The sequence below is a fragment of the Delphinapterus leucas genome, chromosome 15 (genome assembly GCF_059928025.1).
Source record: "Delphinapterus leucas isolate spDelLeu-1000000601 "Yukka" chromosome 15, BTC_Dleu_Yukka2, whole genome shotgun sequence".
Classification (NCBI taxonomy): Eukaryota; Metazoa; Chordata; class Mammalia; order Artiodactyla; family Monodontidae; genus Delphinapterus; species Delphinapterus leucas.
In genome coordinates, this window is record NC_143143.1 from 82,739,862 (window position 1) to 82,811,636 (window position 71,775).

The following is a 71,775-nucleotide window of genomic DNA, read 5'->3' on the forward strand; positions in this document are numbered from 1 at the left end:
CTATATGGGTAAAGAATCTGAAAAAGAGTGAATATATGTATATGTATAACTGAATCACTTTGTTCTACACCTGAAACTAACACAGCATTGTAAATCAACTCTACTCTGATAAAATAGAAAAAAAAATTTTTTTTAAATAAAATTCATGGACTTACCTGGTGACACAGTGGTTAAGAATCTGCCTGCCAATGCAGGGGACACGGGTTCGAGCCCTGGTCCGGGAAGATCCAACATGCCGCGGAGCAACTAAGCCCGTGCGCCACAACTACTGAGCCTGCGCTCTAGAGCCTGTGAGCTACAACTACTGAGCCCGCATGCCTAGAGCCCGTGCTCTGCAACAAGACAAGCCACCACAATAAGCCCACACACCGCAACAAAGAGTAGCCCCCCCTTGCTGCCCCACGTGCAGCAACAAAGACCCAACACAGACAAAAATAAAATTTAAAATTTTAATAAAATAAAATAAAATAAAATAAAATTCATATGTGGAAATCATAATCCCCAAAGTGATGGTATGAGGAGTTGGGGCTTTAGGAAGGCACTTAGGTCATGAGGGTGGAGCCCTCGCAAATGGGATTAGTGCTCTTATAAAAGAGACCCCAGAGAGCTCCCTAGACTCCCTGGCCCACAGAGCTACCACCATGTGAGGACATAGCAAGAAGCCACCAGCTATGAACAGGGGACTTTTTTAGACATTTTTCCTAATTGCTCCCCCTTACAAAATTTAATACCACAGATACAGTGTTTACCTCTTTATGTACTGTATATTTATCTGTGCTTTACACATCAAAGGAGTAAGACTTCTCATCTACCCTCTTCCCCCAACCAATTTTTGTTCCTCCTGGGGACAATTTTGTCCCTCCTAAGAATGCATGGGGTTGATTGACATCTTGTTCAGAGTCTCTCTGCCTAGCCCGATATACAGATTCCCTGTTCTTGACCCAGCCCACCTGATTCAGAAGCACTGAGAGAGCTCCTGGGAATCTGCATTTTAACAAGGGCCCCAGGTGATTGTGATGATCAGATAGCTTTTAGAAATGATGACGCATTTACTGTGGGTCCCGAATGTGGTTGCACGTTGGAATCACCTGGAAGCTTTTAAATGGTATCCATGTTTAGTCCCCTCCTCCAGAGATCCTCAATGAATTGGCCAGGGGGGCAGGGGATCCTAATACACAGACAGGGAGTTAAGCCTGGTAGAATGGAGGATGCAGAGCTACATGGGGTGAGTCAGGGTCCTGGCTTTAGCACTCATCAGCTGTGTGTCCTCGGGGAGGTGGCTCACCGTCTCTGAGCTCCAACTTCTCAGGCCTGTAAGATGGACTAAAATGCCCACCAGGAAGTTTAGGTGAGTGTCAGTGAGATGGTGACCATGAAGTGACCAGCACATATTCTTTTTTTCATCATTCTTTTTAAAAGAATTTTATTGAAGTGTAGTTGATTTACAATGTTGTGCTAATTTCTGCTGTACAGCAAAGGGACTCAGTTATACATATACATATATATATATTCTTTTTCATATTCTTTTCCATTATGGTTTATCACAGGACATTTAATATAGTTCCCCGTGCTATACAGTAGGACCCTGTTGTTTATCCATTCTACATATAATAGTTTGCATCTGCTAATCCCAAACTCCCAATCCTTTCTCCCCCGCCCCCCCTCCCCCTTGGCAACCACAAGTCTGTTCTCTATATCAGTGAGTCTGTTTCTATTTTGTAGATATGTCCATCTGTGTCATATTTTAGATTCCACATATAAGTGATATCATATGGTATTTGTCTGACTTACTTCACTTTAGTATGAGAATCTCCAGGTCCATCCATGTTGCTGCAAATGGCATTCTTTCATTCTTTTTTAATGGCTGAGTAATATTCCATTGTATACATGGACCGCATCTTCTTTAACCACTTCTCTGTCGACGGACACTTAGGTTGCTTCACGTCTTGGCTATTGTGAATAGTGCTGCTGTGGACACAGCGGGCGACCAGCACATATTCTGATTCGGAGTTTGAACACCCAGACCCGTGATTCCCAGACTCTGACGTGCACGTGGATCCTCTGGGGAGCTTGTTAAAATGCAGATTCTGGTTCAGCACGTCCGGGCGGGATGTGAGATTCTACCTTTACCACAAGTTTCAAGGGGACGCCAGTATTGCCAGTCTGAAGGCCGTGCTCTGGGGAGTGAGATTCTGCCTAGACCAGGCTTCTTAGCTTCAGCAGTGCTGACATTTGGGGATGGATTACTCTCTGCTGTGGGGTGTCCTGTGCACTGCAGGACGTTTATCAGCACCCCTGACCTCTACCCACTGGATGCCAGTAGCAGTCTCCCCCTGCCCCGGTTGTGACACCCCCAAAACGCCTCCAGACCCTGCCAGATGTTCCCTGGGAAGCACAAAAATCCCCCCCGGTTGAGAAGTGCCGGCCTAGACCAGTTTGGTGAGAGTGAAGAAAGGATGAAATAAACATAGACCAAGTCAGCTGCCTCTGTCCAGCGGGAGCCCAGACAGGCAAACGCTGGGGTGTATTTGTTTCTTGGAAAGAAGCAAATGGAACGACTGAGCAGATGCAGAATACTGGGAGGCGGCGAGGCTTCGTCATGAGAAGCTAGACTATCAGCTCGGTGCTTTGTGTCCACCTAGAGGGGTGGGATAAGGGAGGGTGGGAGGGAGACGCAAGAGGGAGGAGATATGGGGATATATGTGTACGTATAGCTGATTCACTTTGTTATACAGCAGAAACTAACACACCACTGTAAAGCAATTATACTCCAATAAAGATGTTAAAAAAAAAGAGAGAGAAATCTGTAAGCTCTGGTTCCCTTGGCTGCGAGAGAGGAGTGTAGATGAAAAGCCATCACATGACTCACTCCAGAGAACAAACCCGGCCATTCAAGAGTGGAGCTGGGGCCTGCTCAGCACGGTTTGGTTCACCCCAGAGGAGGGAGACAGCGTCCTGGTTCATGTGCAGACACGACGTGGCGTTAAGTTTACCGTTGGTTCTGCTGAGGCTGCCTTTGAAGGGAAACGACACGAGACAGTAACACTAAACAAACACAACTCTAAACCAGGGGCCCCGGATTTGCCAATCCAAACCTGGTTGGCAGGGGCACCTCTGCACACACACCCACTGGGTGCATAGAGTGGGGATGGGGGTGGAGAGAAGACGGCGTTTGGCATCTCTTGTCCTGAAAAAATGCAAGATCATGCTTATGCAACGTCCCCGAGCTCCTGAAAGCCTGTGCTGTCTTGGTTTTGTTTTACTTGCGATTCAAATCCATGACCACCCGCCTCCATAGACCAAATCATTTTCACAAAACTTCTCTGCGATTCTCAAAGCCATTTAACTTTCATTACAAAAGAACAATAATAATAAGTACTTTTCTTGCACATTTGCTCTGTGCCTGTCGAGGTGCGAGGCATTTCACAGAATCATCTCCTAGAATCCTCACCAAAACTGAACAGAAAATACACCTCTGTTTTGCTGATCAGAGCACAGAGAGGTTAAGTGGCGTGCCCCAGATCACGCAGCTCAGAAGTGGTGAAGCTGGGATTTGAATCCAAGTCTGTCTGATTCCTGAGTCCAAGCCCATAATGACTACACTTTCTGGGTTCCTCCCGACCCTAGATTCTTACTTCCCAGGTTAGCAGCCACATCATTACAGAGAAGCCTGTTAGAAATGCAGAAACTCAGGCCCCCTTGGACCTGCTGAACCACAGTTTACTGCTCCAGGAACAGAATGACACCCCAACTCTTGGCGTCCTGCTATCCCTCATCTCCATGTGTTAAGGGTTTCTTTAGATTTGGTTTTCAAAAATTCATCCAAGAAATTCATGCTCACACTTTTAAAAACATCAAATATGGTTCAGGGGAACTTAGGGGAAAAAGCAAAATCTGCCCTCCTCCAGCACCCCATCCCCAACGCAGGCACAACCACCTAAGTGGTTACCACCAGTCTCTTAAGAATGTACTCAAATAGCTGTGCATTGACTACCCAGGTCCACGCGTCTGGATAATGATGAGCATTTAGCTCGAGTGCAGAACCTCCCTAAACCTCTTCCCCTCCTGCCAGTGTCACTGCCCTGAGTGCCTCCGCTGCAGCCTTCCCGAGGGTAGACCTGTAATCACGCTGACGTTTCTTGTGCTCCTACGTGTTGACAGAGCTCCTGACCAGTCCCGTTTTGTAAGATGGGAATACCGGTGCCCCACCCCTTCCTCCATCTTTCCTGTGCCTTTCCACTCCTGCAGTGGGTCTGGGGGAGGGGACAGGGTCTTAGGGATGAGCTGCGTGGACTGCTAATGTCAAGAGCCGAGTGACAGAGAACTGGGGAGTTGGTTTTGACTCTGAATAGCTCCTTTGCTCTAAACCTGAGACTGAAGCCAGAGGTTCTAGGTCCAAGCTCTGCTTTGCCTCTGCTCCCCGATGAGCAAGCCCTTTCTCCAACCTGAGCCTCAATTTCCCCGTCGATAAGATGAGAAGGCTGTTTTGGCTGGACTGGGATTCTTGGAGTCAGTAACCACAGTTTTCATTGTTTCCAGGGCTGACACTCTGAGATTTCCCTTGTTAGTAAAGTCATCTGAGACACCATCTCCCCTCAAAGTTCAGGCAGCCCTTCTCCACAGCCTGGCGTCTCTGGGTCTTGAGGTCCACTGAGACCCCTTTCTCTTCTTCTGCTCCTTTGGGCCCTGATGGATACAAACATGGCTGCTTCTGTGCTGGAGGGGAAAGCCACACCGCTCTTCTCTCCCGGTGGGGGACTTGTGTCAGAGCTCTGGGGAGAGGTGTGGCATCTCAGCACTTTCTGAGCACACCCTCTCCCCCTACTGCACCCAGCTCTCTTCACACCAAGGTGGGTGGTGGAGGGGCCTTGAGTGCTCCCCTTTGCTCACGCCTCTGTACAACTCTGCTGGCGCTTGCTGAGCCAAGGAAGCACTGCCAAGCTTCGTGTAGGTATTGTCACACCATCACCCCGGCTGGCTCCCAGGCAAACAGACGAAAATGACAAAACGGCTCTCAGAGCTGACTTTGCGGGCAGCTCTTAGGGAAAGCTGTTCATGAGCACCAAGGAACAGGAGGCTGCTTTGGACTTTATTAAGGAAACAGTAACTGGAACATCTTTAAAATCCTCATGGGCTTTGTGGGCTGCATTTAAGGTTTTCTTCTTCCTGGTTTTTTTGTTTTGTTTTTTATAAATTTATTTATTTATTTTTGGCCGCGTTGGGTCTTCGTTGCTGTGCGTGGGCTTTATCTAGTCGCTGTGAGCAGGGGCTACTCTTCGTTGCAGTGCGTGGGCTTCTCATTGCAGTGGCTTCTCTTGTTGTGGAGCACGGGCCCTAGGCGCAGGGGCTTCAGTAGTTGTGGCTCGTGGGCTCTAGAGTGCAGGCTCAGTAGTTGTGGTGCACGGGCTTAGTTGCTCTGCAGCATATGGGATCTTCCTGGACCAGGGCTCGAACCCATGTCCCCTGCATTGGCAGGTGAATTCTTAACCACTGTGCCACCAGGGAAGCCCCTTCCTGGTTGACTAAGTTAAACAGCCAGTAGAATTGGTATGTACATCTGCTCATGTGGGGTGGGAGGTCCAGAGGAGGGGAGAGAAGACTTGTCATTGTGAAGGAAGTAACTCAGGAGACCCAAGGTCAGAGAGAACAGGCTAGCAGTGGACCATGAAGAATGTCATGTGCCCACATTGCTACCAGGGCTCCCGTGGCACTGAGTCAAAAGTAGAGTCATTGCCAGAGCTTCCAGGACCCCACAGGATCCCCTCCCAGTTACTCTCTGATCTCACTCCCCTTGCTGTGCAGCTCCAGCCATGCTGAACCCCTCGCTGTTCCTGCAACATGGCAGGCATGCTCCTGCCTCAGGGCCTTTGCACGTGTTCCCTCTGCCTGGAATTCTCCTCCCCATGATATAAGCATGGCTCACTCCCTTGTTCCCTTATAATGTATCGCTTTAGAGGGTCCTTTCCTGACCTCCCTGCAAATATCAGAAACCACACCCTCACCCTAGCACTCCCTGTGCCCCCTCCCCCTCCCTTTATTTTCCCAAAGGACCCACCAAGGTCGACATGTTATATTTAATTATTTTTTTATTAGATTTTTGGCTCACCCCTCAAGAGCTCCAAGAAAAAGGGCATGGCTGTGTGCTCGCTTTATTGATGGCTCCTCCCCTCTAGGACAGCCACATAGTGGACACTTAAGAAATATATATTTGTCAAAAGAACAAATTTAGGTTGGGCACTTAGAGTGCCTTGCTGTACTCCTATCAGCAGAGGTGGAAGAGATACTTTTTTTTTTCAATGTCTTTATTGGAGTATAACTGCTTTACAATGGTGTGTTAGTTTCTGCTTTATAACACAGTGAATCAGATATACATATACATATATCCCCATATCCCCTCCCTGTGGAAGAGATTCTTTAGGGAGGGGGCTGTCACAGGCCCCCGGGGCACGCCTGATCCTTGGAGGATGGGAAGACATAGCTCCTGTGGTGACACTCCTTTTGTGTGGTTAGCTCTGTTGCTAATGATACCAAGTGTCCCCATCAGAACCCTTGCCACTTGGCAGGAGATGGCCTGTTTCCTCCTCCAAATGTCCGCTGACTGCCGGCTTCCCTGCAGAATCCTTGGTACCCAGGAAGAATCTCCCATGTAATGACTCTGGAGAGTCCTTGTCCATTGGCTGAAACCATTTCCTTTTTAGTCGCCACAAAACCCACATGAGTTAGGGTCTGTTATCCTCGTTCTGGAGATGAGGAGATGGAAGGGGCGGGGCCTGGACCTCAATCTAGCCCATCATTAACTCCAAAGCCGACAGCTGCCACTTCAGTGCAACAAAGGCTACCGGAATCGTCCTAGTGCAGAGCCAGTCACTGACCAGGCCGGGCTGTGGGGTCTTCTTATCAGGAAGCGCCTGCTCCCCCATCCTGATACCTCAGCTCAGCAGTCACTTCCAGAGCAGTTTTTGATGACGTGGCCCTCTTGGTGACGCTATGTGGGACCATTTGGGAATGCTGCCATCAAAGGTCTTCCGGATCCAGGAAACAGGCCATCTCCTGCCATGTGGCAAGGGCTCTGATGGGGACACTTGGTATCATTAGCAACAGAGCTAACCACACAAAAGGAGTGTCACCACAGGAGCTATGTCTTCCCATCCTCCAAGGATCAGGCGTGCCCAGGGGCCTGTGACAGCCCCCTCCCTAAAGAAGCTCTTCCACAGGGAGGGGATATGGGGATATATGCACTGTGCCGTACAGCAGACGGAAGCTTCTGGAGTCAGCAGACTAGATGCCAGAGGAACAAACAGAAGCGGCAGCAACCCTGGCAGTAGGGTGGCAGCAAAGGTGTCCTCTTGGCTGAGCCAAGGGCAGTGAGAGGTCAGCAGGAGGTGAGCAGAGGGAAGTCAGGCAGAGAAAGGCCTGAGCAGTAATCCCTCATGGCCATGGCAAGAGGCAGGAAGCAGGTGGTGGCTGCCTTGGGCCAAAGCTTCTAGGCCCTAAGGGAGGGAGGGAGGTGACAGCAGAGGTGGGTCAGAGCCCCACACGGCATGGACCTGAGACTCAGCTTGTGCTTCCCAGGTGTCAGGGTTCAACTGGAGGGACAGAACCCGTAGGAGGTGAAGAAGGGATTTATTGCAATGTGTTGGTGGCAACAGCTGCAGGCCTGGCATGTCTGTGACCTGCGGGGCAGCTTGTTGGGAGGGGCTGGGACTCTCGGGCACCAGCCAAGGCTGTTGTCCACGGGCAGAATTTCCTCTTCCCCAGGGAGCCCCAGGCCTGCTCTTTTCAGCTGACTGGACCAGGCCCACCAGACCATCTAGGACCATCACACTTAAGGTCACCTGATTATGGACTGTAATCTCATCTATAACCCACCCTCCCCCATCACTTAGATGAGCGATCAGCTGAATAACTGGGGACGGGGGCCTCACCAGGCAGATGCCCCAAACTGATCCTCATGGATGTCACCCTCCCGCCCCCTCTCTCTGCCCTCACCTCCCACCCGCTCTCCCTCCCTCAGGCTGCCCCAGGCGCACTGACCTCCTTCTCCTTCTCCAGCCAGGCAGGCAGACTCCGCCCCACGGCTTTGAACTTGCCGCGCCCCAGGCCCCTGGCAGATAAAAGCTCCCTCCCTCCCCTCCTTCAAGTCTCTCCTTCAATGTCTCAGGGAAGGTTCCCTCACATGCTTATCTAAACAGCCCACCCCACACCCCTCTCTTTGCCTGCTTGTTATATTTTTGTCAATAAGCATGGATCACTCCCTGATATGATGATATTGTACATTTATTTGAAAACTCCTAGAACGAAAGCTCAAAAAAAAGTGGGGATTTGCTTTGCGGTTAAAGGTTGTGTCTTTCTTTTTAATTAATTAATTAATTTTCTATACATAGACGTTGTGTCTTTAGACTTCAGATCTTCTTGGTACGGGGAGGAGAGTAATACACATTTCTTAATGAAAGAATGGAAATGAAAATGTTGTTCATACTCACCTTGATTAGGTGTTATTTTTCCCCGTGACCATGATCAGACCATTTGAAACTTGTTCCCGCTTAAAAAAAAAAAAAAAAAAAAAAGACCTATAAAACACCAAATCTATTACTTTAATGAGCAAAATTTTCATGGCATTCAATGATGAGAGAGGGGAGGGAGACTGAGTGCAAAATGGGGAATTCCTAAGAGATGTGGCCAACATAAACACCAGTCTAGGTAGAATGGATGAACAGCAAGGTCCTGCTGTGTGGCACAGGGAACTATATTCAATATCCTGTAATACACCATAAAAAAAATAAAGTCTATGTTGTATCCCAACTCATGGGAACTTTACAATGATTACGAGAATTCCCTGTTTCTCACATTCCTTACTACTTAGATTTAAGTAAGTGATCATCATCTTAAATAAAACAGCCCGCCGCCCTCCACCACCACCCCATTGACAAAGAGTTGGATTTCTCAGCTCTGCTAGAACTGTCTGTCCCTTTCAAAGCTTGGAAAAGTGGGATTTCCAAAGAACATTACAGCCTCAGCCCAGGCGTGGCTTCCAGATAAGGGCCGAGTTCCAGGGCTGGCTAAACCAAGTATTAAACATGAAGACTGGAGGAAATTCTTCCCCTTGATTCCTAATAAGAAGCTTTTCCTTTGGCTCCTTGGCTTCTAGTAACTCATTAACTGCCCTTCCAACGAGCTTTGCCAAATTTGCGTAATGAGCTTCCATTCCCTTGAGAATAAAGCCACTTCTTTTGGAGATTTTTTTTGGCTTGAGGTTTTGGGTCTGGTGGTATGCGAGAGATTTGAGAAATAGTAGCATTTGTTTATGAAAATAAAGACACCTGGCTTTCTTCACCAATAACCACCCTCCCAGCTCCCCTTTCCAGAAAGGTCTAGGTCGAACTTTATCTTTCAAAAGCTCTTTTTACAGAAATTCTATTTGAAATTGCTGCCTGTGCTGCAGAGCAACGAAGCCCGTGAACCACAACTACTGAGCCCGTGCGCCACAACTACTGAGCCCGTGTGCCACAACTACTGAGCCCGTGCACCACAACTACTGAGCCTGCGCTCTAGAGCCCGCGAGCCACAACTACTGAGCCCGCGTGCCGCAACTCCTGAAGCCCGCGTGCCTAGTGTCCGTGCTCTGCAACAAGAGAAGCCACCGCGATGAGAAGCGCACGCACTGCAAGGAAGAGTAGCTCCTGCTCGCCGCAACTAGAGAAAGCCCGCGCACAGCAGCAACGAAGACCCAACGCAGCCAAAAATAAATTAATAAATAAATAAATTACCCGGCAGTGAGAGGGGGGAAAATGAGAGTAACAGGCGTCAGGGGAAATGTATGTTTTCAAATAGGATTTCAAAATGAGATCGCTGATTGATTTCGAGATTTAACAGTTCCTCCTCAACCAGAGAAGAGAGAGAAAAGGAAAACGTTCAGAGGGCTTGGAGTCAGTTCAAGACTTCTTAAATTCCTCTTTAACATGGTGGGCATTCATTTCCAAAAGTTTCTAATTACACTGCGGAATGGAGAGAACTCTTAGCTTCGCTTACAAAAATATACCACTTCAGCTATCTGAGTTTCTCTCAGAGATGTCACGGCACAAAGAAAATTTTCTGCTTTCTTTTTCCCGCTTAGACCTAAAGATGATATCATCTAATATCATCGTGACTCACAGCCAAAGGTATTCTCGGATCCCTGTTTTGTTTTATGAACTGGTATATATTAAATATTGCCCCTTCGGCGAGAGCTGTCAAAACAGTTTCATGTAATCTTCCCCGGGAGAAAGAGCTTTGTGATGCCACATAACTCAAATTATACAAATAACTGTCAGAAGCCATTAAAATCAGCTGCAGGGGGGGGGAGGGGACAGACGCACCAGCCAAATCCTTACTTAATGTTCAGAGAAAGTCTAAGATATCTGTTCATGTTGATGAACAAGAGTTCCTCCTTGTCTGAAGTCTATGGACGAGCAATTCATGGGCTGGTGGCCCGGGGAGAGAAAGTGTTGAGTCTGGGTGAGGACCTGGGCCCTGAAAGACCGATTGCCTGGGTTTAAATTCTGGGGTCAGCGTTACTATGTCTGTGACCTTGGATGACCTACTTAACCGCTCTGGGTATCAGTTCCTCATTCCTGAAATGATTTTAATCCTAGAGCTGATGTCAAGGGTCAGTGTGAGAGAGCTGAGCCGACGGGTCGTGTGGGTAGATAATACTGGGGCGCCGACGATGACAGGTGATAACCCTTCCCACACGTGTTTGCACCCCAGTCCTTGAGACACAGCCTGGTGCAGAGAAGACCCGGGGCTGCCTTCTCTCTCCTCTACTCTGTGTGGTCCTGGCAAACTTGAACTTCTATAAACACCATGGGATGAGAGCTTGGGAAGAAATCACTGAAAATCTTTGATGCAACGGAGGTTTCAAGCCTGTAATGTTCTCAGGAAGTGGGAACGAGGCCCCATCCCCTTGAGATTACGTTCCCTGGTTCCTGGGTAATGAGAGGCAGTCCAGGGTGCCCGAGACGCGAAGCCATCTCTCTCGGATGCCCAGTTGAACTCAAGGCCCGGCTTCCTTGTCACCCGCCCCAAAGGCGGATGGGGCACACGTCTCTCCTCAGCGCCCCTGCTGGGTCTCAAAGCAGAAACAGCTGTGGGAGCGGGAGCCGGCTTCTGTGATTAAAAAGTCCCCATGTGGGGCTTCTGTGGTGGCGCAGTGGTTGAGAGTCCGCCTGCCGACGCGGGGGACACGGGTTCGTGCCCCGGTCCGGGAAAATCCCACATGCCGCGGAGCGGCTGGGCCCGTGAGCCATGGCCGCTGAGCCTGCGCGTCCGGAGCCTGTGCTCCGCAACGGGAGAGGCCGCAACAGTGAGAGGCCCGCGTACCGCAAAAAAAAAAAAAAAAAAGTCCCCATGAAGGCAGTCACCCTCCATGCCTGGCACTGAGCGGCTGGATTCCTTGACACCCCTCTCTGCAGGTGTAGCCCCAAGTTCTCAGCACAAGAACTTCTTTCTTTGGCAGAAGCCGAGGTCCGCTTGACCTTTGAGTCTCAGCAAAGCCCGCACACTCTTCTGTGAGCCCATCTCAAGCCTGTCCAGTTTCTTGCCCAGAAGCCAGAGCCATCTTTCTAGAACTGGAATTTGATGCAAGTTCCCTCCTTGGAATAATTCAAAGCCTGCTGGGCAGGATCTTGGCTACTTGACACATGGGGGACAGGACATCAAGGGGCAGGTCTCGTCTTCCGCAGAGCCCCCTGCCACACCCTTAGTGGGGGGCGCTCACTCCGCCCCCAGCGCTCTTCCTTTGTTCCTTCTACTCCTTCCGCTTGCAATGCCAGCCCTCTCTTCCCCACCATCTTCAATGGTTAATTAAAAAAAATTTTTTTTTAAATTTTTATTGGAGTATAGTTGATTTACAGTGTTAGTTTTACGGTGTTAGTGATTTATAGTGTTAGTTTCAGGTGTACAGCAAAGTGTATCAGTTATACATATGCATATACATATATCCTCTCTTTTTTAGATTCTTTTCCCGTATAGGCCATTACAGAGTATTGAGTAGAGTTCCCTGTGCTACACAGTAGGTTCTTTGTTTGTTTTGTTGTGTGTAATTTTTATTGGCGTATAGTTGATTTACATACAGTCAGTTCTTATTAATCTATTTTATGTATAGTAGTGTGTATATGTCAATCCCAATCTCCTAATTTATCCCTCCCCGCCTTATCCCCTGGTAACCATAAGATTGTTTTCTACATCTGTGACTCTACTTCTGTTTTGTAGATAAGTTCATTTGTACCCTTTTTTTAGATTCCACATATAAGCAATATCATGATATTTGTCTTTCTGTGTCTGACTTATTTCACTCAGTATGACAATCTCTAGGTGCATCCATGTTGCTGCATTCACTGGTTAATTTTTACTCTTTTTTACTTGCTGAACCAGGGGCCCTCCTTGAAAAACGCCTTCCCTGGCACCCCCAGGGGGAACTCAGCCTCCTCTGACACCTCTGTCCTGTAGCTCTGTCCCCACCTCTCTCCCATAGGACCAGTGGGTCGAAATCCCAGCTGCACAGTGGAACCCCCAGGGGGATTTTGGAAAAGAACCACTACCTGGACCCCATCGTCTGTAGTGCAGTTAGAATCTCTGAGGATGGGGCCTGGGCATCTCTGTTTTTCAAATGCTCCCCAGGTGATTGGGAAGCACAGGGAGGGTTGGGAACCTCACACTGGACCCCGAGCCTCCCAGGGCAGAGGTTCCATCCCATGGGCTGATGCATGCCCAGCATCTTGCCAACTGCATGTTGGACCCTGGTGCACAAGAGGGCTCGGCAGCTGCTTGGGAAAGGAGTTCAGGAATAATGACGGACGGATTTTAGTTCTCAAACAGAGGTATGTGAGAGATGTCACTGCTTTAGTCTTCTTTAATTAAACTTTATTTTTCACTCCAAGCACCCATTCTTGGGGCTAGAAGGGAAAACATGCCATCTTACCTGGGTTCCACATCTTCAGGGATGTGCCCTGGTTTGAGAGCATGTGGGAAGAGAAGGGACACATGGTCCTCAGTGATTCATGCACACCACTTGCCATGGAGACATCGGCGTCCCTGCCCACAGGGCAGCCATGAGCTCTGGCTTTCTCCTGCTTCCATGGCTTGCTTGGGGATGAGGATTTTTGCAAGGATGCTCCTGGCCCCATCTGCCAGCTGCGCCTCAGGGCCAGCGTCTCTGGGCTCCAGCAGCACCCAGACAGCAGTTCTTTCTCTTCTCAGCCTGGGCTTGGGAGGTAAGCATTCTTCTCCCTGCTTTTCGAAGACAGTTTGTCTCTGTCCACAAATCCTCTTCTCCCTTCCTTTCAGCTACTCTGTGATCTCTCTAAAGTCTCCTTGTCTTTGGAAAACAAAAGCCAGAAGGAATTGAAGGCCCCTTCTCCCCTCCCCCTAACCACTCCTCTGGGACAAGGGAACACGGAGGAGGCAGGGGCAGAGAGCACAAGAGGAAGGAAAGGTAAACACCTAAAAATTATACCTGGCTGCCATACATGTAAGAGCTAGCATTATCTCATTTCATTCTATGCCCATTTAACAGATGAGGAAAACTGAGGCTCAGCAAAGTGATGCCATCTGCCCAAAGTTGTACAGCTTATACATGGAAGATCCACAATTTTCACTCAGGTCTGTTTAAGCCCCAACTCTCAACCACCATGCTGTGCCACCTAAAGAATTTTTTTGCCTCTTTATTGTTCCTACTCTCTATGAGAATTTTCTTTTCTTTTTTCCCAGTCCTGATTTTGTCTTCTGTGTATACAAATGTATTTATAGTCACTTTAAGTAATTCACTGGCATCAAGATAACATCTGGGATGTGAGAGTAAAGAATTGAGAGTATTTCTTGTAGCTTAAAAAAGGTTGCCATGCACCTTTAAATGAAATTAAAATAGTGAAGAGGCTTCCAATATGATTCCTTCTAAGAGACTTCACCTATGAACATCTGTGTTTATCAATGAGTTCCCATTCAGTCTTTACCACTTCAGAGAGAGCAAAAAATCTAACTTATACACCATCATCTTTTTATTACACTCTTCTCCTCTGTCTGCCTGTCTCTCTCTCTCTCTCTCTCTGGTTAATCTGAATTGCCCATGGCTTAGCTTTATTCCCACACTACTGTATATAGGAATATTTATTTTTGTAAGGGAAAAATTTAACTGAATTCTTTTTCTACAAGAGTGAATGTTTTCTCGTCGAGTCCACACTTCCCCCACATTTTCTTTTGCTCTTCTTTTCTGATTTGAATCCTTTGGCCGCTTAAAAAAAATTTTTTTTTTCCCCAAGTCATTCTGGTCAATTTTAAGCATCTCTTTTTCAGGGTTTTGACATTTGAGAAAACTTCATCTAGGTCAGTGAGTACCTGTTGCTGAAAAGAATCTTCTGGAATGCCGTTTTGATTTGGCCTGACCTTTGTCGGCAAGTTCATGTCAAAGGTCACCAAGCACACAGAGTTGGGGGGGTCAGCCAAAGCCCAAACAAGTGAATATATGTCAAAAGCAATTTTCTGAAAGTGTCCGCCTGGACAAGCAGGCGGTCGGCCCCAGTGGTTTTTAGCCCCCTGAGCGTTCAGGATGTTTCTCATCGGGGCTGTGGGAATGACCCTCCAGGTGTCTTCAAGAAAGTCCCCGCCTTCACCTGCCTTCTCCCGCAGGTCACAGCAGAGCCTTGGCTGTCAGCCACCTGGTGGGTCTTTACTGAGCTGAGTTTTGCTCCCAGTTAATCTACTTGTGAAATTAATTGCTGCTTCTCAGGCACCGACGTTTATGCCAAAGCTGCACCTGAGAGCTGTCACGTGGGCATTTTCCTCTGATCTATTTGCAGCTCTCACGTCCCACCCCTTACCCCCAACCCAAATGCTAGGTTTTCCCCTCCCCAATGTCTTCAAATCCTTTTCAGTGATAAGGCGCCTTGTATTGTAAACATTGATTTGCTCTTTTGAACAGATCCTTTTCGCATTACTCAATGTTCAAACGTGCTAGAGAAAAAAAAATATCCCATTCACCCCTACGGTCCCCAGAGACAGTCACTCTTAACAAATTCTGGTGTCCTCTCAAAGATACATTGTGTGTGTGTCGTCAAACATGCATATAGAGGGCTTCCCTGGTGGCGCAGTGGTTGAGAGTCCGCCTGCCGATGCAGGGGACACGGGTTCGTGCCCCGGTCCAGGAAGATCCCACATGTCGTGGAGCGGCTGGGCCCATGAGCCATGGCCGCTGAGCCTGCGCATCCGGAGCCTGTGCTCCGCAACGGGAGAGGCCACAACAGTGAGAGGCCCGCGTACAGAAAAAACAAAAAAAAACCCCCATGCATATAGAATCTTTTCCCCTTCTTTTTACAAAAATGGTGGCATCATTTACCCACTATTCAGAGTGATGCTCTCAGTGGAAGCCCCCTGCAATGCTGGCATATCTGATCACCACACCAGCTGACATTTGCCAGGGCTTTCTGAGCCCAGCACTGGGCTAAGCCTTCTATGTTCCTTTTCTCACTTTGTTCTCCCCATAAGTAATGAGGTTGACACTATTATTGTCTTAGCTTTGCAGGTAGATTGGAAGTTCAGAGAGATCTAGTGTCACGTCTAAGTGACAAAACACAGCTAAGAAGTGGCAGAAATGGGATTTGAACCCAGGTCTGTCTGACACCAGAGGTCCCAGTGATATGAGCTGGTTGTTCTAAGGCAGAGACCAGGTTCATCAATCTGCATAACCCAGAGCATAGAGGGGTACAGGCACCAGATGTCGAGCTGTGAACCAAGCACAGAGCTGAAGGCTCAGGGTTCAAAGAATTGGCCGAAAGAGAAACACCCTATGCTGCTGGCCTCTGTCTAGTGAAAACAAGTCAAGTGTTAGACATTGTGGGTTATTTTTTTAAGAAGTTCTTACTTCTGGACCAGGCCCAGACAAATCCAGGCTGCTTCCTATAAATCACAGTGAGTTCAAAGTGAACACGAACCTTAGGGTTGTTACTGTCAGGATGTGGAAACAAAAGCTTTGGAAAAAACCTGGTTGAAACTAGAGTCATCCTCCCAACAGCCTTCAGAAGGAAAGGAAGAACTCAAGTGAGAGACTAGGGATTTGGGGAAATAAATGATGAGTCAACACAAAGCTGTCCTCTACTCTCTCACCCCAATAAAAATGCCCTACGGTGTAGGGTGCAGGATGTAGGGCACTGGAGAAAAATGCAAGAAGAAAATTGACCAGTGGGGTGCTGAATCCAGGGCATGACCTTATTCATGCTTTCTACCTCAACTTCTTCTTTTTCAAAAATTTTTATTTATTTATGTATTTATTTACTTATTTTTGGCTGCGTTGGGTCTTCGTTGCTGCGTGCAGGCTTTCTCTAGTTTCAGTGAGCGGGGGCTACTCTTTGTAGTGCTGCGTGGGCTTCTCATTGCGGTGGCTTCTCTTCTGGAGCACAGGCTCTAGGCACGCAGGTTCAGTAGTTGTGGCTCGCGGGCTCAGTAGTTGTGGTGAACAGGCTTAGCTGCTCCGCGGCATGTGGGATTTTCCCGGACCAGGGTTCGAACCCACGTCCCCTGCATTGGCAGGCGGATTCCTAACCACTGCGCCACCGGGGAAGCCCATCTACCTCAACTTCTTTAACCTCTTCCTCCAGGAAGCCTTCTTTCCTGACCTCCGGGCGGAGTTGTTTTTCCTTCTCTAGGCTCCGATGGAACCACATCCTTTTTCTAATTTAGCAGTTGTCTCTTAGAATTGTACCTGCCTGGTTTACATGAGTGTTTTCCCCTAAATCAGTGGTCTGCCAACCTTTTTCTGTAAAGAATCAGATGATAAATATTGTAGGGTTTGTGGGCCATACGGTTTCTGTCACAACAACTCCACTCTACCATCGTAGCATGAAAGCAGTCACAGGCAAAACATAACCAAGTTCAAGGGTGGTCGTGTTCCAATAAAACTTTATTTATGGACACTGAAATTTAAATTTCATATAATTTTCACATGTGGCAAACTATTATTCCTCTTGATTTTTTTCTCTCCAGGCTATTTAAAACTACAAACACCTTTCTCTGCTCTCAGGTTGTCCCAAAGCAATGTGATGGGTCACATTTGGCCAATCAGGGAGGGCCCAGGTCCAGATGTCACTGTAACTCTTAACCAATGAGTTCCCAGTAAGTGCAAGTAGAGGAATAGCTGTTGAAGGAATAAATTACACAAGGAGGGGGAGGAGGTAATGGTTAGAGACATTAACTCATCAGAAAAATATTAAATTTGCAAAAAGATATTAGTTTTATTTGCTCGGAAGCGTCACTGCTTTTTTCCCCTGACCATATTATGATGGTCTCCCATCACAACCATGGTTCACAGGTCTGTTTGATCTCCTTCGCCAGGGTGTATACACGGCACCCTGCAGACTGAAGTAACTCAGCACAGCCCTGGACAACGGCTCAGCTCCGTGTCTCAGAGGGAGGCTGGGCAGGGAGGCCCAAAGGAGGGAGCAAACTGTCAAGAAGAAGTAAAACTGACCTCAGAAAACTTTTGTTCCAAGTTCATGCTGCTGGGTTGTGAGTGAGCTTTCCTGCATGATGGGAAAAGTACTCTGCCCCACCGGTAGTTAAAACGGTTGGGTGCCTGGTGCCGACCTTGCTGGGGGATGCACAGGGCACAGCACATTCTTTATCTGACCACAGACCTCAGGTCTCCCCAGGGCATGAGTGGTCTGCTGACGAGCAACCCACCTGCTCCCCGTTAGACCTCCATCCACCTGGGTTCCCAGCTGAGCGCTACGGACATTTGGGGTGGGCTACTTCTGTCGTCAGTACCTGTCCCGTGCATCGTAGGATGTTAACAACATCCCTGGCCTCTAGCTTCTAAATGCCAGTAGCACCCCCTACCCAGGTTGGGAAATAAAAAGATGTCTCCAGGCATCACCGGATGTCCCCTTGGGGGCAAAATCCACCCCCCCACCCTACCCCTGGTTGGGAAGCTCTGTTGAAGACCAGTGACCGTGATCCTGAATATCTGTCCTCAAATCAGAGCCAGCCTGGGGTGAAACGTTGGCAAAATGAGAAGGAAAAAGGATACCAGAGGGAGTTTTTCACAGAGTGAAATGTGATTGATATACCAAGATGGTCCCTCCTAGCTGTTCGTGCAAAGATGCCTTTTATGAAATGAGGATGCTGGCAGATGGCAGCTTTTTTTCCCATGAATGCTTATACCTGGTCAAATCAAGAGTTGGCAGTCCTATGTCAACCCACTCATTTTGTTGTTGTCGTTGATGTTTGATGGAGGGAAATTCCAGAGTCTAGGAAAGGCTGCATCAGAAAAATCGGACTTTCCATTCTCTCTCCTTAAAGAGCTCCCAACTCCAGCAATTCCTAGTGGTTCCTCAACTATAAAATGAAATTAAACGTTGTGTCCATTTCATAAGTCTTCTGTAAAGAATAAATGAGAAGTGGAACTTAAAGCACAGGCTTACTTTCTATCCTGAAGATCCTTCAGCTTAGAGCCTATAATTCGCTGGGATTCATGTAAATCCGGGATAAATGTTAGGGATTATTATTATTATTGATATCTTACAACTCTGTAGGAGATATGACAGATATATATCTGCCTTATCCAGAGTCTCCATTCCTGGCAAGTTCTATGACTCACATCGTTCTGGGCAAAATAAAACAAGGGAGGTCCTTGAGGGTCCCCAAACTCTGTGCTCAAGGAAGGCAATTACCAGTGGGAATTTTTCCAACAGTCCTTTCTCCCTGCAAACTTGCCCACTTACAGGGCAGCATCCAGAGAGAGAAGGGAGAGGAGGCATAATTACAGATTCGAAACGTGGTTCCAAAGAGCAAACAAGTCTGCGCTGGCAGCGCCCTTTAAGGACGTGTGTCATTCAAATGTCGACACCCGCTAATTACAGGGTAGGGAACAGGAAAGTTGGTTGGGAGTGGCGGGGTGGTCAGCCAGCCCCCTCCTGCCTCTTCCTTCTAAGTGCTCATTATGAAATAGTTCTCTCCGGGCTGATTGACATTCCTAACAGCCCCACCTCCACGCCAGCTTTCATGTCCTCTGGCCGGTGCCCCCAAAGGGCCTCCCCGCCCCCCTGTGCCGTCCCTGCTCCCTCCCCACTGCCCAGCAGGAGGGTGGGGAGAGGACGGGTCGGGCCAAGAAAGGTCATCAGGGGCACGGCCCCGGTGCCAATGCCACCTGATGTTTGGGGGACTTACCCACATTCCCTTTTGATCAAGGCAGACGTCCTGATTCTCAGAAGAAGAAAGCAAAAATTTAAGAAACTATCTTTTAATAGGCATTTTAGACATGAAACGGCTCCCCGAGAACCATCGTTTGGGAGGACACGTAGAAATGAGTCAGAAACATACGGATTAGATTTTCTGTATGCAAAACGCCCAAACAATCTAAAAGGCAAGGAACAAACTGTAACGAGGCTGTTCTCGGGGCTGGGCAGCTGAGAAATTGTGGCCTTCCCCGAGCCAGAGGCATCCTCCTTCCAGACGGCTCCATCATTCCTTCTTTTACTCATTCTTTCGACACATATTTCCTGAGTCCTCCCACATGGCAAGCAAGCACCGGGCAGACCCTGGACAAGTAAGACCAGCGGAAGGAAGCTCGTGGAGCGGTCTGTCGGGCTGGGGAGACGGTGGTGTTCGGGTAACCCCGCGAGCTCTCCCTGTGAGCGGTGCTGGGGAGGGCATGAAGCAGAGTGACTGATGGAGTATTGAGGGGGGCCATGGGGGACGCCTTTGATATGGGGGTGTGGCCAAGGCCCTCTGAGATGACTTCTGGCTCTTATGACTTAGGCTCACGTCGTGCAAAATAAAAATACAGGGCAGGCCGTGGGGAGCCGGCACTTGAAATAAAGAAGGCAAGAAGCAGCTTGGATAATAGGCGTAGGTAGTCCATGGCTGCTGGGCGCTTCTCTTAGTGTTTCCTCCCCCTTATGCTAAGAGTTATTCCATGTACATTGTTTCCAAATTAAATTGTCTTCTGAAATTTCACCAACAGCTTCGATGTTCCTTCCTTCTTGGCTGAGATGTATGAGCTGCGTGGTGGAGGGCACAGGAAAGCAGACCTCCTGACTGGACACGGGATGGTCCCGGGGCAGGGGACACACCCATCCCCCATTGCTCTGAGGGGGGCTCCCCAGCCAGGGCTGAGCCCTCCCAGCCCTCTTCCCCAAGCGTCCACCAGCTCTCGCAAGAGTCACATGGGAATTGCACTTACAGTTTGCACACGAGCAGAACGAAGCAGAGGGCAGTGGACCCCGCTTTCAAAGTGGATGAGCTACAGCTCAGAGAGGTGCAGGGAGTTGCCTAAGGTCACCCAGTGAGCAAAGCGGCAGAGCCAGGACTCCTGCCTGCAAGTCCCACGTTCTCTCCTGCTTCCACCGCACATGCTTCTCTTAAGTAGAATCCACTGTGTGGTGAGCTGTCTGAGCTCCCTGGGCCAGGATGCGCCCAGCCTTCCCCGAATCTCTGCCCTGGAAATCAGTCAGGGCGAGCGAGCCCTTCCGGGGGAGTCACACCCAGAGCTGGTAACAGCAAAGAGGCCAAATGAGCACACAGGGCGGGTGGGGGAGATGGAATTTGAAATAAGCCTGGAAAGGGAGGTGTAGGGGGAACAGGAACCAGCACCCAGTGGGGGCGTGCCCAAGAGTCAGGGGCGGGGGTGCCTCCACGTGGCTGGAGCATCTCGGGACATCTCTTCTTGGCCACATATTGGCGAAGCCACCTGTTCTTGGGGACTTGGGACGCTGTGTCTCCCCCAGTTTCACTGGGGTTCTGGGGAAGGATGTGCCCCCTGGCCTCTTGGGGCTCCAGCCCGTGGCCGTGGGTCCCATCTGGGGATTGTCTCACTCACTGCCTACACATGCTGTCCCACTATGGACACCACTGGGCTGTGGACCCCAGACCCTCCCCTGACTTCCAGTTAAAAAGTCAAACCCTCCCTGGAGACCTCTGTATGCAGCACCTTTCCCCTGAAGGTTTAGGAAAATGCAAGCAACTTAAAATGGAGGCATCTTCTTGGTAAAAGCTTCTGTGCCATTTCCATTGGTTTAAGCCCCGGCTTCTCACCTCTCTTCTTCTCCTGCCTTCCCCATCCCCTTTGTTTACGTTTAGTGATCTCATGTGTCTAGTCTTTTCCTAACTCTACTTAAAGTACTTCCTCACCTCCACACCCCTGGACATTTATGAAGGCGTTTTCCTAATACTCAATTCTCTACCCTCGAAAAATGCCGACACCTGGAGGGTTGAGATCATTCTATTCACTCGTCTGCATCAGGGGCTGGGAAACTTTCTGTAAAGGGTCAGACAGTAAATATTTTAAGTCTGTGGGCCACACACCCTCAGTTTCAATCATTCAACTCACACTGCCTTTGTAGCATGAGAGCGGTTGTAGACCACGTGTCAGTGAACGCTTGGGGCTCTGTTCCGATAAAACTTCATTCATCAAAATAAAGCCCTGGGGCGTCCCTGGTGGCGCAGCGGTTGAGAGTCCGCCTGCCGATGCAGGGGACACGGGTTCGTGCCCCGGTCCGGGAGGATCCCACATGCCGCGGAGCGGCTGGGCCCGTGAGCCATGGCCGCTGAGCCTGCGCGTCCGGAGCCTGTGCTCCGCAACGGGAGGGGCCGCAGCGGTGAGAGGCCCGCGTACCAAAAAAATAAAAATAAAAATAAAGCCCTGGAGCTGTAGTTTGCAGACCCCTGTTCTAACAATCAGTTACTTAGCTGAGAGAGAGCTACCCTACGTACACTCACCTTACTTTCCAAGCATCAAAACCATTGAATCACAAGGCGGGTCTTTTCTGAGCACCCACTGCATGTCCGGCCTCGTGCTAGGTGCCATGGGAAGGCGCAGAGCAGTTCTGAGAAATCTGCTCATGATTACCCAGTCTTGGAAGATTAGATAAGGTAAAACCCATGTTCACCTGTGTAGTGAGTGGGTTGATGGTGTCCCTCCAAAATTCACATCCACCTGGAGCCTCAGAACATGACCTTATTTGGAAATAGGGTCTTTGCAGCCGTAATTAAGGTAAAGATCAAGAGATCACATTGGATTAGGGTGGGCCCTAAATCCAGTGAGAGTTTTCTTATAAGAGACAGAAAAGGAGACACGAAGAGATACAGAGAAGAAGGCCATGTGAAGACAGCGGCAAGGACAGGAGTGATGCTGCCACAAGCCAAGGAATGTGAGAGCCACCAGCAGCTGGGGAGGGAAGGAACACATTCTCCTCTAAAGCTTTCAGAGGGAGTGTGGCCCTGCCAACACCTTGATTTTGGACTTCTGGCTTTCAGAACAGTAAGAAAATAAAGTTCTGTAAATAAAGCCACGCAATTTGTAGCAATTTGTTCTGGCAGCCCTGGGAAACCAATATTAGTATATTGGAAAACTTCCCAAAGTGTTCTTCACTCCTGTGCCCTTGAGAAAAAGAAGCAAAGGTCCCATCACGTTTATGTGTCAGAGTTTGGGTGGGATTTCTCTTCGCATGAACCATGAAATGGAGACGACGCTATATGGGTTTGATCCCTGACCACAGGACTGTCTTGCTTTCTACGCTCATTAAATGACTCTCCTGCAATAAGTAATATAAAGCAATTCTGCCAAAAGTCTCTCGACTTGCATCCGTCTCGGGGGTAATGAAGCCAATGAGGAGGAGACCCCAGCTATGATGTCACAGCCCAAGAAGAAGAGGCCAGTCAGAGCTGGGATGCTCTGGACGGACCTCTGGGAAGAGGGAGGATGTGGACTTACTCTGTCTGTTCAGAGGATCGTGATGCTCAGAGACCAGCTGGCCTCAGACACTTCCTGGAGGGGAAACATCCATATCGCAGAAAAGGAGACCTCAGACAGTCAGGCAAATCTAACAAGTGGCTGGGCGTGGTACAGATGTGGGCGAAGAGCTCAGGGCTTTGGATCCTGATTGCCAAGGTTAGGCTTTCCACGTGAGTCAGCTCCACCTCAACCCCAAGGGATGCAGGAGGCCCGTCTTCCCAGAGGAAGGATGTACGGGGTAGAAACCATCAACACAAAAGGTGAACAGCTCAGAGTGGGCTGTGTGCTGTACACACTTGTGCGCACATGCACGCATACCTGCACACACACTCCTACACACGAGCCTCTCTCTACCCTGTGAGGCTTCCAGCTTTGAGCAGAGGGCAGGCCTTCCCTGGGGCAGCAGGCAGGACCCAGTGTTTGTAACGGGGCTGCCGAATGCTTCACACTGGATAGAGGATCAGAGTTCTGAGGGTGCCGGCAACAGAAACTGACTCTGGCTAAGGAAGGAGAAGAGAATTTACGGGCAGGGCACGGGGAAGTCACAGGGCAGTGCTGAATGAATGAATGAATCTGATATCTCCTTGGGAATCAAGGAGCTGCTGTTTGAGGAATCACACAGACATCCCAGTGGGCGGTCACCTTTCCAGGGGTCTCTTTGGCACTCAGTTTCCCCTCATGTTTACAGTGTGCAGTTGGGGCCTCTGTCATTCCTAGGCGCACAGTAAGGATCACAGTATTCGCTGTTTTTAGAGAACTTTTCATCTAATGCCCTGCAGGGTCACTGCAAATGCCTGTAAAATCTCCCCAGAAAGGCACAGGAAGTGCTATTATTACACCACGTTCTCCACCCAAAGCAGAAGCACAGCCTCCAGCCGAGCTGGCCTGTGTGATCTCCTCCCCCCCACCCCCGGGTTTGGGGTGCCTTATCTGGGAGTAGTTGAGCCCACGCCTTAGATACCACCGGTATCCCGGCAAGGGAGGCAGAGAGCATTCATGACTTTCATCCCAATTTTATCATCCCTCTGGGGAAATAGGGGTGGGGACTAAGGCCCCAAAAGATTCCAAAGCATCCTCAATGAAATTTGGGGGGCGTCCTGCAACATTTGCTCTAGCTTACCAACACTCTTCCCACGACTACCTCAGGAACCTCAAGGATCTGATACTTTTTCCTGATGATTTTCAAAAGGTGCTTAAAAAAAAAAACCTCCCCACCATCCTGGGTCATGCGGCAGAGCCTGGGTGTAATTTTATATCTTTCAGAAGAATGGTTTTCTTCCTCTTTCCAAATTTCAAGGTCTCGAGTGGCGTAGCCATTTCAGTAGGTCACGGACAGGATCGTGACGATCTTCATTTTACAGATGAAGAAAAATGAAACATTCAGAGAGACCGTGCTTTCCCCTAAATCAGAAAGCTTGCAAGCAATTCTCTGTGTCTCCCAGTTACAACCTCCAAATCTCCACTTTGCCCGCAGAGGACCACCCTTCTCTCAACAGATAGTAATTCTTGAACCAGGTCGAAATCAGAACTCCGGCAGATCTGAGCTTGTCCTAGGAAGAAGTGGTCGGAAAATGGTTTCCATGGGTACAGATTTTGACATGATCAGCTGCAAATGTTCACCACCCCAAGATGACAAAGCTCCAGCAGCTTCAAAGCTGTTAAGGATAGCTTTAGGGCAAATTTTAATTAAAATTAGATAGCATATATGAAAAGCATCTAATTTGTACTCCATAAAAGAGTTTGGGAAGCACAACTCCAGAGCCTCGGGACTGTGGCTGTAACAATTATGTTGCAACTTTTCACAGCACAATCACAACATGTTAATTTGTTAATGAATCAGTCAGAGCAGAAGAGAGAGCTCCTGACAGCGGGAGGAAAACACAGAGATTACATTTACATTTCTATTTTTAAATAAATTAAATGTTTCAAGTCAAACTCAAACTTCATACTGAAAGTTTTGACTTTCTACTGATTTTTTTTTTTTAACTCAGATGGCCTGCTAAGATGAGAGAGTATCAAGATTCTTGGGATTTTTCAGAGAGAACTAAGTGATTTCTTTGTTTAAAGGTGGCTGCAATTACGTACTTGCTAAATGTGTCCATTTAGTGGTGATGAAAAGTGGCCTTTTCTTCCTCTTTTCCTTTGTGAAGTTCTGGTCCTTATAGTAAATGTGGACTCGGGAAGGAGCCAGCGGAGGAGAGAAAGTAACAACAGAGAGTGTGAGAAACTTTATTGCTGGTGACTCTCTATTTCTCAACAGAATAGAAAGAAAATTGAAGGAGGAAGGAAGGAGGGAGCAGGGTGGGACGAGGGTGAAAAGAGTGGTTTTCCCCCCAAGGTGGTACTCGCTCTCGGGGCCTGAAAACATGTCCTCAGTTTTGCACCTTAGGTGCCTCGTTCACCTCACCCTAGTGCCGGCACTGAAACCACACAGCCTGAGCTCACAAACTCCAACTAAACGGGTCCGATGGAGACCCACCATCCTCAGCATCCCCTGACATAAGGGAGGTGGTGGTGGTGAGGGAACCTGGAGTGGAAAGATGTAGTGGCTTTAACGGATTTCAATGAAATCACTGAATTTTTGCAGATTTTACAAAAACATATGCCCATGAGAAGACATATCAAGGACCCTATTTAGGGCCTTGGAAGGACCCGTACGAGTGAGGGGCCTTGAACTTACCCGCCACGCGCTTCCGTCAAACCACCTCTGCGCGCACCATCTCATATGTTCTTCATCAAATCTGAAGAGATAGATGTTGTTATTAACCCACATCAGAGAGGGGAAGAAATTGAGGCGCAGAGGAGGTGCCTAATTTGAGTTGGGTCACACAGCTAATAACCTGCAGAGCTGAGACTTGAACTCACTTGTGTTGATGTCAGAACATCAGCTCTCACCTCCACCGGCCACTGTTTCTCCAGGGAAGGATCTCTGTGCACTCACTGATCTAAAAGGGAAGGAACAGGGGAATGGAAGAGTAGATATGCACAGGTGTACCAAGTACAGGTGTAACAAGCACAGGTGTAGCGAGCACAGCGGTCTGGAATGGTGTGACAAAGACAGGCGTAACACCTATGGGTGTTACAAGCACAGGTATAACACACACAGGTGTAACAAGCACAGAGGACTGGAACAGTGTAACAAGCACAGGTGTAACACTCACAGGTGTAACAGTACAGGGGAATAGGATAAAAATTAAGGCAGTGAGAAATCTGACGTGAAACCAGAATCCAGGGGAGAACCATATTTCCCACGGCTGGGTCTGACACTGGAGTGGCTGTGACTGAGAAGTGCCTTCAAGGAGATGATGGGGCAGAAAGAAGGATGGGCAGGGAGGAGCAAGGAGCTTTTCCATCATCTCCCAATCCTGAGACTGCTTCTTAAAAAAAATTTTTTTTTGAACTTTTATCCTCCTGGATAAACAAGGTGTGATGGTATTTTTTTCTGAATGTAATGGGAAAATTAAATTAAGGAACCTCAGTGTAGTGGAAAGATTATTTTTCTTTCGGTCATCCAGCATTTACTCTTTGGAATAGCTACCCCCATCTGCTCTATGTGGTCCAGGTTGGCCCATCAATCCCCGCACCCAAAGGGTGGGGCAGAAGCTAGCTGGCCAATGAGAGTGCTCCATTTCCTTGGACTTGGTGATTGGTCAAGGGGTGGATCCAAGACCTGAGCTGACCAATCAGAGTCATTCCCTGGATTCAGATGCAGATGTTGGTCAAGAAGGTTGCTGTAAGGATGCCCTTTAGTTGGGCCACCGATGCCTGTCTTCTTGGCTGTGGTAGAAGGCTGGTGGAGAATGAGGCCCAAGAAACTGAGGGAAGCAGAGCTGAGAGCCTGAAAGAGACAGAGAGAGATGGAAGAGAGCCCTGGCAGCAGAGCTGTGCAGGAAGCATATCTCACTAAATCCCCATAGAACCCCAGGAAGGAAATGCTGTTTCTCATCAACCTATATTACAAACAAGACAACATGAAGTGAATTACCTGCTCAAGGTTCACAGTGCAAGCAAGTGGTGGAGCCCAGGGTTGGCATGTCTGCCTAAGAGCCCAGTTTAGTCATTCTGCTGGTACCTAGTGAGACCCTGCCATGTGCTGACCCTGGGCCAGATGCTGACGATCCAACTGCAGTAAACCCCACGGCTATCTCAAGAAAGCCCATGGTCCAGAGGGGAGAGACGTGTGAGCAAAGTGGTAGAACTCAGAGGTGCTACAAGGTCTGTGACGGTGCGTGGAAGGAAATCAGCCCCTTTTGCCTAGAGGGTTGGGGGGAGGGTCAGGGCAGGCTGCTCCAAGGAGGAAATACGTCGACTGAGTCTTAAAGTTAGAGTTGGAGAGAGGGGTGTGGGTAGAGGACAGTTCCCAAGTGAATGCTTAGGCGAGTTGGAGACAGATGCATTCAGGTGCTGGTAACTCAGTAGGAGGGAGCAGAGGTCGCAGGGCAGGGGGACCCATCAGGGTAGTTTTGGTTTCAAGTGATCAAAATTTACCCCTAACGAACGGAAGGAGAAAGGAACTGGCTCGTGTCACTGGAGGGGTTCCGGGGACACGTTCACAAGATACAAGGACAAGCTGAAGGAACGGGGGCCCCTGAGACTGGAGCAGGGGACTCCTCACCCCATGACGCCTTCCGGCGGTCTCCATCCCTGCGGGTCTCAACCTGCATTGCCTCTGGCAGATGGGACTTCTTGTGGTGAAGGACACAGCGGCCTATGGTTCCAGCTTGCCAGCTCTGATGGAAAGAGGATTCTTTTTCCCAGCAAATGTCTATCCATCCCAGAGAAGGTCTCATTGGTCCAGCTTGGGTTACAAGACTACCCCTTGGACCAATCACTAATGCCAGTGACATAGGCTACTATGATTGGCCAGCCTGAATCTTGGAGCCGTCTTTATGACCAGGGGGCAGTGACCAGAGAATATAAAAATTTGCTAAACTGGATAAATAAATAAATAAAATTATATATCTATATCTGTATCTGTATACCAATCTACCTACCTACCTACCTCCCAGCCAACTCAGTCCCCTGGGTAGACTAGGACAGTAAGGGACTCAGCACCTTTATGTACAGGAAATTTATTTATATATATATATATTTATTTATTTTTGTCTGTGTTGGATCTTTGTTGCTGCATGCGGGTTTTCTCTAGTTGTGGCGAGTGGGGGCTACCCTTCATTGCAGCACGGGCTTCTCACTGCAGTGGCTTCTTTCATTGCAGAGCACGGGCTCTAGGCACACGGGCTTCAGTAGTTGTGGCATGCGGGCTCAGTAGTTGTGGCTTGCAGGCTCTAGAGCACAGGCTCAGTAGTTGTGGCACACGGGCCTAGTTGCTCTCCGGCATGTGGGATCTTCCCTGACCAGGGCTTGAACCCGTGTCCCCTGCATTGGTAGGCGGATTCTTAACCACTCCACTCCAGGGAAGTCCCTAGGAAATTTATAATAGAGACAAGCAATACTTAGTGATTTAAAATGATCTCCAACCTTGGAGTCAGCAACAGATTCTTCGGTATGACAGCAAAAGCATGAACAGCAAAAGAAAAATAGGTAGATTGGATTTGTCACAATTACAAACTTGTGTGCATCAAAGGACATTATCAAGAAAGTGAAACAACAAGCTACAGAAAAGATTTGCAAATCATGTATCTGATAAGGGTTTCATATACAGAATATATAAATAATTCCTACAACTCAACAACGAAAAGACAAACAACCTAATTAAAAAGTGGATGAAGGACTTGAATAGACATTTCTCTAAAGAAGATGTACAGATGGCCAATAAACACCTGAAAATATGAGAAACCACTTGATACCCACTAGGATGACTATAATAATAATTTTTTAAAGTAAAATGACAGCATTGACAAGGATGTAGAGAAATTGGAATCCTGATACATTGCTGGTGGGAATGTAAAATGGTACAGCTGCTGTGGAAAACAGTGTGGCGGTTCCTGGATGACATCACTTGTATGTGGAATCTAAAATATAACGCAGACGAATGTACACGCAAAACAGAAACAGACTCACAGGTAGGGAAAACAAACTAGTGGCTACCAAGGGTGAGGAGGGGCAAATTAGGGGTATGGGATTAAGAGGTACAAACTACTGTGTATAAAATAGATTAAAAAAACAATAGTATATTATATACTCACGGGGAATTACAGCCATTACCTTGCAATAACTTTTTTTTTTTTTTTTTTTTTTTTTGCGGTACGCGGGCCTCTCACTGCTGTGGCCTCTCCCGTTGCGGAGCACAGGCTCCGGATGTGCAGGCTCAGAGGCCATGGCTCACGGACCCAGCCGCTCCGCGGCATGTGGGATCTTCCCGGAATGGGGCACAAACCCGCGTCCCCTGAATCGGCAGGCAGACTCTCAACCACTGCGCCACCAGGGAAGCCCTCTTGCAATACCTTTTAATGGAGTATAATCCGTAAAACTACTGAATCACTATGCTGTATACCTGAAACTAATGTAATATTGTGAATCAACTATAATTCAATAAAAAATTCATGTAAATAAATAAATGGCCGTTAAGTATGAAAAAAAAACAAAACAGTTTGGCAGTCCCTCAAAAAGTTAAACATAGAATTACCATATGACCTGGCAATTCCGCTCCTAGGTATATGAAAAAAAAATTAAGCCAGGAGCTCAAATAGCGGCTTGTACATCAATGTTCATTGCAGCATTATTCACAACAGCCAAAGGGTGGAAATCAACTGATGCATGGATAAACAAAATGTGGTACATACATAAAAAGAAATATTATTCTTAAAAAATAAAAGTTCTGATACATCATGGCTGAATATTGAAATCATTATGCAAAGTGAAATAAACCAGACACAAAAGGACGAACATTGTATGCTTCCACTTGTATGAAATATCTGGAGTAGGCAAATTCATAAAGACAAAAAGTAGATCAGAATGACCAGGGGCTGGGGTTGGGGGCGGAGAGCAGGGACTTATTGCTTAATAGGTTCAGAGTTTCTGTTTGGGGTGATGAAAAAAAATTGGAAATAGACAGAGGTGATGGTTGCACAACATTGCAAATTTAATTAATGCCACTGAGTTAAACAGCCAATTTTATGCTGTATGTATTTTACCACAGTACACAAATTTTTTTTTACGTGATCTGTGAGGGTCATATTAAAGAATCTGGTCCTGTTACAGGTTCAAAACCCCCAAGGAATGTCCCTGGAGGAAGCCTCTCGGATTACTTGCATTTCTTCTCTCCAGGGAGTGTATTTTATTGGTCCAACTACCTCCATCCCACAGTGAGTCAGAGAAAGAAATCCAAACATAAACACACACCCAGGCCTTTGCTTTGCTCATGCTGTTTGAGCTGACAGTTTGAGCTGAAGTTTACCTAGAAGGGATGAAAAGAAAAAGACCTCTTGGCCAAATTCTGTTGAGGAGCTGATCTCAGGGGAACCGCCCCCCCCCCTCCAGCCTACCCCACCAGACTGGTCTGGCTTAGCTTGATGCCTTCTTGGCCGATCCCAGGCAGCTTCTCTGGTAGCCCCTCCATCAGAAAGTAGGCTCCCAGGCACTCCTTCATATTTCAGATTTTGGTATAGGGCTTCCATTGCAGCATTCCTTATTTAAAAAGCAAACAAAAGCCCAAATGTCCAATAATGAAAGGTTGAATAAACAAATCATGGTACAATTGTGTAACAGATACTCTGCAGCCACAAAAATGATGTTGGAGGACCAATAGTAATAACCATTGTACAATGATGCCCAGTTAACATACCAAGCCCTGTACAGGCATTATCATATTTAATCCACCCAACCACACTGTGATAAAAATACTATGAATCTCCCCATTTACAGATGGGTAGACTGAGGTGGAGAGAGCTTATATAACTCATTCAAGGTCACGCAGCTAGTCTGGCAGACCCGGAAGGTAACAGACTCTGCCTGTTTGGTTCCAAATCTGGCACTCCTGCTACCTGCTCTGTGTTCTTTAGAAATGCAGCCACTGAGCTGGAAAGATGCTTACAATATATTTAGTGGACGAATAAAATTTAAAGCATTATATATTTCTGAAGGAAATTCAGTAATGTATTTACATGCATAGACTAAAACATGCAAGGGTATTAACCTAGTTTAACATTAGCTATGCCTTGGAGGTGGAATCAGGGGGGACTTTTCTTTTTCCCTTTATGCTTATACATATCGTCTAATTGTTCTATCTCTCTGTTGTCTCATACAGTAGTGACTAGCCACATGTGGTTATTTAAATGTTAACTAATTAAAATTAAATATATTTAAGGATGTGCTTCCTTGTTGCCCTAGTTGCATTTCAAAGGCTCAGGAGCCACATGTGACAAATGGCTTTGGTATTGGATGTGCAGACAGAGTGTTTCCATCACTGAGGAACATTCTAGGTGACTGCAATGATCTGTAATGATCATGAATTTCTTAAATAATTGAAACTCTTTGTCAATACATCTCGAGGGAGCAGAAGAGAAGAAAAGGCTCTTTAAAACTAGGTATTCTCGGGCTTCCCTGGTGGCGCAGTGGTTGAGAGTCCGCCTGCCGATGCAGGGGACACGGGTTCGTGCCCCGGTCCGGGAGGATCCCACATGCCGCAGAGCGGCTGGGCCCGTGAGCCATGGCCGCTGAGCCTGCGCGTCCGGAACCTGTGTTCCGCAACGGGAGAGACGGCAGCAGTGAGAGGCCCACGTACCGCAAAAAAGAAAACAAAAAAAAAAAACCTAGGTATCTCTAGATGTAGAGAACAAACTAGTGGTTACCAGTGGGGAGAGGGAAGTGGGGAGGCGCAATATAGGGGGAGGGGATTAAGAGGTATAAGCTATTAGGCATAAAATAAGCTACAAGGATATATTGTACAACACAGGGAATATAGTCAATATTTTATAATAACTATAAATGGAGTATGACCTTTAAAAAGTGTGAATGATTGTATTGTACAACTGTAACTTATATAACAGTATACATCAACTATACTTCAATGAAAATAAATTAAGAAATTTCAAAAAAACTAGGTGTGCCCCACACAGGCCCAAAGGTGGGGATGGAAGAGAGACCAGAAGCTCCTTTCCCACGTGCAGAAAGGAAATCGGGAAGAAGTTACAGAACTGTCAGTGGGCAGATGCAGGGGCCGGCGGGTGGGCAGTCAGCTTCCCTTGCTGGCTTCTTTCATGGTCCAGGATGGCTGCTGCCCTATGCAGCATCTCATCCCAAGGCCATAGCCTCCAGAGGCTGAGTGAGGCTGGTGCTTCCTGCATGTCTGGTTTTAAGAGCGACAGAATGTTTCCCAGGAGCCCTTGCAGAGCCTCCCTTTATGCTTCACTATCCAGAATTACATCAAAATCCTGCACCTGAAGCAACCACTGGCTTGATTTAAAAACAGTGTGGGGTCACCCATTGGGATCAGATACAACTCAGTTCTCGACTTAAACAACAGCACTAGGATTGGAACCTTGGTTTGCAAAATGGCTGCAGAAGCTCCGGGTATCACATCCTTACTGCTATGCTGTGGAAGAGAGGGCTGTTAGCCTCAGCAAACATCTCTGCGTGTTTAATTGACTCTACTCAAGTGATTCTCTCATTGAGTCATTGGGCGATCCTGAACTGATTAAGAAGTCTCAGGGTACCCCCAAGGCAATGAGCTAAGAATGGGGGGAGAAGTGCCCCCAGACAATTACTGCACTTTTTGCTAGAAGCAGAGAAGAACAGACATGGGGCAACCAGTGGTAGATTTCCACTGCGAGCTGGCAACCCAACAGTAAGATCAGGCAAGGCAAAGTCTTGAAGGCTACCTCCTTCCCTTTCCTGAGAGTGGGGTCCCCCTTGGACGTGGCAAGATGTGTCCAAATACAGGGAGCAGTGAGGGTGGAGAGGGAGTGAGAAGAGAAAGGGCTCCTAAAATTAAAGCAAAGTAAACTCTCTTTCAAAGTCACCTGAGCAAAGAAAGAAGAAAAGAACGTCTCTTTGAGCTGCCCCTCAGTGAAAGGGCCGATGTCTTTGCATGTTTCTCTAACCTTTTCTTTAACCAGGAAATCACAATAATTTTCTGCAAAGATACTCTTTGGGTGACCTTCTCTGGGAACAAATTTGAGTGGTACCATATGCAAGCTGCATTCGTTTTTGCCTTAATAAATTATGCAGCCTAAAAAGAGATATCTCTGTATACTTCTATATCTCCTTCTATCTCATTGCTCAGCCTCTGTTTCTCTGTGTTTATTAATTTATCTTCCACCCGTTCACTTACCCATCCATCCATCCATCCATCTTTCCATCCAAATGTTCCATCTGTCTGTTTATTACACCTTTGTGGATTTTCATCTAATTTGAGGTTCTTTGGGGGATGGTTTACTCTCTTTTCACTTTGCTTTATCCCCAAGCAGACACTGATCTATACCACGACTCTTCACAGTGAGAGTTGAGACCACACTATGAATCATTTATTCTTATTTATTCTTAGAAAGTTTTGCTGCTTGATATGCTGAGCAATTCCCTCTTAATCCTTAAGCAGATTCCAGTAAGGATAAATGTGGCTTTTCAAGGCTTTGGGGATTGAGTTTGTATTTCCTCTGAATGCAGCATCATGCTGACACCCGCTCCGAGGTAGAAGTTGGAACTGCGCCATTTAATCTGGGACTGAAGTAAGGTGTACCCTGCAATCAACATGTACAATTAATGTGGAGTTGCCTCCCCCTGCCCTACCTCCAAGAAGTTCTTGCTAAATTGAAGTCCGTGTTATAATTTACAGCCTCTTAGAATCAAGGAAATACAGCATGAATTATGAATGTTTAAAAATATGTTAAATCACAATTTATGGGACATGTTTTATCTTAATTTAAAATATTCCTTTTTAGGGAAACAGATACATTAAAGCCAGCACCTCTGCAGTAACTTCCCTGCAAAGATGGGCGAAGCGACAAGAGAAGGGTTGGTTGAACTCTTGCTACCTGCCAGCCTCAGGACCAGGAGCCTCACAGAGCCTGCATGGCCCAATTTACAGATAAGGGGTCTGAGGCTCAGAGAGGGGTCGAGTGCAGGCAGGACAGGGGCCCAGCCAGGGTCCTCACCCCTGTGTCGTTTGAGTACAGCAGGGCTCTTTACTGCGGTACTGCGGACACTGGGGCTGGGCAGCTCTCTGTGGTGGGGGTCCTGTGCATCATGGGATGTTTAGCAGCATCCTTGGCCTCCACCCATTAGATGCAAGTTGTAACAAGCATAATGTCTCTGGATACTGCCAAATGGTCCCTGTGGGGAGGAGGGGCAAAATCGCCCTGGCTGAGAACCCTGGGTCTACACAAATCACAGCACACGATGGCTGAGGCCGCTCCGGGGTCTAGAGCCCATCACCTCAGAATTGTTTCCTGGCCCTGCTCTGGGTACCACTGATGCCCTTCCTGGACAAGCATGCAGGGTTGGAGCGTGGGAGGTTTCCCCGCCGGGAAAAACTCAGCGATATCCCTTTGCCTCAACCCAGCATCCAGCTCAGTGCTTTAGAGAACAAGTACTCTAATCAGCTTTTAAAAGATGAACTGAGGGCTTCCCTGGTGGCACAGTGGTTGAGAGTCCGCCTGCCGATGCAGGGGACACGGGTTCAAACCCTGGTCCGGGAAGATCCCACATGCCGCGGAGCGGCTGGGCCCGTGAGCCATGGCCGCTGAGCCTGCGCGTCCGGAGCCTGTGCTCCGCAACGGGAGAGGCCACAACAGTGAGAGGTCCACGTACCGCAAAAAAAAAAAAAAAAAGATGAACTGAGAATCAACCTTCTCTAACTGGACACCCAAAGAATTATAAAGCAAAGGAAGGAAGCAGGATATTGTAGTGTAGGCCGTAATGGTAATGATCTATGAGTTTCCGGGGCCGTAGCAAAATACCACAAACTGAGTGGCTTAAATAACAGAAATTTAAGGTCTCACATTTCTGGAGGCTGCAAGTCCAAGGTCAAGGTGCTGGCAGAGCCACTCTCCCTCTGAAGGGAGGCATCTCTTCCAGGTCTGCCCCGCCCCCATCCCCGCCCCCAGCTTCTGGTGGTTCCTGGGTCTGTAGCAGAACCACTCCAGTCTTCACACGGTGTTCTCCCCGTGTCCAAAGGTCCCTTATACAAGGACAGCAGCCGTATTGGATAAGGGACCCACCCTACTCAGTATGACCTCATCTTCATTTACCTAATTACATCTGCAGGGACCTATTTCCAAATAAGGTCACGTTCTGAGGCTCTGGGGGTCAGGACTTCAAATATGAATTTGGGGAGGGACACGATTCAACCCCTAACAAATGACAACTGCCGAAGGGCCTTAGCCTGTGACTAGACCAGGTACCCAGTGTTTTGGTCCTACAGCCTCTCATTCCCCCCACAAACCCCTCTATGTTCGTAACCATTATTTCCCATTACCTGGGGTTTACCAAGCTGAGTAAACCGAGGCTCAGAGAAGAGGAATTATTTGTTCGGAGGTTGTAAGTTACTTACGGGCAAGGAAAGTCTGTACCCCCAGGGCCTCAGTTTCCCCATCTGTAAAAGGGAGAAGATAATGGTCTGCACTGTGTAGGGCTGCTATGGGAATTGAACAAGCGAAGATTTGTCATGCCCTCAGGGACGTGTCTGAGCTGTAGTAATCGCTTGTGTACGGCCCAGAGCACGAGGTCGATCTGAGAAGGCCAAAGCCACGCCGAGGCCAAGGCGGCAAGCGGGCAGCCACAGACCCTATGGGACCAGCCAGTGCGTTTGGTTTGGCCCCTAGTGGCGTCCTGAGATTTAACTGTTGGAAGGCTTCACACAAGAATGTAAATTCCTGGTCTTGTTTGAAGAACCGGGCAGTCGGGCATCTTTCCAAGGCCTCTGGTCCGCTGGCTGCGTGTGAGTGCGTGACCCCTATTGGGCCTTAACCTGTCGCGGGATTTGTGTAGCTCCTTCCCCTGATTCTTTGAAAACATCGGTGGCCTCTAGAGCCCCACCCCTCAGAGGACTCTGGGAAATAGTCACTGGGTTCAGAAGGGCCACCCCTTTCCGTCCCCCACTCTGGGAGGTCAACGAGGGAGCCCAGACCAGCCAGGCCCCATGGCTCTCCTCGCCCAGGTAAATCCCACATCCTGGGGGGTTCAGGAGGGCACTTCTAACAACTCCAAGCTTTTGCTTCTTTTTCTTTTAAGTTTTCCCAGGCTCTCTTGGCTCTCAGCTCACATGAGCTCGATTTTATCTCATTGTGACAGCAAAATGTGCAAAGGAATTTGGAGAATTGAAACCAAATGTGCAATGAGAGTGCTACATGGGGCGGGCCCCAGCTCCCTTCATGCAGGCGGAGGATCTGCTCTGAGTTCTGTGGATGGCAACCCCAGCGGGGCGGTGCTCACAGGTCTGTCTGGGTGAGCCCCTTGGTACTGATGGCAGATTTGAGAACTGGAATCTAAGCCTCCTAGAGCCGCAGGGATGTTTTGAGACATCGCTGCAACCTCGGCACGTTTGAAAGGGTGACACTGAGCCCCAGACGATGAGACACATCCCACGTCACCCAACATGGCAGAGGAAGCAACTCTGTATGACTTGATCAGCTTCCTAGATACCTTTTTCCTGTTTTATATTCAGAGGAATTTCTTTGGATCCATTTTTTCTCTGGGGTTAGACAGATCTGTGTTAAAGCTCCAGCTCTGCTGAAGAAAATCCTGGGAAGATTATTTTAACCATCCTGCATGTTGGTTTCTCCATCTGTAAGTTGGGAGGAGTCATGCCACCCTAAGAAGGTTGTTCATGCTTCCATTCATGCCTTCAGATGGGATGAATTTGGCTGCAAGCAATGGAGGACCCAAGGGCCTGCCGAACCGAGCGCTGGATGTAGAGCAGAAAGGACAGCAAGTCTGCCCGCAGGAACTTGTCATCTTTCAGCAAATATCTGTTGAGCATCTACTACATCCCGGGCATTGTGCTAGGCCCTGAGGATACGGATGCTGTTCTACAGTCATGCAATCAAGGAAAACGTGTCAAGCGCCTTTGGGGTCAGAGCATGAGGTGGCCGCGATGGAAGCCAGGAGGCCAGATAGGAGGGGAAGCAGAGTCGAGGAGGGGGGCACTTGGGCTAAGCCAAAGGTTCTCAACCAGGGGCAGCCCTTTCCCCAGCCAGATATTTGGCAATGTCTGGAGACATTTTTGGTTGTCACAATTGCGGGCGGGGGAGCATTGCTACTGCATCTAGTGAGTAGAGGCCAGAGGTGCTTCTAAACATCCTCCAGTGCCCAGGACAGCCCGCACCGCAGAGAATGAACCTGCCCAAGTGTCACTAGTGCTGGAGGTGAGAAATCTGACCTAGGGGAGTAGCAGTGGGGATGGAGAGAAGGGGCAGATGTGAGAGAGAATTACTGTTTGAAATAAATGAGACCTGGGCTGTGGGCCCCTCTCTGGGTTTGCCCCTGAGCCATGTCGTGCTTGCTTGGCTCGCTTGCTTCTTCTTTGCCTCCACTCTCCTTTCTTGCTGGAAAATACTAACAGTAGGAACTCCAGGAGCAAAGCCCCCAAGACACTCCCGTCTGGGCTCCCACTGCATCGGTAGCCGGCTCCTGGCGTGATTTGGAGACAGGGGAGCAAATAGCATCTTTAACAATGAAACTCAGGTCTTGTTTTTCAGGTTTAGAAAAATGGAGCCGGGTGGGCAGTTGAGCGCCTGTTAAATAACCTGCTGATCTGTCCGTTCACATGAAAAGGTGCTGTGTCTGTCTTGAGATGAATGTGTATACCTTCGCTGAGGGAAAGTGGTGGGGAGGGAAGCCCTGAAACTATATTCCTGGGAGAGACTGAAACTTTCTTGTTAATTCCCCAAAAGATGTGAACCCAAACAACCACTAAATACCCAACCCAGAGCTAAAAACTCGGTAAGTGGCTTTCAGGAAAATAAAAATAAACGGGAAAACCCCAAAGAGGAAATACGCCCATTCAGGGGAGCGTTTTGGCAGATGGGATCTTGGTCTGGCATCAGAGAGCAAAGCCTTGGCCCCTGCCCTGCAATACTTGAGACATCAACATTTGACAAATAACTCCATTCATTAATTCATCGTTTATCTGGTGACACAATGTCCTGGGCCGCAGGCAGAAGGCTGGTGCTACAGAGCAGGAGTGATCACTCCGTATCCTCATGGAGTGTAAATTTATCCACCTTGGTCTTCATAACTCGACAACCTGGGCTCCATTCGCCCACCTGGAGCCACGCCCTTGCCCCACCTTCACTCGCAGATGCCAAGAGCTGACATTATTTTCTAATAGAAGACAGGAAGTTGGTGTCATCCCACCACCCGGGAAATATTCAGAGAACAAGCTTTCAGTTGCCATGACAACTTTAGTGTCAGAGCTCTGTCTATAGACTTTAGAAGTGTGCGTGTGTGTGTGCGTGTTTGTGTGTGTGTGTGTGTGAATTTGGGGTGGGGAAACGAATACTCTTGTCTTCAGGCAAACATTGAGACATTGAGAGGGGACATGAGCTAAGTCTATTGGATCTTGAATGGTGTCAAAGGCTGAATGTGAACCTGTTTCCCAAATCCTGAAGTACTAATCCCAGGGGGCTTGGTTTGAAGATAAATAAATAACTATCAAGTAGCAATCTCACAAAAGCCAGCATTTAAGAGAAGCTTGAAATAAAAGTTAATACTCCCAGTCAGGGGAAGCAGCCGCATGGCAGAAAGAAGGCGGGCGTGGGAGATGCAGATGGAAGTTTAGGTCCCTGACTCTCCTTTTATTATCAACTTGGCTTTGGGCAAGTGACTGAGGTTCTCCAAATCTCAGTTCCTCTGTTTGTAAAATGGGGGTAATTAGGATGCCTCCTGCCTAAGGTAATAGGGGTGGAGCCAGGTGCGTGGCAAGGAACGGCATGTGCAAAGGCCCTGCGGGGACTTGAGAAGAGTTCTCCTGGTGCACTGCAGGGAAGCCAGAGAGCCAGGTGAGCGAGGGAGGTGGTGTGAGACAGGCTGGAGGGGGTGGCAGGAGCTGGACCACGAAAGGCCACGTGGGGCACAGTGGCGGAGGACGTTGGAGAGTTAGTATGCCTCCTAAGAACACAGATCTCAAAGTAGGGAGCCAGCACCAGCACCTTGGAACTTATTAGACATACAAATTCTCGGACCCCACCCCAGACCTCCTGAATAGGACATTCTAGGAGCGGGATCCAGCAACCAGTGTCTTCACAAGCCCTCCAGTGCCTCAATTTGATGCATACTCAGAGTTTGCAAACCATTGTTAAGAGCAACAGGAGGCGGTTAACGTGTTTTAGGCCAGGCAGTGAGAGGGTCCATTTCCGCTGGGGAAGTCTCTGGTCTGTCTTGCTGAATTTTGCTGGGTGTGTGTTACCTTTGCTCAAAGAACGAGAACGATATCTAGGTAGGTTTGTAGATAAAATAACTACAGGACAGGACGTTTAGTTCAATTGGAATTTCAGATAAACAACACATACTTTTTTAGGATAGTATATCCCATAATACGTGCCGTGTTTTATCTGGCAACACAACTACAAGCACCGAATTCGGACCCAGGCTGGTTGAGCCATGACTTGTTTCCTGGGACGCTTTTGGAAGGTGGGAGCCGTCTTTGAGATGTGCCCATTGATGCAATTACTCAGGGCACCATCACTTCCAGGGGGATGGTCTCAGCTTCTATGAAGTGACTCATACTGAACTGATTAGTTTCAGAAAAAGAAATAATAAAAATGACTGAGTGGTTATTTATTACTGGGCTGTGTTTCAGACTGCTCCCATGTTGCAATCACTTGACTTACAGCTTTTTTGCTGGGTGAGGAGCCGTGTTCCACCCCGTTCGCCTGCCGAGCCCTTCTCACCTGCCAGGGACACCTGCGAAGTTGTTGACGCTGTGCCATTCACAGAGAAGCTGGCGTGGTTTCAAGGGGCTCTGGCCCTCCTTGCAGACCCACCCTGGACCGTGGGCCCGTGCAGTCCTTCACTGGGATTTGGTTTTCCACCCATCAGCCAGGCTAAATACACGGCATACCCCTTGCCTCAGAACCTCAGAGTTTTCCTGGTAAATGTTTACCTGGTGGCTGTCCATTCAACTCAGGGCTCCACTCTCATGGGCAGGATTTATAAAGCTTTGGAAGAAGATAGACTGACATCCGAATGTGGGCTCCCCCCACTTGCTGGCTGGGGCTGGCACAGATTCCTTTATCCCTCTGAGCATGTTTCCCATTCTGTAAAATGGAAATTATGGGAAGAACAGACCCTCATCACAAGGTCACTGTGAGATCTGAATAAGGAATGCCCGTCACACGCATCTCAGTACAGGAACACATGGAGGAACCTGGCAGTGGGCGTCCTCCTTCTTGGGGCGGGTCACAACCAAGCACCTGGATGAAGGATGCTGGGGTGAAACAATCCAGATGGGAAACAGGCTTTAAGAAAATGCTGGTAAAATGCTAGGACACTTGGAGAACGGTTGCAGCTTGCTCTGGTTTCAGACAACAGGAAGGAGACGTGGGAAAAGGGAAATATCTTTAGTAAGAAACAAATGAAGTCTTGTTTCTGTGCTTTTGAAGATCTAAGTAAATGAATCTCCTCTTTTAGTTGGCTTTTTTGTTTGTTTGTTTATTTTATTTATTGATTTTTGACTGTGTTGGGTCTTCGTTGCTGCGTGGGCTTTCTCTAGCTGTGGTGAGCGTGGGCTACTCTTCGTTGCAGTGCGCGGGCTTCTCATTGCAGCGGCTTCTCTTGTTGCGGAGCACGGGCTCTAGGCCCGCGGGCTTCAGTAGTTGTGGCTCGCAGCCTCTAGAGCTCAGGCTCAGTAGTTGTGGCGCACAGGCTTAGTTGCTCTGCGGCATGTGGGATCTTCCCGGACCAGGACTTGAACCCATGTGCCCTGCACTGGCAGGTGGATTCTTAACCACTGCGCCACCAGGGAAGCCCTGGCGTTTTGTTTTATGTGTTTTGTGTTTTAATGTCTCTCGGGAGTTTGGGATTATGAATCTGCTGATGGTGTCAGAATCAATCTCATGGGTGCCTGCCGTTTTCAGCTGCTAATTTCTTCCCCCTCTGAAGTTGTATTGCTTTAATGTTACTTTATTCTATGACATCAAATAACCCCCTCCCCTGTGCATTATGGAATATACATTTGCTTCTTTCCCCGGAAAAAATAAATTAATCCTTCCATACTCCTTTATAAGAGGAGTATGTCCATGTTGGAAATTAGGGGCAATAAAGAGAGAAAGGAAAAAACACTCAGATTCCAGCCACTCACAGAAATACTCATTCTTTTAAAATAACATTTTTGTTCCTGATTATTATCTGAAGTTAAAGTTATTAAAGTAGAAATTTGGAAAATAAAGATATAAAAAAGAAAATAAAAATTCCACTACCCAGAGATAATTACCATTAATATTTCAGCATATTTTCTTCTATTCTCTAACACACCACACACTCCACATTTGAGATGTAATTATATAAACTTTCATTACTTACAGTTTAGAGTGCAGTTTTTAATCATTTAATTTCAAGCCATGAGAATTTTCCCCTGTCGTTTTGTCCTCCTGGAAAACAATTACTTCTGTGGTTGCACAACAGGCCATGCCTTCCTGTGGTTTTGCCATAATCGAACCATCCCCCGTTGCTGGGCATTTAGGTTGTTTCTAGCTTTGCTCCATCACATGCTGCTCCCTGGGTGTATTTGCCCACGCATCTGTGCCCACATTTCTGATAGTGTCCTAAGGACAGATTTTTCAGACTCTGAGTCTTCAGAGAACACATCTATTTTAAATTTAAAATTAATTAAATGTGAATCTTCCTCTAATTTTATGTTGATGCTCGTAGAGCCAGTGGGAATTCCCAGGCTGGAGCAGAGCAGGGGATGAAGGAGGAGAACAGGGTTAGGAATCCCTCTCGAAACCTGGTGATTTATCTACCTGGGGGAAGGAGAAAAGAAACGCTGGCTCCACCTGAAACATCTGTGCATATTTCACAGCTGCCAACACAAACTTTGGTGTAACGAAACCACAGAGCTCCCCACCGGTGCCTGACACGAAAACAAGACGGTGCGAGCTCGCCAGAGAGGTCGTGGGGCCGGCGGACTCCATTCCCAGAAAAAACACGACTTGTTCGCCGTTACAACACGTCCACCTGGAGTGTCCTTACCACGCTCGGTCTGTCCCAGCCTCCACCCCTTCTGACTGAGCCATAAACTCGCCCAACCCGCAGAGCCCGTGGCAGCTGTCCCGGGATTCAACCGGTTGCAATTTGGAATGCGTTGAACGCTGATTTTTATCTCCCATGAATAATGCCAGCTTTCCTGGGATGAAAGGGAATCGCAGGGGTGAGACTGCCTACTGGGAACGTGCTGCGCTCATGCCCCGGCACGCAGCGCCCTGCCCTTGCTGCCCAAGACCCCCAGCTCAGGGCACCGGGGCCTCCCAAAAGGTGCCTTAAACATCAGACACTGTTCCCAAGCCTGACACCGCCTTCATTGCTGCCCCTGAGAAAGACAGTAGGATTAGCACATACTTCAAACTCCAGGTCCTACTGTGTGACCTTGGATGAGCCACCTAACCTCTCTGATTATTAATACTACCTCCCTTAGAAGGTTGACGTGAGGATGAAGGAGGTTACGGCATATAAAGCACTCACAACAGGCCTCCCGTGGTGGAACGATTTTGCCATGAGCCTGTGAGCTCCATGGGACAGACACTTGGTCTTGTCTGCTGTGACATCCCAGGTGCTCAGGACAAGGCCGGGTACAAGGTGGCGCTCCCAGACTAGGTGCTGAAGGCATGCACGCTACTCACTGGAACCCCGAGTCTGAGCGGAGTGGCCAGCAAACCCTGATACATATCTTTTGCATCCAGGAATGCATGCGGCTTCACCTTGGGTATGGGTATCTGGATCAAAACACCGGCAGCAAAGACACTTGAGTCCATCTCTTGAGCCAAGCCCAGCGCTGGACACCAAGAATCTAACCTCTGTTCTCTAGGGCAGCTCTTCCCCTTGCTGGCAACAAGCACAGACAGAAAATGATAATATTTAGACAGTGCACTGGGGTCAACTGCACAGGTTTGCGGGGGTCTGCATGGAACTTGGTGAAAAAATGCATTACATTTAAAGTACTCTATAATTATAATAAGGAGGACAAAATACAAAGGATTATGGGGATATATCTAATACTGAGTTTTGTTTAAAATTTCCAAATAAAACCTTATCACCTTTTAAAAAAAAACTTGGACTTGCTTCGATTAACATACCTAGTTTATGTCAGAGCTTATGATTGTCGTGACGACACGATTCCTGAGGAGGGGTTTTGCTGGAGACGTCTTCGAGTTTTCATTGTTACTATCTATAAGAAATTTTGAATAAATAAGGAATAAAATCTTAAAACTTTTAGAACAACATTCATAAAAGGAAGGAAAAACAAGTGAAATGACATTTTTTAAAAATCCAAAGGTCTTTAAAAATGACACGTGCATTATTGCAATATCTTATGTCGGGATGAAAGAAGTTCACACCTGATCAAACCTCCACATCCTGCATTTCAAAATAATGTTGAGGCTCCAGTTTTCAGAATTCGCACTTTCCTGCAGTGGCTTGGATGGCGCTAAAAGTGCACATCAGTCGCAAATAAACAGAAGTTGCAATTCCAGACAGCCTATAGCTGGCCCACCTGGAGACACAGCCCAGCAGCTGAACCTCAGGCTGTACACCACGCAGTATTCTACTTATTTAATATGTAAATAAAAATACAGCATGTCAGATGAAAGTGTTGTGTTAGAAACAAAGCGTGATGAAGTAAGGAGTGCTGGGGTTGGGTGGCTATTTGGTTGTTCCATTTTCGGGGTGGGCGTCTACTGGCATCCAGTGGGTAGAGCCTGGGATGCTGCTAAATGCCCTACAATGCACAGGACGGCTCCCACCACAGAGAATCAACCACCCCAAATATCAGAGATGTGCAAGTTGAGGACTCTGCTCCAGGGCTTTAGAAGTCATTACGATGACCTTGGCGGTCAGCCTGAGCCAGAACTCCATTGCAGGGATTCCCGCGAGCGACCTGATCCAACTTAGGTTTCAACAGCGCCCCCTGGCTTCTGTGTTGGGAACAGAAGGCACAGGGGCCAGGATGGGAGCAGGGAGAACCGGCAGGTGCTGGCCGACAGCCCGGGTGAAAGGATGGTGGCCTGGGACAGGTGACAGTGGATCGGAGTCCCTCCCTAGCTGTGGTCTCATCTTCTCACCCAATAATTCCACACCTGAGCTATCAGCCTAAAGAAATAAGCATTACAAAAAAAAGATGAAAAGGGATGGGGGAGGTTCAGAAGAGGACCAGATGAAAATGCCAGAATCATGATTTCCTGGCGGTCCAGTGGTTAGGATTCCGCGCTTTCACTGCCCAGGGCCTGGGTTCGATCCCTGGTGGGGGAACTAAGATCCCACAAGCCTGGAGGGGCAGCCAAAAAAAAAAAAGAAGAAAAAAAGAAAAAGAAAAAAATTGGGAGCAAAATCCACATCCAACAGCAGCGGCCAGGAAGGAAGCGAAGGGGCAGCCTGTTGGCTGCTGTGTCCCCCGTGCCTGGAAAGGGGCCCCATCATGGCCAGTCGCGGGGACTGAGTGATCAGAGAAGGACAGTGTACCCAGTGCCTCCACAGGCTACCAGCAGGCGCTCGGAGGAGCTCGGGGGACAGACCTGTGAGTGTAGACAGAAGAACATGCAGGGCAGGGAAGACAGGGCTGGTGGAAGGATTTGCATTCAGGTGGTAGAACATCTAGACAGTACGTACTTAAAACAGAAGAGAGGACAGCCAAGCCCACCCTGCCTACCGGGGCACGTGGGGATGCAGAGAGCAGCTGAAGTTTCCAGGAGATCAGGCCAGCCTCTGGGGAGAGCGAGGGGTGACAGAGCCTGAATCCAGGTGGGGAGGGGTCTGGGCAGGGGCTCAGCACCAGGCATCGCCCCCTCGAGGCCCAGCCCCTGGAGTTCCAGGGAGTCTCCTCCGCCCCTCTTCCCACCTCCCCTCCACCCACCCGCCCCATACCACATGCCCTTTTCCAAACATTGGGGTGTAATTACAGTCAGCAGCATTGTTATGGGGCTCAGGGAGAGTGAGTGGGTACAGGGCTCACAATCTGGCCTGCCTCCGAGCGGGGCGGGAGGTGTTTCCAATAAACCGGGGTGTTTTTAATGAGTCCTTTACAACTGCTAAATGATTAAACCAAAGATTGACAAGAGTGACTGGTAGAACTGAACCTTGGCAACAAGTGAGAGGATCAGGGTCCCACCCTGCCGTACCCTCGGGCGTTCCTGTAAATTATGACAGCAAAGTACAAGCGAGAGCTGGCGGGGTGCAGACTTGTGCAGTTTAATTGATAAACTAACAAGCACCTGTATAGTTCATAGTGACTGGGAGACCTTGTTTTCTTTTTCTTCAGGTCTGATGGAGATCCACATTGAGAATAACCTCTATCTAACGCCTGCAGTAGGAGGTTGCGCTGGTGTATGGGACCAGGCCTGCCCGGCGGGGGTTGACCAAGCAGATAACATGCAGGACGCCCAGGTAAATGCGAACTTCAGATACATAGCAAATACTTCTTTTAGTGTAAGTATGTCCCAGATATTGCATGGGACACACACTAAAAAATTATTCATTGTTTATCTGAAATTCAACTTTAACCGAGTCTCCTGAATTTCATCTGGCAAAATCCCATTCCCAGGACAAGACTTACTTGAAAAAAATTAACCGGCGGGGAATGATCCCCAAAGCGACCTTCTCCTAGTGACCTGCCAGGGTGCGAAGCGTTCTGGGAGCCTGTGACAGGCAAACTGTCCCACAGTGGTTTAGAGGGAAGCTTTGGAGTCCGGATTCAAATCCTGACTGAGCAGGTGTGTAATCTTAGGCAAGTTATTTAACCTCTGTGAACCTCAGTTTCTCCCCGTGTAAAATGGGCATCATACTAGGAGCTATTTTATAAAGGTGTTTTGAAAATGCTGTGATGTAATTCATCTGAAGCACTTAGCACAGCCCTTTGGGGCACTTAGTAAGCCCCCAAACACACGTAAATGAGTATCCTTTTGTCCGTTAAATTTAATTCCTTATGGAATCCGTATCTGAATCCTCTGATGGTCTTTCTGTTAAAGGGACAAGGTCAGAAGGCCTGTGCTGGAAGAGGCAGTGGCTCAACCCTAAAAGGTTGGGGCCTTTGGCTGTCAAAGTCAAAGAGGGCCGACTCAAACGGTCTATGGGATTCTAAAAGGACAAACCCATCACACACTCTTTTGGAGGACTGTACGGGGATCATCTGGCAGAGACACCTCTTCTGAGCTGGAGACCCAGGTAAAAGGTAACCCCGGGGCTTCCCTGGTGGTGCAGTGGTTGAGAGTCCGCCTGCCGATGCAGGGGACACAGGTTCGTGCCCCGGTCCGGGAAGATCCCACATGCCGCAGAGCGGCTGGGTCCGTGAGCCATGGCCACTGAGCCTGCGCGTCCGGAGCCTGTGCTCCGCAACGGGAGAGGCCACAGCAGTGAGAGTCCCGCGTACCGCAAAAAAAAAAAGTAACCCCGACAGACCCCCTGGTGCCTAGTCCCACCTCGGGGGGGTGGGGGTGTGTGGGTGGGACAGATGGACCCAGGACCCTGATTCCATCCCACAACTGCTCAGGTCACTTGATTTTTGAATCCCCCTCAACACTGAGCACTGGGCCAGGTTCAAAGTAGAATCAGAACTTTGCCCTCCAGGAGCTGATATTGTGGAAGGAAAGATAAGCATGAATTCAAATAATAGGAAATCAGGGCAGAGAGGGACTTTTTTTTTTTTAATTCACTGAGCAGCTGTCCCTTGCCAGATGCCATTTGCAGATGCCATGTCATTTAACGCAGTCCTCAGCCCTTAGAGTTTGTGTGTGGAGGAAACCAAGGCCCAAGAGGGGAAGGAAGTTGCTCCAAACAACACAACTGGCAAGTAAGGAGCTAGGATTCCAACCCAGACTTGACACAACTCAACGGATCAAGGCAAAATTTGGTCTCAGAGAAACAGAGGTGTTGAGAGGACGGGCACCTCGGGAGCCCGAAGGGGAAATTCTAATAATTTCCAGAAGAGAAGGAAGAGCTGAACCATCTAATACAGTTGCCACGAGGCATAAACGGCTGTTTAAATTTAAACTAATAATTAAATACAAGTTCAAGTTCCGTTCCTCGGGCACACGAGCCACATTTCAGAGCTCAAAAACCACATGTGGCCAGTGGCTACCATACTGGATGGAGCAGATGTAGAGCATCTTCATCGTCACTGAAAACTCTGGTGGATGTAGTGCTGTCACTCTAGCGACTAAGGAAAGTTTCCTGACTCTGGAACTACATTTTCCAAGACCTTAAAGAAAAGTATATTTCATTTGGGCTCCCAGTGAAAAAGTCAACTGTATATAAATATTCGGGTTGATTAAATCTAAAGACAAAACCTAAATTCTGAATTCCTGTGAGGAAGGTTCCAGAGCCTTAAGGAAAAATTCAGGGTAAGGTATGCATGTATGCTAAAAAGAGCACTGGAGTCCTAAAGCTCCCATCCTAAAAGTTCTGGAACGCTAAGAAAAAAAGCTAGAGCCCTTAAAAAAGTATATGTCAATTCTTGCCTTTTTTTTTTTTTAACAACTTAGTGGATTGTCTGATGAGATGATCATGTTAAGTTGTATTTGGAGACTATAGAACCCGAGGATTAGCTAGTTCTTGGGCACAGGTTTCTAAACTGACTTTTGGATGGCCAAATCCAAACTGCAAAGCTGGAGACCCTATGAACAGCTGAAGGTGTACTGCAGACAATTCCACGAGGAAGGGAAATGAAGGTAAAAACATATATCGTTAGAATTACATTTGGTTGCCTATCACAGAGAACTCAAATAAGTGACTTAAATCAAGTAGGCCTATTTCCTTCTCATTTAAAAGATGTCTAGAGGAGAATAGGCCAGGACCAGCAAGTGACACCCCGTCACTGTGAATCCAGCTCCTTCTGTTTTACTACTTTTCATTCTTAGCATGAGACTTCCAGCCTCAAGTCTTCTCACAGTCTAAGATGGCTGCTGGAGCTCCAGCCATCACGACTTATTTTAGACAGGAGAAAGGAGCAAGGGGGTTGCCATGAGAAAAAATGGCACACTTCTCAGCTAAGCCAGCCTGCCTTTAAGAAGCTTACCGAGCTACTTAAAGGAAGCTCATGCACTGACTTTCCCTTACATCTCATGGGCCCTTTCTAGCTGCAAGGGGTCTAGAAATAAAGTCATTTAGCGGGGCACATCACCACTCAGAATAAAAGCAGGGTTCTCTGAGGAAGGAAGGAGAAATGCAGGAAGGAAAGAAGGAAGGATGGGAGGAAGGAAGGAGGGAAGGATGGTATTGGCTAGGCACCCAGCAATCCCAGTTACATATGGTGCAGGGTGTAGCTACTTTGCCCTCAAACACCAAAGAGCAGATTATGAAATTCAGTCTGCTCACTGGTAGGGAAGGGCAGGGGTCTCAAATGCCAGTGCCTACAGAGGCCAGGTATAACACTAGGTAGCAGTGAGGACTGTGGCAAACTGGAGGATCCATGCTCGTCTCCAGGAGGCACCTCCCACCCACCTCTGCTTGATTGTTGTTGGAACCAGGCCTATTGGCCCCAGGCTTTTACTTTTGTTTGTTTTTTTTTTTTTAAGAGCATTAAGAAATCTAGATTGTATTAAAAAGGGAGAAATAAAGCTATTTGTAGCAACATGGATGGACCTAGAGATTGCCATACCTAGAGAAGTAAGTCAGAGAAAGAGAAATATCGTATAATACCGCTTGTTTGCGGAATCTAAAAAGAAATCATACAAAGAAACTTATTTACGAAACAGAAACAGTCTCACAGACTTAGAGAATGAATTTACGGTTACCAGGGGGGAAGGGTGGGGGGAGGGATAGTTAGGGAGTTTGGGATTGACATGTACACACATGCTATCTTTAAAACGGATAACCAACAAGGACCTACTACATAGCACAGGGAACTCTGCTCAATATTATGTAACAACCTAAATGGGAAAAGAATTTGAAAAAGAATAGATACATGTATGTGTGTAACTGAATCACTCTGCTGTACACCTGAAACCAACACAACATTGTTCGTCAACTATACTCCAATATAAGATAAAAAGTTAAAGAAAACTAAAAAAAAATCTAGATTGTAGAGTGTGATGTCTCAAATTTTAAATGCTGAGTTTACAGCTATTTTTAAAAATTTAAACAATGTGAGTGGCAACTAAAATTGGCATGTTTTGACTCATGGGAGGCTATGAGTTTTTATCTTCTCATTATAGAGAGAAAAATATAATAACCCCACCACGTGGAATTATCTAACGAAATTTATCAGTCGTTAAAGGTAAAAGGAGGCAGGGTTAACTAAACACAGTCAAAACCACCAAGGCTGGGAGGTGTTTGTGACTTTGGGTGCTTGTGGTGGTAGCCGAGTGAGGGACCCGGGGCTGCCAGGGAGACCGGATGGCCAAAGCACATGGATTATGAGCGAGGTGCCCCGAGCCTCTCACTCAGCCCTTCTTATATGTTGCAAGCTCCAGAGTTGCAAAGTGTCCCAACCTCCCAGATGTGCTGGGGCCAGGTCACGTGGAGGGGGGTGAGGGGTCACCCCCCATCATTTCTTGTGAGCCTCAGGGGAAGGCAAAACCCAATCCCTTCCTTCAGCCTCTGCCTTTTCCTAGTTTCCGGGTGGATTCCTTGTGGGATGAGACAGCTCTCAAACTCCGGTCCGGGATCTCAGGGCCCACATTACACATAGAAGTTGAAGGTCAGCGGGGCTGCACTTGAAGGAAAATTCCAGGGAAGGGGCTTCTCTGGCCGTTCACAGCTGAGCCCAAGACGTCAGGCAGTGCACCGGTGTCCCAGCTTGCGATCTCATCTCTAGATAAATGCCGGTCACAAACGTAACCATTCTGTTGTGCGCACACAGAGCGTTCAGGATAAATACTCTGCTTGGTTCTGGAGGCACTGACTGAGCTCCCAAGAAGGGATTATAGACTGATCCCCACCCAGGGCCACTAACTGTCCTGGTTTTCCTGGGACTGAGGGTGTTCCCAGGGTCCTGGACTTCCCACTTTGAACTTGGATGAGTTGGTCACCCTATTGGCACCATGACTTGCCACAAGGAGCCTCACTTCCCATGACAGGGATGGGACAAGGAAACTCGTAACTGACTGCAAAATGGGTCAGAGAGGGCGGGAAGGCTTCTCGGGAAGACTGAAAAACAGCCCTGAATCCTAAGGAAGGGCTTAGAGTCATCCCAACCCACGGAAAATCACAAGCAGCAGAGGGGCTCCGTATGGAAAACGAAGTCCATAACAGCATGCGGGATGCTCCTGCCAGAGTTTGTAAAATAAAGGTTATCTTTGTTCAAGACCCAGAGAGGTAAGAGGCAGTCTCCACTGTACCGAATTTTCCCATTGTTCTTGGTACAAGGTGCAAGGCACCACAGATCGTATGATCCCGTGTTTGCTTCAAAACGAACCCAACTAGAGATGCGTGTTGGCAAGTTTGCATGAGCACAGAGGGCGTGAAGGACCACACTCACAGCTGTTAACAGAAGGCCCTCTGGGGGTGGAGTCGGGATGTGCACGAGGCAGGCCTTGGATTTAGACTGTCCTGTGTTGCTTCAGTTCACCAATTTCTGAGACCTAACACCTGCCAGCCTTTAGAACAGAACTCTCATTTCTTACAATTTAAACTGCTTTGTACTAAAAGCTAAGTTGCCATTTGCAAGAATGAATGTTGAACCGTCAGAGAAAGCAAGTTGCAGCCCAGAACGTGGAATATATTGCATTTAAAATAGACCTACAGGCGTCAAATATTTGCACAAGTGTTAAAAAAGGTCTGGGAAGATTCACAAGATTTGAACGTAAGTTTATACCTGGGAGAGGCAAAGGTAATGTATCAACTTGTACTTCTAAGCCTACCCTCTTCTACTTGGGTTAACTTTCTTTCCCCAAAGAGCGTGCACTTTGGTTTTTTCCTTGTTAGATGGCATCCACCGAGTTTCCAGCTAACAGAGCAGGTGGGCTTCCTTTGAAGCAAAATCTAATGTGTGAAAACCTCAGCATTCTTGGACCTATAACAACGAGAGGGTTCCTTCCCACAGGCCATCTCCCTGGTGCCAAATAGGACTCATTTTATACACCTTTCCAAGAACAAATCCCCGGTGTAATTAATTAAGCCTATAATTACAGACCAATCTTTAAAAATGTAATTTGTAATTTCCCTACGAAACTCATTTTGAACCTGACTTCTGATGTGGGCAAAATTATATTGGAGCCAGTTTTGACTACTTGGAGATTCTGGATAAACCAGGCTTCATTTGTGATTGATTTAAATATATCGTCATTTCCGTATTTATTACTTAATAGCAACTAGTATTTATGGAGCCGTGCTCTGAAGAGTTCACTTTATTTAAAGTTCAGAACTGCCTTCTGGGTGTTGGAGAGACACAGCTACTCCATTCTGGTTTTTCTTTACTATTTATTCCTTGTTCATGTTCCTTCTTAGGGTCAACGGTTTTCCAGGCCAGGCTTCATTCTGCTTCTGGCCTTTAAAAGTATCTCTGGATTTGAGAAGGATCCCCTGTACACGAGTAAAAGAAGTGGGACATTTTTAAGGAGAGTGAGAGGCCTTGACCTTTGGGAGGGAGTGACGGATTTCCTCCAAAGGCTGCCGTTCTGGCAACCCTTTGGGTGTTTTGCTTTGTAGGAACAAAGATGCCTCGTCCGTCCTCTTTCCTCTCGGTGTTTCTGTAGTTTGGGCTTCTCTCCCGGCTGTTTGAGTTATAAAGGTAATGCTGGTAGACACACACCATCTTTAAGATTCAAAAGGGAAATACTCTTAGGGAAGAGGTCGGGGAGGGAGGAGGTGGGGGAGGGAGGAGGTGAGCAGGGCGGTGAAATCACTGGTTTTGCCTCCCCTCCTGTGGCTGGAGTCTGAGCTGATTGATCAATGACGCAGGATTTTATTTGTAATAGAGAGGTGAGGCCTCGCTTCCCAGCTGCGAGGAGGGAATTCTGGCCTGTCAGGGCAGATAGGCCCATTTCCCAGGTGAGGAGTGTCAGGGGAGCACTTCCAGCCCGACCTGGCTTCACCTGCACCGGGCAAGGATCTGAGACCCACCTGTGTCTTTCTCTCTCAGAATCGAGCCCACAGGAGGATCTCTTGTCCTTTGGTTTTGAGTAAAGAAGTTGGGACGGGGCGTGGGGGGGGGGGGTGAGGCTTTCTGCATACCTGGGGAAGGAGTCTCTACCTATGAACACCTGGCAAGGGGACATCCAAACCAAACCTTCCTACCTAAATATTTCCTGATTTGGGCCCTTCACCCACGAGACGGTTTTCTTATTAAATTACTTGTAGTCTCTCAGAAGGATTACTCATTCTGACCAGCGGGAGGAACCGCCCCCCAAATACCTTCTGAGTCATCTGGGGTTTCTATCGCCTTGCAGAATCGTTGAAGTGTTCCTTTTGTTGAAAACATGATTATTAGGAAACACCTTCGCCAGCAGTGTGTACATGTCACCACATGTCCCCGGGGAGTGGAGCCCTGTGAGTGTTTGCAAGAGGGTGTTTCGGGCAGGCTCAGGGAGAGGTGGCAGCGTGGCCTGTGCCCTCAACACTCTCCCTGCGAGGACCAGAGGGCGACCCGGGACCCGCTGCGCCCAGACACGTGGCTGCAAGCTTCCCAGGGCTGGGTCTGCTGAAGACGCAGGCAAGACAGGAGAACAAGGGTGAACTCTGCAGAGATCGGGGCCGGTTGCTAAAGTGCCTACAGACCATGTGACAAGGCACCAGACACACTCAATCTCTCAATCTTCTAGCCGTAGGTAGCTGGAAGGTTCTGTTTCTGCTTTGCTGCAAACTGTCCTCTAAGAATGAAGACAGTTGCTCCAGGCGCCCCCCCCGCAAAAAAAGGCATTCATTCCCTTTGAAAAAATATGAACCACCATTTTTTTTTCACTTTTTAAAAATATAGTTTCTTTTTTTAAAGTTTACATTATTTAATTTATTTATTTATTTTGGCCTCACCATGCGGCTTGTGGGATCTTAGCTCCCCAACCAGGGGTCGACACAGCAGGGAAAGCACCGAGTCCTAACCACTGGACCTCCAGGGAATTCCCAGAACTGACATTTTTTAATAGCAAATTTATTTGCCAGGAGTTCTCAACCCATTCGAATTAGAATGGGGGGGGGAGGAGGGCTAAAAACTCTGATGGTCAGAACCCCACCCCTGACCAACAGAACCAGAATTTCTGGGCATTTTGATTTTATTTTTGAAAGCTCTCCAGGTTAAGTTTAGCGTGCAGCCAGGGCTGAGAACCACCGATTTAAAGAAAGGAGGCTTTAATTCAAGATGACAGTTCAAATCTCAAATGCCAAAAGGGAGAAAGAGTCACCAGGTAAGTTTCCACGAATTCCGAATCTCCCCGCTAATGAAGGACATCTCCGGTAGCTGAGATAGGAGAGCTGGCTGCAGGTTAGTTTGGGACCCAGCCAAGGGGATTTGGCATTCTTGTGGCCCCCTCTGCTGGCCATGAAATTCAGCCAATCCTCCTCTGAAAGGGACTGTGCAAAGGGGCCTCCCTATTCACTCCCGGGTGGGATGATGGGATGGACTTCTCAGATGCTGGGGTCCACACAGTAGGAAAACTTACAAAGCAAACACTGAAAACATTGGGCGGGTTGGGGAGAGAGTTATCCAACCTTTTACATCTCCCAACACCATCGTTTCAGAAAAGAGAAGACATTTTTCTCAGCAAAAATATAAAAGGAAAGCAACTGCAAAATAGATAATATTAGCTTTTAGAAGTAAATTTAGCCTTTAGAACAACCTTACTGCATTTTCCATATTTTTCTTATCTTGCCTCAGGCCAGTGAATCCTCTGTTGGAACTTGAGTTTGGGGAGCATTAGCTGAAGTGAGAACTTTAAGAAGTTATTCTTGGTTCATTGGTGTAAAATAATACAGCAATCAGAGCCCGCCTCACGGGCATGTGAAGACCCTGTGCTCGGAAGGACCCTGTGCTTGGTTTAATGCTCTGCTGTCTTGAAATTCTCAATAATTTTTGAACAAGGAAATCTGTGTTTTCATTTTGCACTGGGCCCTGAAATTGACGTCGCTGGATTTAACTGGAAAATCTGCGTGAATGCGTGGCTTTCAGTTATTCGATAAATACTGATGGGGCCTCTGTTGGTATCAGGCACCGAGGACACAACGATGAAAGAAGCAGGGAGTACGTGCCCTCGGAAGGCTTGCTTCCTAGGGTGGTCACACTGTGAATGTTTGCCAAGGGGAAATTATAATAAATAAGATAACGAAAAGATGACGAGCCTCTGGAGGATATAAAATGGGGTAAAGTGATGGCAAGTGCCGGAGAGCAGAGGCCCGGGAAGGCTTCTGGGAGGAGGTGACTCTGGAGCTCAGAAGAAGGAGGAAGCAGCCGCTTAAAGCACAGACCCAAAGCCTCCTCAGGAGAGAGCGGGTGGTGGAGACCATGGGAAGGGCTGGGTCTTCCTCACAGAGTAAAGAAGGGTTAAACCACTGAGGCGGTTTAATCAGGGGAGCGGCAAGCTTGGGGTGACGTTTGGGGATGACTGGGCAAGCCCCAAGTGGAAGCTGGGAGGCCAGCTGGGGGCTCAGGTGGAGGCCACTCTGCCTACACCAGCGTTCTCAGCTCGGCGCTACTGACGTTCGGGGCCAGATAGCTCTCTGTTGTGCAGCTGTCCTGTGTCCTGTATGATGTTTAACAGCATCTCTGGCTTCTACCCACCAGATGCCACGTGGCATCCTTCCCCATGTGTGACAACCAAAAATGTCTCCAGACATTCCAAATGTTTCCTGGGCGCCAAAAACACACCCTGGTTGAAAACCACGGGCTTAGGGTGACGGTGGAAGACAGGAAGGAAGGATTGGACTCAGGATCTATCTGGGAAATAGGGCAAGAGGACTAAAACCAGCAGTTGAATTGGGGGTGCGATGCTGAAGGGAGAAGAGGACTCCAGATGACACCCAGTGTTGAATAGTGATGAATGGCAGTGCCATTCATGCTGAGATCTGGTGTGAGGGGGTGGGGAGGGATCTGCAGGTTTGGGGGAGAAAGCATTACCAAGAATTCTGTTTCACTCCAATAGATTGGCTTCCTTCCCACCAGACAGGAGCAAGTAATGGTCTTTTCAATTGGCAGAAAATACCTGAGCCAGTTTCCTTTGACATCTTTTTTTTTTTCATCCAACAGCTAGAAGCCCTGGCTGACCTCTAGTGCATGCAAATGGCTCTGAGGGATGGAAGTCAGAGATTTAAAAACCTCTGGGAGAATACAGCAGGAGGGGCTGGGCCCTCTGCTCTCACTCTGACTGTGGAATTACTGTGTTCGGCCCAGGACAGCCCTCAGGTAGAAGCTCAGCGGTTCTTACACTCCCCTGGGGGACCCCGGTACCCACCGTCCACCACAATGGCCCAGGTGATGTTGGATCACCATGGCAACCCGCCTTGCCACATTTTCTCCTTGTTCAAGTTCTGTCTGCACAACGCACGAGGCCAGTAAAGAAATAACAAATGCAATCAGTTGTCTTCTGATTTTGCTGCCTGGGGAAAAAGAGGTTGGGCACACACAGCCCAGTTGTTTGGGAAAACGGCTCCACCCCCTGGTGAGGAATCCTCAAATTCAGATTGCTAATGTCAAATGCATCCACTATGACAGTCGCCCTGGGGGTATGGCTTGAGGTCTGGAATAACATCACAGTTATAACTGCTCGGGTAGGACCCGAGTTCCTGGGGTCCCAGTGATGCAGGCAGAATGAAACGCATTTCTTTTTGCTTCCTGTTGACAATTACTCTGATTAGAGATGAGGCCAGATTAATTGGCGTAAATCACATCCAGCCTTCCTCTGGTCGGTGGCTCAGGGCTCCCAGGATTATAACTTTATCATTAGCAGGAACGCAGAGCTAACTGAGAGCACAGTAGAGGAGATATGGCTTGGGATCTAGCAAGAGCTCTAAAGACAGACATGATTCAACCCCAGGATCAAACTCTTCCTGGCTCAGGAATCTGGAACGAGCGACTTCCCCTCCAGCTCACGTGCCTTAGAAGGTCAGGCCATGTTTGAGGGTGTCTCTCTTGTCCTAAACACCCAGTCATCAGAGTAGGCACTGAACCAGGGAGGAAGGAGGCCCTAGGACTCAGCCTTGCATGAGATCTGACCTGAGAGTCCTCGGGCTAAGCTGGGGACTCTTCTCCAACTTTGCAGACACTGCATTGGGCCATATGGGACATCTTGTCATGTTCAGTGACCTTAGGTGTCTGAGGGTATTGTGTGTGTGTGTGTGTGTGTGTGTGTGTGTGCGAATTACTGGTCAAGCCTTTTGCCCACTTGGGGCCAGTGCTTTGTTCATCATTCAGTTTTTTATCTGGAAACATCTATTTGTATGAAATCTCCATCCGTTTCTCTGTTTTAAAATTTTTTCTTTAAAATCAGGAATGGATGTTGAATTTTATGCAATTTCTTTTGGACATCTCTCAAGGATGATGATATAGCTTTCTCCCTTAACTGGCTAGTATGAATTCTTTAATGAATTTCTTCTTATTGAAACATTCCTGCATTTTTCTGGAATGAACCCCCTCGGTCACCCTGCTGTGCTTTTTAGAATTAAAAGGCCCCTTCTCATTCTTCTCTAACTCAAAGTTTTCTTGGCAGTGAAGAAATTAATGTGAAAAATCTATCATCGCTCTTTATCTTTTATTAAATAATTTTTACAGAATATTTTTAAACCAAAAAGTAGGACTATGCTGGGACTTCCCTGGCAGTCCAGTGGTTAAGACTTCGCCTTCCCATGCGTGGGGTGCGGGTTCGATCCCTGATAGGGGAGCTAAGATCCCATCTGCCTAGCGGCCAAAAAACCAAAACATAAAACAGAAGCAATATTGTAACGAATGCACTAAAGACTTTAAAAATGGTCCACATCAAAAAAAAAAAAAAAAAAATAGGGCCGTGCCATACCGTGGTTCTACATCATAGTTTTTTTCAACTCAACCGAGTTTCCAGGAAGAGTGCGGCACTCTGCCTAATCCTCTTTCTCTGGTTGTTCCTTATGGGAACCTTCCTTTCTCCTGTGACTCTTTCATCATGGGTTGTCCTCAGGGTTTTGTCTTCAGATCTCTTCTCATTCTGCCCAGCCAACAGCTTCCACTCTGGACCACCTGCAGATCCTGCCACCTCCTCCCTGAGATGCCGACCCCGTCCCCACTCGCCTCGTGGCATGAATGCCCCCTTCCTTCCCAGGGAAGCCAGTGACCTTGTCCAAAGCTTCAGATCAGGGTCAGGGGGGGCAGAACGTCTAGGCCAGGCCAGGGCTCCCGGCGGGCTGGTCTTTGGGAAATGCACCCCCAAAGGTGATTCCCTCATGTTCCCTTCAGAACAGATGCAATCAGTCCACAGAGGAAAAACACATTTTGTTTAGTCTTTTCCTGGCCCAGAAGGCCTGGTATTTAATCAGCCCTGGAGCCAGCCCCGAGGGGGATGGGCTTTTACAGCTCCAGGCGGCACCGAGAGCTCCCCCCCCCCCCCCGCCCCCATCCAGGTAGGGGGCTTGGCCTGTTGGTGGCTGACTGGAGTTTTCTTCCAGCCTCACCTCCCCCATGCTGCCACTTTTTCCATCAAATGGAAAGAAAGACTGCCCCTGAGGGGTCAGTCCCCTCCCCAGGAATGCCCTGGGGCAGCTTCTCCAGTTTAAAGGACTCCCCCGCCCCCGCTGGGCCCAACCCAAAGGAGCTCACGGCGACCTTTGACCTCTGCTTAACCGATGTCATGGTTCAGCCGAGTCACACTTGGGGTCTTGTTACCCGAGTGAGTGCTTTACTGGTGGAGAAGTAGCAGTCAAGAGAGCAGCTCTCTTAAAGGTGGACAAGAGGGATTTGAGGGACTGGTTCCCAGCAGCCCTGCCCGAGACTTGGCTCACTCTTAACCAAGCTCCGCCAGGCCATGAGGGGCGGCGAGGAGTAGAGCTGGACCAGACAGGCTGTGCATCCTGCCCGGTGCTCACTCGCTCCCAAGTCCAGTGTCAGAGCCGGAATCAGAATCGGCTGCTAATGGCCCACTTCTCTTTGGAGTCGCCTCCACTCCCTCTGGAAAGCAAGCTGTCAAGAGTTGAAGGTGTAACAGTGTGACAGTGGAGGCAGACTGGAGTGACACGTCTATAGGCCAAGGAACACCAGGTTGCCAGGTGCCACCAGAAGCCAGGAGAGAAGCCTGGGACAGATTCCCCCCTCGGAGCCTCCGGAAGGAACCAACCCTACAGACACCTCGATTTTGGACTTCTGGTCCCCAAAACTGTAAGAGAATAAATTTCCGTTGTTTTAAGTCAACCAGTTTGTGGTACTTTGTTATAGCAACCCCAAGAGGCTGATTCAAGTGCAAGGAAGGGCAGAAACAAAGCTGGTAGTGGTGATGGGGAGTGACAGCGGGTACCTGGGAGAAGAGCACCCCAGGTGCAGAGGCAGAAGCTTGGGGAAGCGTGTGACCAGAGCAGAGTCAGCGACCAGGAGAGAAGGGCTCGGAGGGGGAACCTGGGCCAGCTCATGTGGCACGGTGCGGGCCAATGGAAGGACTTCAGTTTTTACTCCAAGTTTTAAAATAGTCCCTCAACACTTCTGCCTCTTTGGCTTAATAACAGTTTTACTGATATATAACTTACGTGCCATAAAACTCCAATTCTTCCAGTGTGCACTTTAGTGGTTTTTAGTACATTCACAAAGTTGTACAACCATCACCACTATCTATCTAATTTCAGTGCATTTTCATCACCCCTCAAAAGAAACCACATGGGCTTCCCTGGTGGCGCAGTGGTTGAGAGTCCGCCTGCCGATGCAGGGGACACGGGTTCGTGCCCCGGTCCGGGAAGATCCCACATGCCGCGGAGCGGCTGGGCCCGTGAGCCATGGCCGCTGAGCCTGCACGTCTGCAGCCTGTGCTCCGCAACGGGAGAGGCCACAACAGTGAGAGGCCCGTGTACCGCAAAAAAAAAAAAAGAAAGAAACCACATGCTTTTACTCTGAATTGAACAGGAGCCCATAGGAGTGCTTGAGAAAGAGCGGTGTGAACTGACTTCCATTCTAGCGGGATTACTGGGCTTGTGTGAAGGTGAAGGCTTGGAAGACCAGGGCAACCAGTTAGGAGGCTGTGGCAGTAACACAGGTGGTGGCTTAGACCAGGGGGCAAGGTGGACGGGATGAAAAGTGGTCGGACTGGGACTTCCCTGGAAGTCCAGTGGTTAAGACTCCGCGCTTCCACTGCAGGGGGCGCAGGTTCGATCCCTGGTCAGGGAACTGAGATCCCACATTGCTGTGTGGTGCGGCCAAAAAAAACCAGGATGCATTTAGAAAACAGGGTCAGTAAGCTGTGCTGACAGGTGAGTTATGGAGGACGGGAGGGAAAGGCATCATGATGACCCCAGAACTGAGCCCCTGGAAGTGTTGCGCTGACACTGAAGGAGACCGGGAGACTGTGGGAGCACAGGTGGGCAGGCAGGAGCTGAGGCTCTGACGGGTCACTTAGGACGTTTATTACCCAGCCAGGCGTTGCGATGGTCACTGGATACACTAGCCAGGTATCAGGGAGAGGCCCAGGCAGAAGGTGGAAATCCCAGAATCTTCTGGACACGAGGCTGGATGAGCTCCGCAAGGGAGTGAGTAAATATGGACAGAAAAGAGAAGAGATCCAAGAATGAGCCCTGCCCTCCCCCCAACCCCCTCCCCAGCATTTAGGAACAGCAAAGGAGACCAGGAAGAACCAGCCAGAGAGGTGGGAAGGATGTTAATGGTGATTACCCATGAGTTGTTTTAACAGGGGTGATTTTTCCTTCTCTTACCAGAATTTCTTACTGTGAGAGTGTCTTATTTTTATAAACTTCTAAAAACTAATTCCTTCATATAAAATGACTTCTTTCATGGACACCTATGGGATTATCCACTCAGCATCCCATTTCTAGGAATAGAAATTCTTTGTCCTCCCTCCCGAACCCCCCACCATCATTCACTTGGTGCCAGTAGAAGCACCCTTATTATAATATGACCCCTCCTCCCGACCTCCTGCTCTTCTTTGATTGGTCCAGAAATGAGCACAGGATCCAAGCTGAGCCAATCAGAGTCCTTCCCTGGGAAATGCTCTTTGTGTACCTAGATGGGAAATTGTAAACCTCGGAAGTTGTTGACAGCCGTGTTGTCTTCTGTGTGGCCCTGCAAAGCCAAGGAAGCTAGTCTTTCTAGAAAGAAAATGAAGCAGATGTGCCGAGAGGAGAAGTTCCTGAGCCCTGACTCAGGTTCCTAAGGCCCAGCTGCACGCTGCCCTTGCAGCCTTCTATCAGATTCCCTTGGTATCCGAAGCTGGTTCCGATTGGGTTTCTATCACTCGAGACCAAGAAGCGTGGTCCACGTTCCTCCACAAGCTGTGTGTATGGCACTCCCTGTGTACCAGGGGCTGAGGAAAATGTCTCAGCTGGCCTCCAGGCGTTTCTACTCCAGTGGAGTACAGACCTCCCGCCTCATGGCACTTACGGTCAGCACTCGGGGGCGCACAAAGCACCTTCCTGCACATAATCTCTTGATCTTCAAGTCAGCCCTGTGGATTGAAGATACTGAGTTTCAACAGACCTGCCCGGTCCCACGCCTGTAAATGACAGGTTGTTTTTACCCAAAGTCCTGGATTCCTCTTACTGCTTCCTGACTTCGGGAAACTTCAGAAAGATGGGAAATCTTTCCCACGTTGCGGGCTCCCTGGCTCCTCAGGCAGTGATCTCTCTTCTGCCAACGCCTGCCTACACAGTGCCGAATTCAGCGCCAAATTCCAGGATCGGGCAGAGTCGCTCCCCGCTGATTCGCAAATCGCTGGCTGGGCCCAGGTTGCATCATGGGGAGCAGATGTGCCCAGCTTCTCACGGCTCCATGGATCCCTCCCAGACCCGCCTCGCTCATCAGCAGTGAGGTCACGCCTTTACCCCTCCCCAGGGATTACAGTCGAGTGGCCTGTCTAGACCCTGCTCCAGCTCTTCTGGTTTCCCATGACCCAGGCCCTAATGTGAACCCGGGGCACTGATACTGGAACGCCCATTCTGTGCTGTAAGTCACAAGCTCAAAATCAGCCCGGTGGTTAGGAGTGTCCGACCAGTTGGACTCTCTTAAGCATAGGAGACAGTGGGCCTCCTCGGTCCATGAAAGGAATGGCGGTCCCAGGGGGCTGGCTTTATGGAGGTTGTCTGCCTCGTGAGATCTGTGGGGACAGCTAAGCATCTTGTCCACCTGCTCACAGCTCCCTCCCCCAGGGTGTCACTAATCAAACTCTGCTCCCGTGGAGCTGAGGGAGATGGGAAACAAACAGAGAGGACAGTTATACAGGGAAGGTAGAACACAGTGGCTGGGAGAAGGACAGTGTGGATTGGGTGGTCAAAGAAGGCTTCCTGGAAGCAGTGATTTAAGTTGTGAGGTCTAAATTATAAGCAGGAGTCAGGCATGTGACCATCTGGAAGAAAAGTGTTTCTGGCAGAGAGGGCTGCAAGTGCAAAGGCCCTGTGGTGGAAGGAAGCTGGGGGAGTTGAGGCGTGGGCAGGTCTGTGTGGCTGGAGTGAGGGACCCCAGGGACCATTATGGAGAATGATTTTGGAGAGAGACAGAGGGCAAATGATGCAGGGTTTGGAGGCCTGGGGAAGGAGTTTGGAGTTTGTGTCCTAAGACTGTGAGAAGCCACTGGAGGATTTTAAGCAGGGGGTGACAGTGGCCACTCTGACTCCCCTGTGAATACTAGAATGGAGGGTCTAGAGAAGGACCAGCAAGGCAGCCAGGGCAACTGTCCAGGGGAGGGAGGGTGGTGGCTTGGGGTACGGTGGCTGAGGGGAAAGTTGGCTGATCCAGGCTGTATTTTGGAGGAGGAATTTTGGAATATTTCCTGGGCAGGAAGGGAGCAGCCAGCATCAGGGTACAGCCCAGGTCACTCCCTACCTGCATACATCAAAAAGAGCTTCTGTCTCACTCTGGAGAAGGAAAGGCAAGCCAGAGGGAAAACTTGGTTTTCTCCATCTCTTTTGGGCGGGGGTGGCGGGTGGGGATGAAAACAAACTTTCCCTAGACCAGAAGGTGACTGTTCTAGGACTGCAGAGCAAGGTGTTCATTGGCGCTGCCTCTCTGGAGGCCATAGGCGGTGCCCATCAAAATAGAAATGGCTCAGCAATTCTACTGTTAAAAATGTATCCTTCAGGTATCCTAGCCCATGTACACAAAACTTTAAGTACAAAGATATTCACTGTAGCCTTGTTGTGAGAGACTGGTGTCGCCCTGAACATCTGTCCGTCCCTAGTTTAAAAAACTAGCCTCCCAGGACTTCCTGGTGGTGCAGTGGTTAAGAATCTGCCTGCCAATGCAGGGGACACAGGTTTGAACCCTCGTCCGGGAAGATCCCACATGCCGCGGAGCAATGAAGCCCGTGTGCCACAACTACTGAGCCTGCGTGCCGTAACTACTGAGACTGCGCTCTAGAGCCCTCCCCATAATGCCTTTCACAGAGTTGGTGATTAAAGGTTGATTGACAAGAGACAAAATCCAGCTCCTGCAGTCTCGGGGCCCTCTGTCTTTCAGACTGTGGTCTTCAAGGCTTGGGGAAGGGGTCCAAACTGATCTAAGGAGTGACCCAAGAGAGAGCAGCATGAGGTGAACAACTAGGTGGCGGAGGGAGAAAACTGGCTTGGAGGAGACCTCTCCCCATTCTGGGGCAGCCGCTACAGCCCAGGATGTGTCAGGACATCTCAGGACATCCAAGCATTCCCAGCCTGGGCCCGGGGCGGGCAGGAGAAGCCACTGGCATCTGGGGGAACCTTGGGTGAGGAGGGGCCAAGCCCCTGCTGTGGGAGCAGGAGGGATGGGCCCCACAGGCCTGAGAGCCAGGGGGAGGGCAAAGCCACCCCAATTCAGGCACACCCCACCCGCCTGGGAGGCCGCCGGGGGTCACACTTCCCGGCTGGCAATGCCTGGGTGCGCGCGGCAGGCTCTCCCACTGCATCAGGGGTGTTTGCAGGCCAAGCCCTGGTGAAGCCCGAAGGGACCAGGTTTCCCCGGGACACATGCCCAGGGAGGGGGCACAGGGGACACTGTCCTCCCCCGGCAAAGTCTGCGATCGTTCTGCACCTCACCCCGCTTCCCCCACCAGTCCACGTGAAGACCCTGCCTCGGGGCCGAGGGTTCATAGGCCTTTGGAGGCCTCGGCTGCACTGGGGACAATTGTGTGGCTTCAGGGAGGGGCTTTTCCTCCTTGTAGTCTTCTGTTACTTATTTTGTTTTTAATTTTAATTTAAAAACGGAACATAAAAAACCTTAACGTGCTGTGGGAAGCGCTGCTTTTGTACCGTGAAGAAGAGTTGGTAGATTCCCCAGGATGGCGGGGGTGGGTCGGCCTCCACCTGATGGAGGAGTTCCGGGTTTCTGGTTAACATGTAGCCAGGGTGCTAGTACCCCCTGGCCAGGCCCCCTGGAGGCCTCTCAGCTCCTGGCCTCATCTCCAGGGCCCAGGTGCAGAAACCCCGGTCTAGCTCAGGAATTTGTCACCCAAGGCTGTGCTGTGAGTACAGTCTATGGAGGTTTTACTTGTGGGCACTTTAGGAGATTTTCAAAAATCACGTTAACAGAATGCAAATTTGGGCACCAGAACACAGTACGCAGGAGAAATCCCGCGCTGGCTCATCCTCATACACGGCTTTTGCACAAGGTGTTCTCTCTACGTGAAACACCCCCACAACCGCTGTCTCCTAAGAGCCCACACCTGGCAGGGCCTGGCAGGGATGTCTCTTCCTCCAGGAAGGCATCCCTGACCTCTCAGACCTTGGTGCTCTTAGGGCCACCTGTACCCACTACCTGGTTCCGCGTCTGCTGTGCTCCAGCCTCCCTGCTGCCCATAAAACCCCACACACCCGCGAGGTTATCCTTGCAAGCTCTCAGCACCTATCTGTCAATCGGGTGACTTCAGAGCGCAACATGCACACCTCTCTCTGTAATCAGAAACACACCTGCTCTGGAGCTGAGACTCAAATGCATCGATTTCCATAATTGACTTTAAGAGGCAAAAGTCGCATGAATGAAAATTGCCCCTAGGTACACTGGGCCAACTCACGGACAGCAGCAGCTTTTCCTCTGGAAGGAAACAGGTTGGTGTTTCTTCTACTCAGCACCACATAAAATCAACCAAGTTAAGCCAGGAAAATCATGTGGGGAAGTGGGGAAAGAATAAGCTTTGGACAACTGATCAGTCAGCTTAGGAGACTTTTACCTATAAAGAAACAAATTTCTACCAGAGATGCTTTAAATAATACACATCTTTATAACTTCACATGGTTTAAGTCCAGAGGAGGGGTGGCAATGCTAGACTGCTCATCCAGGGACTTGTGGAAACAAGCAACAGGATTCTGCTACCCTCCACAGGTCAGCTTTGGTCCTCAGACTTGTATCCTGGAAGCATAAGAGGGCTGCACTTGCTCCAGCCATCACCTCCTCATCAACTGCCTCCAGATGCAGAGAAGAAAGGTTTCCATCTAGTGTCTCTTTTCAAGATTAAAGAAACCTGTTCCCAAAACCCTGTCAGTGACATCCTCTCAGGGCTTGTGGGCCAAGCCCTTTCCTGGCAACACTTGGTGAGGGGGATTGATTGCCCCAAATGGCTAAGACACAGGCTGGCAAACTACAGCTTGGGGCCAAATCCATCCATCACCTGCTCTTGTAGATGGCCACACCCATGCACTTACATATAGCCTATGGCTGTTCCCATCCTACAACGTCAGAGGTCACATGCCTAAGATAAAGAAAATGTTTTCCGCTCCCTGGTTTAGACTGACAGGGGTTGCTTTGGGAAAGGTAGGGGCCATCCCCGAGCAAGTAGGCTTGTCCAGTGAGAAAGGGTGGGGAGCAGGGCGGAGTGGTTTGGGTAGGAACCCAGCAGTGCCTCCGAAGAGCTATGTGTCTTTGGGGTGCCCCTTGGCATTCTGAGGCTCATCTCCCCTGTCTGTAAGAGGTAAAATCTTTTGTGGCAGCCGCAAGGATTAAACGAGGTGATAGACTGAAAGCACCTGGGACAAAGTAGACCCTAGAGTGTTTTTTATACTCCCTTCAAGAATTTTCTAATGGATTTTAGGCTGTTAGATTCTCTCCCCAAAAAGAGGCTGCCAATGGGATTTGTGGTTTACTAATTAAAATCAAAACATTGCTTCTGCTCTTACAAAAGTCAAATTACCCAAACTAGAATTGGTTTTAGGAGCTTTCTTAAAATCAGAAAGAGCTGACAATAAAAACTCCAAAGGAGAATTGCGCAATGTGACCGCGGTGGGTGGCAAGGAGTGGATGGGATGCCTTTTCTCAAGGTGTCAGAGTCCAGGGCTGTCTCACTGACGGGGATCTTTCTGTGGGCTGCAAGTGGGAGCAGGGACAAGATGTAGCACCAAGGGTGTCCACGGTGACAAGCACTGAAGATTGGGATCCCAACTCTGTACCCCGAGAACCTTTATTAATATCACAGCCACCCCATGTTTTGAAAGAAAATGACTGCCAAAAAAATGATCTCGTTAATTTGTTTTCTTGTAAAAAAAAAAAGCAACCCGTCAAGAACATACCCATTGGCCAATCTGGACTTCTGCTGAGATCAGAGACCAAGGGACATAAGGCAGGGAATAGGCTGTGGGTTTAGACGGACTGGATTTGCACCCTGGTTCTGCACTTTTGGCTGCGTCCACCTGGGCAGGAGACCTCTCTGAGACTCAGTTTCTTTATCTGTAAAATGGAGATCACAACAATGCCTCCTTCCTAAGTTTCTCAGGAAGATTTGATAAGACTAATTAGGATTACAGATGGTGTTAAAGTGACCAGTACAGGGTTCATATGTAGTATATGCTCAACAAATATTAGATATTATATTAGATAATTAATATGATATATTAGATAATATGTATAGCTCCATCACTGCAAGGTAGATATTAATTCCATTTTTCAGAAGGGGAGACTGAGACTCAGAGAGATTAAGTAATTTATCCAACGGCACACAGCCAGGAAGCGGCAGAGCCAGTGTTGGTGCATGGGTCTGAGTGGCTCCAGAATGTCAGTGAGTAGACACCAGGCTACGAGACCGCCGGACAGAGACAAGGAGACCCCACCGAGCTGTGGTCACCCTGGCCCAAAGCAGAGAGCTGGGGGATGTTTGCATTTGGGCCACCTCGTCCTAGGAACTCTTGACACACTGACAGTAGCTCACAGGGGCACATGCCTGAGCCCACCCCAAGGTGGGGACCCACAGGGATCCTCCCAAGCAAGCCGGAGAACCTGGGAGAAGCAGCCCCAAGGAGCCACGGGGAGCCTGGAGGGCCTTCTGGTAGCCAGCAGAGGGCAGCAAACACATCTGTAAGGGAGGGCAGCCTGGCTGGGGAGCCAGAGGCTGGGCTGCCAGCACAGGACCCCACCCAGACGCCCGGTGCCCCTTGTGCGCCCTGACATAGGAACAGCAGAGGGGACCCTCGTGGCCTTGACTGAGGGCAGATCTGAAGCTTTGCCTGATCACCACCAGCCTTCCCTCTCCTTTGTGAGCAGGCAGTGGTAGGACTCTGGCCCTGCACAGAGCGCGCCCAGTCACATGGCGGGCAGGGGGCAGGGGGCACATCCCAACCACCACCGCCCTGGGGCTTCTCACACCTCCAGACAATTCCCGAGGGCGGGATGTGCAGGTGTATGACGCCCAGGAGCAAAATCCCACAGAGCAGGCCCAGCTTTTCCCGTCTTAGAGACACAGAGACTGAGGATTGAGGAAGGAAAGCATTAGACAGAATCATGGCCTCCAGCGAGGCCCACACCCTAATCCCTGGACCCTGTGAATATGTCACCTTGCACCTCAAAAGGGACTGCGCAGATGTGATCGAGTTAAGCTTCCTGGGATGGGACAGCCCCACAACCCTGCCCACCCACCGGAGGCCGTGAGGCTCACACACACGCCCCTTCTCGTGCAGGCTGCTCAGATGGCATCTGCCATCCCCTCCGTGGCCCCCCGCCCTGGTGACCTCAGATCCTCAGACCTGCCAGGAGAGCTCTGGGAGCCCGGGTGGCTGTCACTTGTTTGACCCTCACGGTGATCCCGGGCGGCGGGGACTCTTATAATCCTCCTCCCACAGGAGGGACCCCAAGGTGCAGGGAGCCCACGGGCCTGGCCCGGGCTGCTGGGCGGCAGAGCTGGGCTCCACCCAAGCAGTGACTCCGGAGTCTGAGTCTGTCTGCACACACGTCCCCCACCCCCACCCGCCTGACACCAACGGCAGCACCACAGCGGAGCCACACGAAAGGGCTGTGGTCCCCGGCGTCCGTGTCCCCATCAGCCTGTGAGCTCCCTGCAGTAACTCAGAGCAGACTCGGCGCCTTAGCACCACCCACAGGGATCTTCAGCAGTCCCACCACGCCGCTGCTTCCTTTCCCGTGTTCTCGTGTTCTCCTTGAAGCTTGGCCTCACTGTGCAGCTCTGTGTCTGGCCCTCTGTCTCTGTCTCCCTCTCCATCTCTTTGTCTCCCTCTGTGTGTCTGGGCGTCTCCATCTCTCTGCCTTTCACCTTATCTCTCTCCACCGCCCCCGTTTCTGTCCCTCCGTGCGTATTTCTCCGTGTCCCTCTGTCCCTCTCTATTCCTCCATGCCCGGCACTGTGTCCACCTGTCTGTGTGTCTCTCCAGCACTGTGTCTGTCTGTCCTGCGTCATCTTCCCACTCAGCCTCTGTCTCTGGTCTCCACGCACGTTTCTGCGTGTCTCTCTCCACCCCGGCCCCAGCCTGCATCGTCCCGCGGAGGGAACAGGCGGCCAGGGCCCTGCACAGAGTCCGTGGAGGTCTTTTGAAGCTCCCTGTGGAAATGCAGTGTCCACGGTCCTCTCGGGTCCCCTTCAATATGCACCAAGTCCAGGGCTTTGGTGGAGGGCAAGGGGGCCCAGTGAGGCCCCGTGGACACAGGCTGGAGTCTCCCGACCTGAGACTCTGCTGAAGGGCTCAGTCCAGCCGCTTCCAGCTTCCCTGCTCCCTCCCCGGCTTCTCAGGCGGTCACCTCCACCATCGCCTCTGTGACCCCCCCCTCTGTGGAAGCCCCATCCTTCCTTTCAGACAACGGGGAGTAAGGGGCAAAAGGAGACTTGGAATCAAAGATCATAAAATCCTGCCCTGGAATTTGCTGGAAGCAGAAAAGCCCCCCATAAAAGTCTTCCAGTCCCTCCTATTCGGTTTCACGAGCCAGTCGTCTGGGTAATTGCCGTGAGCGTCCTGGCGTCAAAGCAGCAGCCCCCAGGGCCCCGCCCCACCCTGGAGGGTGGTCAGCAGGGGGACAGCCAGGGCGGAGGGAGAGTTTCCTCTGCCTGTGGATGCCAGGCACTGAGCGACAACGTGCCGTCCACCATTACTATCAGCGGGACGGTGGCCCTCCCTGCCGGGTCCCCGTGAGTGACCTGGGACACAGGAGGGCAGAGACTTAGGACCTCTGCTAACTGTGACCCTCCACCACAGACCCCAAGGCCCTCGTCAAGCTCGGTCAGCACCCTGGTCTGGGCTGCACCCCTCATTTCCCCCCCACCAAATCCCTCCCACTCTAGGTTCCCTCACCAGAATAAAAGTCCGTTCTGCTCAAATGAAGTGGCAGCTCCTGACGGGCTTGAGGGCGCGATGGGCCGGCAGACCCAATTTTGCCCCCAAGACCCAATTTTCACCCTGTCATCCCCTGCATGAGGCAGCCCCTTGCCGCTCACCCTGTGGTCCAGGACCAGCAGCGTCAGCAGACTTGTGAGAATTATGGAAGCTCAGGTCTGGCCCCATTGCTGGGGCCACGTCTGGCATCAGACTGCATTGTAACAGGATCCGTGGTTCGCGTGCCCATCGCAGCTTGGGAAGCACGCCGGCTGTACCATTTTGCTTGCATCTTTGGACCCCAGTCCCTTGACTCAGAGCCTGCCACGGGGACGCTCCATATAAGTGCGTTTTCTCTCTCAGTTATCTTCCCCCACCTCCTCTGCCTCTCTCAACCCCGGCTTCTCTAACAAAGGAATGGCTGGAGGAAGCCCCAAAGTCTCGGAGAGGCCAAGGCCAGAGGCCCAGAGGTACGCCTCATCGTCAGCCTGCAGCGCCCGCCCTCAGGCCGGGGTCAGAAACACGTCCTCACGAAAAATGCTCACCCGGTCCTTTCCACGTGCAAATTATGGGCACAGATTTTTTCCTTAGAACCAATTTTACAGAAAAGGCAAATCTTGGTCTCTCTCCTTTTCTTCGTTGTTCATCCTACAACATGGATGAACCTTGAAAACATTATGTTAAGTGAAAGAAGACAGATCAGGCTCCAGCTGCTATGCTCCTTCCTGCCACATGGAGGGGATGGACACAGGGCTGGCAGATAAAATACAGGATGCAGTTACATCTGAATTTCAAATAAATGACAGATACTTCTTTAGGATAAGGATGTCCCACATACTGCATGGGATATACTAAAAAGGTATTCATTGTTTATCTGGAAATCAAATGTAACTGGGAGTCCTGTATTATTATTTGTTATATCTGGCAACCCTAAATGGACAGGATTGAGTACGTAATTATTTAATAAGAATTTCAAGGTGGCGACAGGAAATTTTAAACCGAGCATGGAGACCTTGTGAGCCGGGGGCCCTGCATGACTGACCGAGTTGCCCGCCCACAAATAGGCTACACTGAGCTGTGACCATTTCCTTCCTGTCATGTGGAGGTAATGTCCTGACCACTCCCACTCCCTGCCACGCAGGACAGGGGATATGGTGCCTTGATGGATGACAGAATTTAGGTGACCTCTTAAGAATCCAGGAAAAGAAAGGGGAGCTCAGCAAGTTTATCACCTGCTCAGAACCGCCCTGAAGTCTAAGAGATTCAAGTCGGCATTTAATTGCACCTGTGTTTTCTCTTATGCGCAGTCTCAAATCCCTCAGGAAAGCAGCTTTAAATAATAATTCCTAAAGGAGCCAAAGTCATGGGATTAAGGAGGGGAAATGGAGCTTCCACCGCTTCTGTAATGATTGAGTACTTTTTACAACAAAGCTGGATGTCGGGAACACGGATAACATGTGTTTAGATAACATTAGTATCTAAAGTTTTATTAAAAAAAAAAAAAAAAGGCAAAGAGGTGTGAGCCACATCCTGGCTCTAATAAGTGTCCTGCCATGCAGCCTGGAGTGACTTGAACCTTCATTTTTACATCCCACCTGGATGACCATCCAACCACAGGAGCAAGCATTCGTGTTCTCCCTAATCTGTTCTAAATGTTAACATTGGTTAACCAACTTTAAAAGCTAACCAATGAATGACGAACTCATATCCAGAATATGTAAAGAACTTGCACAACTCAATAACCAAGACCAACAGCCCAATTTAAAAATGAGCAAAGGACTTGACATTTCTCCAAAGAAGATGTACAAATGGTCAACGGGCACCTGAAAAGGTGCTCAACGTCACTAGTCGTTAGGGAAATGCAAATCTGAACCACAAACTCACACCCACTAGTACAGCTATAATTTTTAAATATGGAAAATAACAAGTGTTGGTGAGGATGTAGAGAAATTAGACCCTGTGTACATTGCTGGTAGGAATATGAAATGGTGCATCCACTGTGGAAAAAGTCTTGTGGTTCCTCAAAAAGTTAAACAAAGAATTACCAGGTGATCCAGCAATTCCACTGCAGAGTATATACCCCAAAGAATTGAAAACACGTATTCAAACAAATAAATGTACATGCCTGTTCATAGCAGCACCATTCACAATAGCCGAAAGGTAGAAACAGACAAATGTCCACCAACTGATGAATGGATAAAAAAGTGTGGTATATAAACACACATGCGGAATATTACTCAGTCATGAAAAGGAATGAAGCACTGACACAGGCTACAACATGGACGAACCTTGAAAGCCTTATGTTAAAGGAAAGATGCCAGACACAAAAGGCCACGTATTGTAGGATCCCATTTGTGTGAGATAATCCAGAATAAGTAAATCCATAGAGACAGAAAGCAGACTGGGGGTTTCCAGGGGCTGGAGGGAGGGGAGAACAGGGCGTAACTGTTTAATGGGTGCGGGGTTTCCTTTTGAGGTGATGAAAAGGTTTTGGAACTAGATAGAGGTGGTTGTTTGCACCACACCATGAATACACAAATACCACCGGATTGTTCCTTTTAAAATGGTTAATTTTACGTTATGTGAATTTCACCTCAATAAAGTTATAGTAACCATTGCTTGGTGAAAATCATGGAAATGTATTTAAAATTTTTATTATGACCCCCAGCCCTGAACTGCCACACCCCAGATTCTGTTGAGCTCCGCGTGTCTGCTCAGCAGGGAATTATGCACGCTGTGTATAATTCTTTGGCGACATTTGCCAGCCAGGGACCAGAGCTAAGGAGTATTGGGGTTTTAAAGCTTTCAAATGGTGCTGCTACTACACCCCAAAGCAGAGAAATGCAACAAGTGTTTGCTTCATCTACCTGGAGTTCCCTGGGTTTCCTTCAGTCTTCTTACCATGTGAAAACCATCTGTTCAGAGAAGCGTAGAACAAAACACGTTTTCCTATTTAAGAATTCCTTTGGCTCTTTCTTTGGGTCCCCTAGGACTACTCATTGGTTTTGTTTATTGAATTTGTTAACAGGGTATTTTTTTGAGCAGTTTACTTTGTTCTTACCATTCTATCTTTGAGTTGATACCTTGGATTTTGGACAATTCTTTTGACTCTGAGAGTTAGTTTCCGAGCGATCATAAAATTATGACGAAATGAGCCCTAAATAAATTGAAGGTGTGAAAACAGTCACGTGGCCTCCCCCGAGCCCATGCCTGTAAGAAGAGAAACAAGGAGCAAGGCCCGGTGAGTCCTGGGACACCTGCCCACACCTGACACGGGGAGGAGGGTGTTAAGGGGTTTGGGGACAAGCTCACCGGGGCAATTTCTCAGAGGAAAAATGGGGCACTTTCACAAGAAAAAAACAGGGAAATGAACACTGGCACATAAAAAG

General features: G+C 48.9%; 1 long non-coding RNA gene across 1 annotated transcript; it reads right to left on the bottom strand.

Annotated features, from left to right (window-relative positions):
• Positions 1–27,845: 27,845 nt before the first annotated feature.
• Positions 27,846–42,648, bottom strand: LOC149747518 (uncharacterized). Its single transcript, XR_016387950.1, has 2 exons — positions 41,174–42,648; positions 27,846–28,178 (listed from the first exon to the last, which is right to left on the bottom strand). It is a non-coding gene; the product is annotated as an uncharacterized LOC149747518 (long non-coding RNA).
• Between the last annotated feature and the right edge of the window lie 29,127 nt (positions 42,649–71,775).